Source organism: Benincasa hispida, chromosome 1 (assembly GCF_027475165.1).
Source record: "Benincasa hispida cultivar pf3 chromosome 1, pf3_genome.v1.1, whole genome shotgun sequence".
Taxonomy (NCBI): Eukaryota; Viridiplantae; Streptophyta; class Magnoliopsida; order Cucurbitales; family Cucurbitaceae; genus Benincasa; species Benincasa hispida.
The window spans coordinates 25640205-25712293 of NC_143478.1; the positions used below are offsets into that span (position 1 = coordinate 25640205).

The window sequence follows — 72089 nt, forward strand, 5'->3', positions numbered from 1 at the left end:
TTGGATGCCATGAATCTTGGAGAAACGATTAAAGAAGAAAATAAGACTTCTAGTCAAGAAAAAGCAAAAGTCATGATTTTCCTTCGACATCATTTTCATGAAGGACTAAAGATTGGATGCACCTAAGGTTGCAAGATTTTAAATCAGTAAGTGATTACAATTTCACATTATTTAAAATTAATTCATAATTGTTGTTATGCGGAGAAAAAATTATTGATGAAGATACGTTAGAGAAGACATTTTCAATATTTCATACCTCGAATATGCTTATGCATCAGCAATATTGAGAAAGAGGTTTTAAAAGGTATTCTAAAGTTATATCATGCTTTCTCGTGGCTGAACAAAAAAATGAGCTATTAACGAAAAACCATGAATCTCGACCAATTGGAGCAACACCATTCCCTGAAGCGAATGCCGTAATTTCAAATAATCATGGTTGAGGTTGAGGTCATGGTCGTGGTCGTGACCGCGGTAGAAGAAGAAATAATTATTCTTTTTATTGTAATAATTATTCATATTTCAAGAAAACCACAAATACTGATGATCATAAAGGGAAAGCACTACAAAATAAAAGCTCTACGTGTAATGAACCGACTCCCTTGGATTCAAGCTAGGTTGTTATTATAAGCATGCATGCATGAAATTCAAAATGACAGCTTAATAAAAATCTGATAAAAGATGTAAATTAAATAATTTCATTAAAACAGAATATTTGAAATCCAAGTCACTAGATACCCATCACAAAATCATAACACCAATCTAGAAAACTTCCTTAAAAGTAAAAAATGCAAATAACAAAACTATGAATTTTAAATGTCAAGACAAGAAACTAAAATATAGAAAAATCCTGAAAACATGAGCGGAAGCATATAACTAGTCCTAGTAGCTCGATCATAGATTTCGCTTGTCATTCGGCAGTGCGTCTTTACCCTTACATAAAAATAAACATGAGAAAGGATGAGTATAAAATACTCAGTAAGTAACCCCACTACTAAGGTCAGGCTAGACATCATGTTCTTTAGATGCCATACACTAGTGGGATATACATAATAAAGGAAATCGAAAACGAAGATTTCCACGAGCAGCGTAAGGATCATTCCAATTACAATTGTATATGAATTTTACAATTACAAACACAAATAGAAACATACGGTTATGCAAAATACATAAATTACAACATGCTATACAAATGATCAAGGACAAGAGTAACACACTTTTGAAGACTCATCTTCAAGCTCCTTGATCACGAATGCTCGATCACAGCAACACAGAGACACACGAGCGCTCGTCCAACACGACCGCTACACTGCACGAATTTCGCATACTCGAACTAAGTGATCGCCAAGGTCACGAACAGTCCGAACACCACAAACAGCCTCCACAGAACCTTGACAGCGTCGAGTTGAGTATGACACCACCAAGAAGACTACCTTGGTATTCTTGATGTGAGAGTCCAGATAGTGGGCTCTGTGTGGACTTGGTTTGAGATCGAAAACGGGAAGAAACCACAATCGTGTAAATGGTTGAGCAAGGGGGAGATGGAAGAACCTAGGTCGATGCCTAATCGTTTAGGAAAAGCTAAGCTATCGTCTAGCAAAAGCTATGCTATCGTTTAGCTAATTGCTTAGCTGAGTATCTATCGACAACTAACACTCCACGATCGTTTAGCTCATCCAAGCTGCCGCTTAGTAAATCTAATTTAATTGACAACTCACCGTGAGAATTTTTCCAAAACACTCAGGAATGAGGTCGTGTCACCTATGGTTGTTTAGATGAGTTGTAAGTCTCCAGTATCAACGGCGTTATATACAGAGTCTAGTCATCTCATGGTCTGATCTTATACAAACTCTTTGTATAGGACACCCTCACTTGCATGTCTCCACATGAATGGTTAGGATCTACCACTTGTAGTATTTTACAACACTTGCAAACCTCTACAAAGCTGGTCGTATCTGTAGTGTCACCAGGATCAGGTATCTCACCTTAATCCTTATACTACAGACTTATTTAGGTTATCATTTAAGGCATGATCCACTTGTATATCACATATACATGCTTAAGTTTACATAAGATAACCATGAAACTTTGTTTATTGGATATGAGTAAATGTCTGAATGAAATGATTGTTATTTTATTCATAAAACAATGTGTATAATTACAAACAACGAAACTCTAAAAGAATTAAGACACCAGTCCAAACAATCTCCCACTTGTCCTAATGCCTCGGGAAACTAATGTACAATACAATATAAAACATGCACAATATACAATAAACTAGGGCATACCTCAGTATCATCTCCCACTTGCCCTAGACAAGATGTCGTATGTCCCGTAGACTCAGACTCTCCAGGTGACCTTCGAACACTTTAGTTGAGGGCCTTTGTAAAGGGATCAACAACATTGTGCTCCGACGTGATCTTCGTGACTATCACATCACCGCGATGTACAATCTCCCTGATCAAGTGGTATTTTCGCTCTATATGCTTACCCCGATGATGACTCTGAGGCTTCTTTGAATTTGCTACAGCCCCACTGTTATCACAATACAGAGTGATAGGCAAATCCATATTTGGAACAACTTTTAAATCTGAAAGGAATTTCCTCAGCCAAACAGCATCCTTAGCTGTTTCACAAGTGGCTACGAATTTGGCTTCCATAGTGGAGTCCGCGATGCATCATTGCTTGATGCTTCGCCATACTACAGTTCCTTCATTCAGAGTGAAAACTGACCGTGATGTCGATTTGTGAGAATCTCTATCGGTCTGAAAGTCAGAGTTTGTGTATCCTGTAAGGATCAGATCCTTATCTCCATACAGAGCATGTAGTCCCTCGTTCTCCGAAGATACTTGAGGATCGTCTTGACCGTCGTCTAATGATCAAATCCTGGATTGGACTGATATCGACGAACAATCCCTACTGCATAGCAAATGTCGGGTCTGGTACACAACATTGCATACATTAAGCTTCCTATAGCTGAAGCAAAGGGAATCCGTCTCATCTTCTTAAACTCTTGAGGTGTCTTAGAACATTGATCCTTAGACAAAACGATTCCATGCCTGAAGGGTAATAAACCCCTCTTGGAATCCTGTACCTAATCAATATTTGATCGATGTACATGTCTGAGACAAGGTTAACTGTTTGTTCTTACGATCCTGAATCATCTGAATCCCTAGAACATATTGTGCCTCACCCAAATCTTTCATTTGGAACTCAGCTAGCCATTTCTTAATGTCAGTCAGATACCCTACATCATTTCCAATGAGTAGGATATCATCCACATACAGTACCAGGAAAGCTACTGAGCTGTTGATAATCTTCTTGTAGACACTAGGCTCATCAACGTTCTGATCAAAGCCAAACGACTTAACCACAGTGTTAAATATGATGTTCCATGATATAAATGCTTGTTTCAGCCTATAAATGGACCTATTAAGTTTGTAAACTTTTTGCTCTTGATCTGGAACAATGAACTCCTCTGGTTAAGTCATATAGATGGTCTCTTCAAGATTATCATTAAGAAAGGCAGTTGATGCGTTAGAAAAGGAGAGGAAAATAAATATGCAACTTATGTTATGCGCTGATCTCCATGAGTCGATGGTCATGCATTGGACTAGAAAATATACAATATGCCTCATGTATGCGATGACCATACATTCTTGCCACAGGTTTTCTCGCTTTCTCGCCAAGTATAACGAGAACGCAAGTTTCTCGGGATGATTCGAGGTCGAACACAGGGACTTGTAACTCAATGTTTGTGAAGTAATACATTTGAGGCAATGAATAAAAGTAAAAAGATAAAATTAAAGGATTATACGCTACTCCTACTCCTAACTAAACAGATTGAGCAATGGAAGTTTAACTATGAGAATGATAAAGATGCAGCAGTCGTTAACACATAATCATGTTCATTATGTTAGGTCGCCCGAGTAATCCCAGCTCGTCACACTAACGCATCGTCCACCTCTCGGTGGCTAGTCACATGTTTATATCTCTATAATGCATGGTTGCGTCAAGCATAAGATCGTGCCTATCTCTAGGAACAATGCATAATTTGCTTTAGTGTGTTCCACTACTCATCCTCTCAAGCTGTTAGTTGCGGCTAATCAGCTCATAGACAAACATTGCAACAACCCATAGACAAGCGTTGCTACAGCTTCACACCAAGTGAAGAGGATTAACTCACTATACTCACATAACGCACACCTTTCGGTGAGTTGCTACATGCGTTCTATCTCTAGGCTACATGATTGAGTATGCGATCACCTTTGATAACTAAACGATGAAGGTAAACGATGACAAAAATGAAGAAGATGAAGAAGATGGCATCGAAGGAATTAAGATATGCATTGATTACAAAATGTATTAATGTCTTAAGCCAAGATGTAATACAATACAGAGACAAGAGGAGAAATGGAAGGCTAAATGAAAACGATATCTTGCTTTTCATCCGAAATGCATCAAGGCTGCTGATGGCGCCATGGATGGATGATGAAGAAGTCTCTCTCTCAAGCTCTATCTCCGACGAAAACTCCGGTCGTCACTCGAAATGAGTTGTGGAGGTGAAGAATCCTCAAAGAAAATCTCATTCATGCTCTCATCTGTGATCTCAAGCATCTGCCTTAAGGTAGAAGCTCAGATGCTTTGAAGTGAAGGTCCAAGGTGTTATTTATAGAGCTTAAACGCCGACAACGTTCATGATTGCGTTCTACCTCACTACTACTTTTGTCGCGGTATGGGCAATGTCAACATCATCTTATCTTGTTGATACTCCCAAGGTATGTGTTCATGCTTGTTTCTTCTTGAAGTATCAACACATTCCACCCACCTTGTGATCGTTCTCTTATCATGGCTATCGTTATGTAATTGCAGCATTTCATGCAACGAACTGGTCTTCATGAAGATCAATGCATGTGATCAACTTTGCGATGGTCTAGGATCAACGCATGCGATGTTCTAGGATCAACGTTAGCGCAAGGGAAAATCATACAAACTCTAATACATGCGATCAACTTTGCGATGGTCTAGAAAATGCGTTCATTGTAAAAAAAATATATATATATATAAAATAAAATAAAATAAAACATAAAAATTTTTCATACAAACTCCAATATCAGCGCAAGAGAAAATCAAAATCCCAACCTGATAAGAGTTAAGTCATGAAAGGAATGTTCGCATGACACCTGTGGGAGCAAGCCAAAATGAAGGTCGGTTTCCAAGAACGACGCAATATGAAAAGAGAAAAAAAATGAGAGAAAAATAAAAGAATGTAAGAGACAACTCCTCTGACCAGAGAAAGTTAAACTTAGCTGAAAATCAAGAGTTGAAGTTGAGATTGGCACACAACCGTAGTTGGATGTTCGCATGACACCCGTGGGAACAAGCCAAAACGAAGGGTGTAACCATGATCAACAGTCTCTAATAAAATACCGCAAACTAGACCACCGTATACAGACGCACCAAGTTGTTTTTGCATGAAGAGGTAAACATTCTTTTCAAAACAAGAAGAGAATTTTTTTAATAGAGATTTGTTGTATAAAAGAATAAAGTAGGGCATGTTTATGAATTATTAAAGGATAGAAGGAAATTGCATTGTTAAGTAATGTTGCCTAGGTGGAGCATTTAGAGCAACCAATCGACGCAAAATTGAGGATAAGAATTGAGCGATATTGCCTTAGTTGAAGATATGCTTGAGGACAAGCATATATCTAAATTTGGGGGTGTGATAACTTGTAGAAATACAAGTTATTTATACTGTTTTATTTAGATGTTGCGGCTAAAAGAAAGGAAAGTTGCGTCGATAGTATAGAAATTGGCTAAGAAATGCGAAAATTATAAAATGTCGTCAAGACACCTACTAACACCATTGCGATGGTAGAATAGAATGTTTCAGTTTCTGTTTGCAGGAAATCAGTCACCGCATGTGTTCATGGTTTAAAGATACAGTGAACAACGCATCTACGTAGCATTGCGCCCATCAATCAAGAACGAGGAAATGATCAACGCAATGATGGCGCATGCGACAATCGATCAAGAGCTCTAGCGATCAATGCAATTTTAACCGCATGCGGTAATAAAAAAACAACACCACATGTGGCGATAGATGGAAGATGTGAAGAGCAACGCATTTGCGGAAGATTCTAACAAATGTACAACTTTCAGTTGTGCATTTCTGACGGGTTGATTGCGTAACAGAAGGAATTTTCCATTCCGCCATTTCAGGAACTACCATAACTATACAGTGGGGACCACAAATTCAAAGAGCCGAGGCCTCGCCTATAAATAGCTTCTTCAAATTCGTTGAAAAAATATACAGATACAGATATTGGTACATACATGAATACATACTGGTACATACATGAATACATGTATGCGATGACCATACGTTCCTGCCACAAGTTTTCTCGCTTTCTCGCCAAGTATAATGAGAACGCAAGTTTCTCGGGATGATTCAAGGTCGAACACAAGGACTTGTAACTCAATGTTTGTAAAGTAATGTTTTTAAGGCAATGAATAAAAGTAAAAAGATAAAAGTAAAGGATTATGCGCTACTCCTACTCCTAACTAAACAGATTGAGCAATGAAAGTTTAACTATGAGAATTGATAGAGATGTAGCAGTCGTTAACGCATAATAATGTTCATTATGTTAGGTCGCCCGAGTAATCCCAGCTCACCACACTAACGCATCGCGCACCTCTCGGTGGCTAGCCGCATGCTTATATCTCTATAATGCATGGTTGCATAGAGCATAAGATCGTGCCTATCTCTAGGAACAATGCATACTTTGCTTTAATGTGTTCCACTACTCACCCTCTCAGGATGTTAGTGTTGGCTAATCAGCTCAAAGACAAACATTACAACAACCCATAGACAAGTGTTGCTACAGCCTTAGACCAAGTGAAGAGGATTAACTCACTATACTCGCACAACGCACACCTCTCGGTGGGTTGCTACATGCGTCCTATCTCTAGGCTACACGATCGAGTATGCGACCGTCTTTGATAACTAAACGATGATAAAGATGAAGAAGATGAGAAGATGGCGTTGAAGGAATTAAGATATGCATTGATTACAAAATGTATTAATGTCTTAAGCCAAGATATAATACAATACAGAGACAAGAGGAGAAATGGAAGGCTAGATGAAAACAATCTCTTGCTTTTCATCCGAAATGCATCAAGGCTGCTGATGGCACCATCGATGGATGATGGAGAAGTCGCTCTCGAGCTCTATCTCCGACGAAAACTTCGGTCGTCACTCGGAATGGGTTGTGGAGGTAAAGAATCCTCAAAGAAAATTTTCCTCATGTTCTCATATGTGATCGCAAGCATCTGCCTTAAGGCAAAAGCTCGGATGCTTTGAAATGAAGGTCCAAGGTGCTATTTATAGAGCTTAAACGCCGACAACGTTCATGATTGTGTTCTGCCTCACTGCTACCTTTTTTTGGTATGGGTAATGTCAACATCATCTTATCTTGTTGATACTCCCAAGGTATATGTTCATGCTTGTTTCTTCTTGAAGTATCAACGCATTCCAACCACCTTGCGATTGTCCTCTTATCATGTCTATCGTTCTGTAGTTGCAGCATTTCATGCGATGAATTGGTCTTCATAAAGATCAACACATGCAATCAACTTTGCGATGGTCTTGGATCAACGCAAGCGATCAACTTTGCGATGTTCTAGGATCAACGCGTGCGATCAACTTTGCGATGTTCTAGGATCAACGCGTGCGATCAACTTTGCGATGGTCTAGGATCAACGTGGGCGATCGATTCCTACAATGGCTGCAAAAATACACTTTAATGCATAATAACACATGATATAAGGTTTGTGAGGATTTTCAGTGTTGATTGACGCAAGCTCACTTTTCCACATGAATCCTTGGTATTATTAATGCATATTCTACTTATTAACCCTTATAATTCTAAGTAAAAGGCTACAATAGCTTGTATTTCTACGAGCTATCAGCAGTCTTGACGTCCATTTGCCATATTTCATAATCATAAAATGTGGCTATGGACAGGAGAATCCTAACAGACTCGAGCATGACAACAGGTGAGAAAGTTTCCTCATAGTCAACTCCCTCAACTTGGGTATAACCCTTTGCCACGAGTCGAGCCTTAAAGGTTTGCACCTTTCCATCTACACCTCTATTTCGCTTATAGATCCACTTACACTCAATAGGTCTTACCCCATCAGGTGGATCAACAAGCTCCTATACGTTATTGAAGTACATAGACTCCATTTCCTGGTTCATGGCTTTAACCCATTCATCTTTGTCAACATCTTCCATTGCTTTCTTAAAAAACAATGGATCCTCGACCTCATCATTCGAAATGACGTTTTGGGCTTCAGTCAAACCCATGTAGCGATCTGGTGGGTTCATAACCCTCCCACTACGTTGAGGCAGTCTCAACTCCTAAACTGGTTGACTAGATGTTTTGACCTCAACAACTCTTGTTAATCTGTCGGCCTGTTCAATAACTCTTGTTGAACTCTCAATAGTTTCAGTCTCACTTGAAATCTCACACAAAATGAACTTATTCTATGGCTTATGATCCCTCGTGTGGTCTTCTTCCAAGAAGATAGCATTTGTAGAAACAAACACTTTGTTCTCACTTGGATCATAGAAGTATCCACCTCTCGTTTCCTTGAGGTAGCCTACAAAGAGGCAAACCTTCGAACGCAGTTCTAACTTCTTTGGGTTAGTCACTAGCACATGTGCTAGACAGTTCCAAATTCTGAAGTGGCGTAAACTACCTTCACGGTCTCTCCACAACTTAAAAGGTGTTTTAGAAACATTTTTCAAGGGAACATTGTTCAGGATATAGTATGCAGTCTCCACTGCAAAACCCCTCATCATAGACTGAACCATGTCCAATAAGGTTCTATTTCTCCTTTCTGATACACCATTCTGCTGAGGTGTACCAGGGGCCGAGAGTTGGGATGCAATCCCATGTTCTATCATATAGTTTTGGAATTGGAGGTCCATATACTCTCCACCACAACAAGGTTTTGTTTCTCCTTTCTGATACACCATTCTATTGAGGTTTTGTTTCTCCTTTCTGATACACCATTCTATTGAGGTGTACTAGGGGCCAAGAGTTAGGATGCAATCCCATGTTTTATCATATAGTTTTTGAATTGAAGGTCCATATACTCTCCACCACGATCAGATCGTAGTGTTTTTATCTTCTTACCTAACAAGTTTTCAACTTTAGCCTTATACTCCTTGAGCTTGTCAAGGGCTTCAGACTTATGTTGTATTAGGTAGAGATACCCATACCTTGAATCTCTATGAAGCTGCTTCCGGAGAAAGTATTAATTTCATAAAACCAATTATGATATTTTCACCAGATATTGGCAAAGATTGAGGTGACTTTTTAAGTAACATACTGGAAATTAAAAGAAGAGATGATCTTGGTTTCTACCTAGGGCTTCCTTCATCATTATCAAGGAATAAGTCAAAGGACTTTCAATATATCCTAGATAAAATATGGAATGTGGTTCAAGGTTGGAATAAATCATTTTTGTCAATAGCTATTAGAACTAGTTAATTTAAATTTGTTGTAAATTTGCAAGGTGCTAATTAGTCTGTATTTGGTTTAGATTTGCAAGTTGCCAATTAGTTTGTATTTGGTTTAGATTCCTTTTATTTCTCAATTTTAGGTTGTATATATGTGGCCTCACCTGGTGAATAGAAAATGTGAGGATATTTTACTTTCTCCTCTTTTGCACTATGTTATCTTTGAAAGTAGCTAGTAGAAGTTCTTATCAAGAGAGTGGGGCAAGCTTTACCTACATATGCAATGAGTCTATTTCAAATTCCAAAGAAGCTTTGTGATGACAAAAAGTTTTGCAAGATTTTGGTGGGGCTCTACAGAGGAAAATAAGAGAATGCATTGGAAGAGTTGGAAAGCATCGTCTCTTCCTAAAGCATTGAGAGGATTAAATTTCACAGATCTAGTTGGTTTCAATCAAGCATTAGTTGCCAAACAGGTGTGGAGGCTTCTAATCAACCTCAATTCTTTAGTGGTAAATGTGATGAAGAGTATATATTACCAAAACTGCAGTATAATGGATCCAAAATTGGATCACAACTTCATTTTTATAGAAAGTATTCTTTAGGCAGAGAAATTATACTATTAGGCCTTAGATATCGAGTGGGTAATGGCAATTCAACTAAAATTTTCAAAGATCCCTGGATTCCTAGATGTTTCACTTTTAAACCTATTACAATAAATTCAGTTTTTAATGAAATTTTAGTTTCTGACTTCTTGAATAATGAGAGACAATGGCCTAGGGACAAACTCAGGGTAAACTTTCAAGAAGATGATGTAGATATAATTCAAAGTATCCCTATAAATAAGAATATCCAAGATAGATGGACATGACATTTTGAGGGGAAAAAAAAGAGAAAATTATACAGTTCGTAATGGTTATAAGCCTTATGTGAATTGCAAAATGATTAATGCATCACCTAGTAGCAATATTATGAACACATTTGGACAAAACTTTGGAATCTCTCAAGCCCAATGAAAATCATTTTTTTTTTGTTCGAGAGCAATTCATGATATAATCCCTGCAAATTTAAATCTACAGAGAAGAGGAATAGATATTTCACCTATTTTCCTGGATTGCAATATTAAAGTTCAATCGACAAACCATGCTTTGTTTAAATGCCAAATACCAAAGCTAATTTGAAACACGATTTCAACTTCTTTGATTCATGAAGACTTTAGTGACAGCTTCAGAGATAGATGGATAACTCTTAACTCATCTTGTAAAATAGAAGAAATGAATATTATAGCTATTGCTTGTTGAGCAATGTGGAACAAGAAGAAGAACTATCTATGTTACAGGAAATCGATTCCTCCTTACAATGTGAGAGAGATATGGATATTGGAATATTATGATGAATTCCTAAATTCTTCAACAAAAAATAAAAGATTGAATATAATAAAACCATCAAAGCAATCTCATAATTGGATTTTACCTCGTTCAGGTTTCTATAAATTGAATGTAGATGCTATCTAAATTTCAGGATCTCCATCAACCGATCTTGGTGTAATTATTAGAAATTTGAAATGAACCATCGTTGGTGTTGCTACCTGTTCCTCAGAGTTAAATTTTGATCTCTCTTTAGCTGAAATTCTTGCAATTCGTGAAGGAATTTGCTTCACCTCTAGCCAATATTACCCTAATTTGATTGTTGAGGCTGATTGTTTACAGGCCATTAACATGATTGATGATGAAGGGATTTGGTTGACCTTTGCTGATTGTTGGATTAAAGATATCAGAATGTTGGTAGACGATTTTGGGGAAATTTGTACGGATGATCAATTTTTTGGGTCCAAAATTTTAAATGACCCATTTTTAAAAGATAATGTCAATTGACCCTCTGCTGATATCATCGTCATACCAAATTACATAAATTATCCTGACCTCTTCATCTTCTTACCTTTTTCCTGAAAACCAACCAAAACTAAAAACTCTTCATTCAAATTTTCCAAGGCTAACAACTTCGTATCGCTCATAAACTAAAAACTCTTTAGAATCCATCATTTTGTCTTGTAAACGATTCCACTGTCGTTGAAAAATCGAATCTGATCGGTAAATCTTTCAATCTGTGCCTGAAAATGTCTTAAACTGATCGGTAATGGGGCTTTGTGGGTGGTTATGGGTTTAGAAATACTGTGAACCTATGGTTTTTTGTTTTTTTTTTTTTTGGTTTTCGATGTGTTCTATGATTGAAGATGAGTAAAAATAGTTTGTGAGCGAGATAAGTGAGAGTGAAATCAGTAGAGTGATACTAGAGAGAGCGACACCAGAAAGGGTAGGTCGTTCTGGGTTTAGCAATACTGTGAACCTATGGTTCTTTTGTTTGTTTTTCTGGTTTTCGATGTGTTATGTGGTTGAAGACAAGTAAAAAGAGAGAATGTGAGTGAGATAAGTGAGAGTTACTAGAGAGAGCGACACCAGAAAGAGTGATACCAGAGAAAGCGACACTAGAGAGAGCGATACCGAAAAGAGCGATACGATACCAGCGAGAGCGATGCTATATTTTTTTCTGAAGGAGTTTACTGATTGAATATTTATTTCATGCAGGAGTGATTTAAGATGGCAACACGTTTCAAAATACCCGTAGCCAACCGATTTCCCGGTCAAGTAACGAGCTTGGCCTACATTGCTAATGCAAACAATATTGTGAAGGAGAAGCTTACCCCAAGGCAATTAGACATGTTCAAGAGAACACTTTTTGGGCGATTTGTAGACGTTGACATAGTGTTTAACAGCCCAATTATCCATGATATGTTGCTGAGAGAAGTGAAGAGGACGAGATCTGACTCAATGTCATTCTCTATTTGTGGAAAGGTTGTCACTTTTTCGCAGGATGATTTTTTGTTGATAATTGGTTTGTGGCGATCCCCAACATGAGTTGATTAGAATGAGCAATCCTCGTATGAACTTGCAATCAAATATTTTGGTAATCGAGTAACGTAGAACACCTTACATGTCTGTCTACTTGAAGAAAACTACAAGGAGTTGGAGTTTGAAAATGATAAGGATGCTGTGAAGATCACAGTAGTCTACTATACTAAGGTTTGCAATGATGGGAAAGAGCAAACAGAAAAATGCAGTGGACCTTAAACGTTTTAAAGACGTTCAAAACATAGAGTACTACAACAATCTTGATTGGGGTACCATTATTTGGGAGAGGACACTTGATGCCCTAAAGACTGTGTTGAATGATAAGAGTAGTATATACAAGACGAAGGTGAAAGGAAATAAAAATTACGTTGTGAAGTACTCTTACTACAATAATCATGTTGTTTGATTTCTTTATTTTTAATACAATACTCATGTTGTTTGATTTAACATTACTATTGTCCTTAATATATGTTAAATTTTGTTTAGGTGTGGACGTACAAGATCCTAATTGCGTCGATAGTTGGGAACATTGGGGAGCGAAGGAGCAAGGTAGCTTTGCCTTGCATATTACGATGGTCATGCTTCCACTCAATGTCCTTCAAAGTACTCGAGAGAGAGATATTTGAGTCTAACAATGTACGTTTACTCTATGCATAATATGTTTATTTGGTTGTTAATTTGACACTAACCAATTTACTGGGTTGTTAATGCAGATAAAGGTTAAAGAGAGCATTGTCATGACAGACGTTGAGAGGGAGTTTTGGGATACCCCAGTGGACAGACGTCCTAATTTGATCTAGGTGCCGATAATGATAGTGCTGGAAGTGGCAATAGGTTGAGTAGTAGGGGTAGTTCTGAAAGTGAAAGTGACGGTGATGATCATCGTGGAGATGATAATGATTAATGTGGAAGAATAGAGGGAGGGGATGAACACGAGCATTCTGAGCACGAGGATGCTGAATGTAGAAGGGTGGAAGGAGGGACATACACACCTAATGATGATATGTTCCATGATGTGGTGGAGGACGTACACGATGAGGACGAGTTGAACCCACCTGATGTCCATCTTGCGGACTCTCATAGAGAGCGATCTATGGATGAGGAATGTCTCGAGTGTGCTGCCCGTAGGGAAGGAGCCAATCCCGACGATTCTATTTAAGTGTACCTACGGAATATTGACAGCTCACTATCGAGGTTGGATGGTCGCATATCGAGTTTAGATGGTCGTGTATCCAATATGGAGGAAAACATGACAGACATGAAAGGATAATTGTTGGTTATCCTGTCACTGTTGCAGTCTATGTGCAAGGTTTGCATTTACTATCATTTTATGTCTTCACGTGTTTAGCTTTTATGTGTTCGTGAACTCATCATTTTAATTTATTAATTGAAGGGTTCCATAGTGAATGAGGAGACGACAAGGTCTCCTATCCCATCTCGGGATCCCAATACCACTAATGTGACTGCCTCTAATACTCCCATCCCCTTTATAGAGCCTCAAAATACCACCATTTCACCTACTCTCAATCTTCCTCTAGAGCTTGATACCACCACAACATCACCAACTGACGTCGAACCTATAGAGGCCGACATCCCACAGACAGAGGCTGGCATGTCTGCCTTACTCACCATGCCACATACAGAGGCCGACATGTTTGACATCCTAGAGGCCGACACTTCTAGTATTGTTATGACCATAGAAGGAGTTACACTGGTGAGTAATTTATTGATCAGTAATCTTTGTTTATATTTTTATATTTCTTGATGAGTAACTTTTTGTTATCTGTTTATGTAGGAATCTCGAAGAACTACTCGTAAGAAGAAAGTTGTTGATAAATATACATCTCGAAGAACTCTTGAAGAACCACTGAAGTTGTTGTAGAACGACGCACATCTCCATGATCACGACCCATTTCATTCAATCCCGTTGGTTGCTCATTAACATCCACTAAAGAACCACAACTTTGCTCTGGATGACCACAATCCATATAATCGAATCTAGGTGGTCTCTCATGACCAACAATTGAAGTACCGCCCATTTCTGAATTCAATCTTGCTGGATTAGTGCGGTCGTTGTCTAGTGATAATGTTGATGGTACAGTGTTGGTAGACAATGGAATATCATCCTCTTTCTGACGAAATTGAGATGATTCCTCGTATTGTCTGTCCACAGTCATATCATCATAACTCACATTTCCAAACCCCATTCTAATATTTTCGTCCTGATTCGATTTTCGCGTTACAGATAACTGAAGTCTACTAAGGTCTTCTCGGAAAAGAAGGAAGCGAACATCATCATCATTCCTTATGTATTGTGGAGGGGCTTCATATTCAAGCTTATATTTAATTCTTAGTATAAGATCAAACTCTGAAGAACTGACATTTGTAACCCTGTAAATTTGAGATTTAAGTTCTTCATACTTCAATGAAACAAGCACAATGATTCTTGTCAATTGTCCCCCAATATACGAACTTTTATTCTCATCCCAATCACCTCCATATCGAATAAGTAGACACTTTTCTGTCATCCTACAAAGAAAGAGAACATTTGTCATTAAGTTGTACAAGCAATTGAAGTGTACTCTCGCTATCTCTTAATCTCGTTCTCTCTTAATCTCACTCTCTCTCGTAGTCTCGCTCTCTCTCTTAATCTCGCTTTCTCTCTTAATCCCGCTCTCTCTTCATCTCACACTCTCTCTTACTCTTGCTCTTTCTCACTCCCGTTCTATCTCTCGCTCTCTCTCTCCCAATACAAAATTTTGTAATACTACCTTTCCAAAAATAACACAGCAAAAATAATTAAACAGACTCAAAATAATTAAACACCTTTATGAAAAACCTGTTCCGTTCTGAAAAAGCCTCGTCTTGGAAATCCTCGTTCGAAAAATCTCCGTTCAACAAAACACCATCGAAAACCAGGGAAAATCATCGTTGAAATGGAGTTTAAAGTTTAAAGTAATCACCATTGTATTGTGTTTAGGTATTATTGATTTGAGGCTTTCGTCGTGAAAATTGTCAAATCATTCGTACACTGACGAGCAATCACATTAAACCAGGGAATTTCAAGTGAGAGCGAGTGTGTTTAATCAGATGAGAGCGAGACTTACCTTGTGAGGCACTTGTGAGGGCAATTTATGTAATTTGGTATGGCGATGATGTCAGTAGAGGGTCAATTGACATTATTTTTTAAAAATGGGTCATTTGACATTTTGAACCCAAAAAATGGATCATCCTACAAATTTTCCAAGGTTTTGATTTCATTTCATTTAATTTATGCCATCGCAAATGTAATGAAGCTCTTGATCTAATCACAAAGATTGCAAGATCTATAAATCTTAAAGTCGATTGGAAATTCAAATTTTAAAGTCCAAAAGGACATCTGTACAAATTTTGCCTTTGGGGCTTTTTGAATAATAATAAACATTTTATTTTAAAAAAAGCAAACACAATTATTAACTATTTTGTATATCCAAACACAAATTTAAATCTTAAACTTTTAATATATATCCATCAAATAATATATATGTGATCTAGAGAGACAACAACCACATAATAGGCAAATGGTAACATACTCACAAATGAAATTAAAAGATTTCTAGAGATGAAGAATTTACAGACTCAAAACAAGTCTTTTAAGGATAAATACTTAAAATACCTAGTTCAAAGCACAACACATTCCATAAAAAATTAAAAGAAAAAAGAAACTCACTCGTTCCAAGAATAATTGAAAGTGCAATACAAAATCAAGCCCAACTTCAACCGATCTTTATCACTTAAAACATTAAAATTAATTAGAACTATTAAACTAGTTTCAATTATACTTTTACTACTCTTAAGTTTTTGTTTTTATTTTTATTTATTTATTTATTTTAACTCTTAGACTTAAAAGAATCATTTAATTCATCTCAAAACATAAACAAAATTCTAATTTGACTGTAAAAGGACAAAAATACTCGAAAGTTTGATCAATCTATTTTCACATGTACTACTTCCATTTAGAATGGAAGTTCAAAATTGGAAATTCCATACCCTCAATTATTGTATTAAAAACAAAACTCCTCATAAATTCCAATACAACCTAGCCGTATAGATAAAAAGTAAAAGTGCTTTAGCCAAATTAAATATCAAATTTGGTTAAATGTCGATAAGGTTTGAAATATGACAAATATTGATTTTTTTATGATTAAATAGACACAAATATCAAATTAAAAAAAATATATTATTTAATCTTAAAACTAAACTTGGATAAGAAGGAAATGGGAAGTTCAAACCATTAATTTACCTAGATATATAACCCCTATTTCTTCTTTTGAACCAAATAAATTAAACAATGATCCTAACTCAACTCACATAAGGTATTTGAATCGTCCCATCTATTCTATTAAATAGAAGTTTGGTTTAAAAAACATGTTTAAATGGGAGAAACACGACATACTAATGTGCCTTGGATGATCCATATCTTACTGTCGGATGCTGATGAGCACATTGAACAATCCCTCTAACTGAACCACTGAGAACCCTCACAGTCTACATATGACACAATTATTAGGGACACACTCTACCACTAAGCTAATAGTCGATCGCAGGAGACTCTTTATGTCTAAGCAAGAGAAATCCAATCAATCTCTTTCCTTTTTTTTTTTCCCTATGTCCCTAAATGGGAGATGACATAGGAAGATCAATAAAGGTTTAAATTTTCCCATGAGAAGGTAGAATTAAGATAATAATAATAAAAAAAATAGTCTTAATCTATTATTTCTTAAAGTTGGTTTATTTATTTTGTAACGTCCTGAACCCATGATTCAGATTTCGATTTCGATACCTATTGGCCTCGGTTAATCTCGGGTTGTGCGACATGGAAACACCATCCTTGCTGTCTTGAATTACTTCCAAAAAATCATTTCATCGTGATATGTCTTCATTCACATATATTTTTAAGAGATAAATTCTTATAATTGAGCCATCGAAGGTGAATCTTAGTATATATACTGACTTTTAATTTTTTTAAGCATTTCTTAATTATACCTTTATATTCATTTATGTCCTTTTTTTAAACTCGAGGTATTAAGTATTTATTTATTTTGCCAAGGAAATACCGTACCACTACCATCTTAAGAACCCTTGAGGGCTTGAACCCTCTCACTCGAACTAGAACTAGCAGAAGAAAGCTCTGTTCCGCCGTGGAGCGGAGGAGCTCTCAGGCGAGCAACCGGCGATGGCGGCAAACTCTTCGGTAAGCTAAAAGAAACTTTAATTCATCTCAAATGATCTCACTTCTCTAGCTTTGATGATTGCAATCGTTTTCTTTTGGAATTTTCTCACCATTTTACGGAACTCTAGAGTCCAGCTTTCGAAAACTTTCGGTTGTTTGGATCAGCGGAAGATGAGAAGCATAATCTAGGTCTCTCCCTGGGCTTTCTCGACTCTCAACAGCCTCCTCTTCCACCTCCACCTCCTACCCTCGAAGTTCTTTCTTCTGAGGTATCATTTCGCGTAACTTTGTTCTTCCTTGGGTTTCCTTTTCAATTTTCGTATTCAACTATTTCATTCGATTACTTTTTATCTCGATGGAATATTTGGTTTTGAACATGATTACGGTTTGTGTACGGGTGTAATTTTGTAAAAATTTCAGTGTCCGAGTGATTTACTGTTGTAGGTTTCATCTTCTGTCAAATACAATGTGGAGCCAGTTAGCGTCGGTGGACTTACCATGCTTAAGGTAAAGATTCTTGTTTATGTTTTTTGGGTAGAGTCAGAGAGGAGGAAGTAATTTGTGAGGATAACTGGAAACCTGGTTAGGTAATGGTGTTCTGTTCATAATAATAATTATTTGTTTTGTTACTCACTTGTTATACCAATACTAATTCTAAGCAGAGTTTTGAATACAATAAAAAGTAGTTTTCGTTTTTTAAATTTTGGTAAGAATTCAATTGCGTTTCTAAACAACTTGAGAAACATACTAAAGAAATTGGCAGGATAACTTTTAAAAATAAAAAAATTAATATGGAATCATCATCCAACCGGGCCTAAACTTTGAGTTCGGATATGAAAGGGAGAACTTAAGTTACATTTAACAATGTGGCTTTTTCACTTGGAAAGAAAGTTGCAAGAGTTGTCTTTTCTGACTTTTCTAGCTTTGTTATCTACAAATTTTCTGTCCAAACTTCAAAGTATAGAAATGTACTTAGTGCTGTTAATCCTTTTAACTTCTTTAGGGACGGGTCAGCACTCAGGAGGTTTTCTCCTTGTCCAACTCTGATTTAGTTCCTGGTAAATATGAAGGTAATCGAGTATTTAATTAGTAATTCCCTGGTTCCTCTGCTCTCTCTCAGATCTTTGGTTCTCCTGTTGGAAAATTATGTATCTGAATTATGGTAACATACATGATTATGAATGCATGTCTTTTGTGGGTTGTAGGGGGACTTAAGTTATGGGAAGGTGCATTGGATCTTATCAAAGCTCTTTGTGGGGAGGTTGAAGATGGGCATTTGTCATTTTCTGGGAAGCGAGTTTTAGAGGTGGGCATCCTGATATTCAGGTGATTCTATACCGTCCGAAGATTGTAGACAAACTTATCTGCATGCTAAACAATGTTCTTAAGTGTGTTTTGTTCGTTCATGTGGATAGGCTGGTTATAGCATTCTTCTATGTCTATTATTTAAGCCTCAGAACCAATCATCAGAGATGACAATTACTTATCGTACTTTTGCTCCTGCTACTTCTGACTGATTGGATTAGATTGTTAGATTTATTTAAGATTTCTTATCAGAGATTTATGTCTGTTTTGAAGCAGGACATTTCTATCCATTTTTTTGTGAATGGCACAATTAACAAAGAGGTTTATTTTGCAGGCAAAAGATTTTAATATCTTCATGCTAATATCATTATCATATTTACTGTGTTGATGACTTGCTACTAATTGAACTTTCGTTGATGATTATGAAAATTTCATATTCAAGCCGAATTATCAGCCTTATCATTTTCTACAATGAAGTTTATGTTCGTGTTTGACTCCCAGTTTTTATGCAATCAGTAAAATCTGCATAAAAAATTGCTGATGAAATATTTATGTATTAGAACAGTGTTCTAGGTCTTAATATGATCTTCTTATATGCATTATTTGTTCTTTTATTGCAATGAGATTTTAATCAAATTCTAACATGCAAGGAACTGGACTATTTTGTGTGTTTAATTTCCCTAGTTTTTGAGTACGGGATTGTTTCTTTTTCCTGATGTTTGTTAGTAAGGATCTTTTGATGCCCATATTGTGTTGCATTCTTTCCAATATACTGTAAAATGAAGTTTCTTCTTGACAAACATAAAAATCTATTTCTCATCCTCATTAACTTTGCCTCAATGCTTTCAGCTTGGATGTGGTCATGGTCTTCCTGGTATTTATGCATGCCTGAAGGTATATTTATTCTTCTGTTTTGTTTCATTTTAAATTCGCAGATCAAATGCTTGATAATATCTATGGTTTTTAACATTCCTTAACACTACCTTTGCCCTCTCGTTAGGATGCAGCTGCTGTACATTTCCAGGATTTCAATGCCGAAGTCTTGAGATGTCTTACCATCCCGAATGTCGCTGCAAACCTTTCAAAAAAGGATGAAACTTTGTCAATTAATCCAACAGAATCTGATGCTGGATCAGCATTTCGTTACTTTGCTGGTGATTGGAGTGAAATGCATAAAATTCTTCCTTTTGCGTCTGACAACGAGGAAGAGCTAAGTGGAAGTTTTGATGGCTATGACATTGTTTTAATGGCGGAGACAGTTTATTCTCTTTCTACACTTAAAACTCTCTATAAGCTTATCACACAGGTAGAACTTATACAGATGTCCATCTAATTTTGTATTATTATTATTTTTTTTTTATGAAATGTTGTATTTCTATTATTGCATCATTATGTAATGTAGTTTTGAACACTCTATAATAGTGCTTGAGCCGTCCTCATGGAGTTGTATACCTGGCTGGAAAGAAACATTACTTTGGAGTGGGAGGAGGAACCCGGCGCTTTCTCTCTGTGTTAGAAAAAGAAGGTAAGCTGGTCTTTCACAGTTCCTGTTAAAATTATGCTTAAACATTATACGTAGTGTTTTAAAAAGCTCTCTCGGGTGTGCGCCTAGGCGCAGGCGACGTGCACAAAATAAGGTGAGCGCCTTTTGTAAAGTCCCAAGTCCAGAGCCTTGGGTCTTGGGGCTTTTTCATTATTTTTAAAAATTAATAATAGTTAGAGTTTATCCTTCTTTATTAACTAGAAAAAAATAACTTACTCAGCCTAATACAAAATTTGTGTTTAAGGTTTTTTTTTTTTTTAAATTTCTTTATTTTTAGTAATAATAATAATAATTATTATTATTATTTCTTGCACTTAAGCCTCAAAAGAAAATTGTGTTTTATTGTGCTTTGAGCTTTTAAAAACACCGATATAGTTCCCGATTGGATGAAGAACTAACTAAGTTGAAACAAATTTGATATGGTTGTGGGAACATCCATCGGAGACTCTTTCATAAGTAGTTCCACACATTGCTAACCTAAAGTATCATGAGTTATGAATGTGGTGTGGGTCATTGGCTGATTTAAGACGAATGCCATTTTGAAGGGAATTATGTCTTTAATTAACTGTTTGTCTTCTGCCCTTACAGGTGAAATGGTTTCCAAACTGATTGCAGAAGTTGCTGATGGTTCGTCTAACGTGAGAGAAGTGTGGAAGCTCTCATTGAAATAGGTTAGAAATCCTAATCTTTTGCTGAATAAGTTTTCTTTTAGTCGATATTCATTTCCTTGTACAAGGAAATGATTTGAGAAATTCTATTCAGATAAATGCAAATGTATCAACTTATTTCCATTTATAGTTACTGATACAAGCATGAAAGAGTTCTTGTTCATCTTTTTCCCTGGCGTTCAAGTTTTCAACTCCTTTCCAAACGATCTTTTCTTCTACAAAAGAACTTCTCAAATGATCATATATCTTCAATTTTTCCTCTTCTTTTTTTAGGCAAAAAGAAAGCAAATCAATATAACCCAGTGGTGATCCTTGCAGAATGAACCACTAGGGATAATTTGTGCAAATGATCATTGGAATGAAAACGTTTCATATTTCTCTCCCTCCTCAAGTTTGTATCTTGATATTATATGGATGAAATCCTCTTTGGGAAGAGATTTCAAACTCTCCACAAGAAGATTCTCCAAAGTCAAAGATTGAAGTTGAACAGATGATCAATGTGCCTTGTGTGTCGTTCGCCTTGCTGGGAGTATCAATATAATTTTTTTAATAGTAGAGTAGGGAGCGGCACGGACCCTTCATGATTTTCTTTTTTTGCTTCCTGTCCTTGAATGGATTTTAGAGTTGGTTATAGTAACACAAGTGTTGAGCTCAATACATATGTGTTTGTATATAATGTCTTTAGCTTTCTTGGGTTGATTTTTGAGTGTGTCCGACTTGTTTGTACGTGTCCTGTTAATGTACTTGAGAAATTTGAAAAATTTTAAATATGACATTAGGATGCTTTTTTCTCTAATTAGGAGTATACATAGGTCAGGTTGGATCGAGTTAGAGGTATTTTTGAAACCGACTTAAAATTTTGGATTGGTTAGTTCTCCGATTCGGGGATCCAACTCAATGCTCATTTATCGAGTTGAGTCGGATTGGGTCCATTGGGTTAGGTGTTGTGATGAATGAGAGAGATCGATGGTAGACAACTATTGTTGGCTGGAGAGAACGAGAGAGGGAAGTATGAGGGTTGAGAAAGGGATAAAGCGTAGGGCCTATGATGAATCGAGTTCCTTGGAGATAACTGGGAGAACGTGATGGCAAGTAACAACTATGGCGATGGTGATCGCAACTAGGATGACAATGGAGCAAGGTGATGAGCGATGGCGAGGTGAAAGGCTAGGACAATGAAGTGAGTTTGACGAGAGATGGCGTGGTGAAGGTGAAGTGAGCAAGAGAGAGATTGAAGGATTTTGTGGTTGTGGTTGGAAACGTAAAAATGGAGACGAGATAATAATAGGTCTTCTGGTTCTATGTTATATTTATCCACACAGGTTCGATTCAAGTTAAACTGAATTTTTTTTCCGTTCAACTTGAGAATTGAGGACTTGTTTGGTATGAAATCTAAAAAAAAAGAAATTTGAAAACAAGAGATTCAATGAAAATAGAGTTATATTTTGTGTGTTCAGATACATGTTTAGTAGCAAATTCTGAAATTGAATTCTAACTTAAATAATTGTTTAAAGTGTAATTGATATTATATTTATAAATTATAAAACTTGTTGTAATTATCCATTAAATATTAGGTGATAATAAATTATTATTAATTTATTTATGAACATGTTTTATATTAATTTTTTTTGTATAACTACTATTGTACTTTAGAATTCAAAATTCTTAATCTAGATACAATGAAAACATAAAATATTGTTTGAATATAATCCGAAAACAATTTTCAGAAATAGAATTTGGATTGTCTGTTTAACATATATATATATGTTGAATTTAGTGAATCTGAAAACATGAAACAAAATCTAGATTTTCTACTAACAAATTATAAGAAATTCAATCTACCCAAATTGGTAGATTGAATTTTTGACATAATAAGTGGTTGATAGTTTGCTTTATTTGTTCTACCCTAGTTTTTATTTAGTCCTTAGATTTTGGGTTTAGTTTTCATTTAGTCTTTAGGTTTCAAAATGTTATACATTTAGTCTTTTAAGTTTTGGATTTGATTTTAATTTAGTTCTTAGGTTTCAAAACACTACAATTTTTTTTTCTTGACATTTGAATTTTGCTTTAATTTTGTCTCTATGTGTTGAGGTTTACACTTTTAACCTCAAATTTTCACTAAATATTCACTGTCCAACTTTTGAAATTAATTTATGTTAATTAATTAAAAATCGCTAAAAGAATTGTAATTAATTAAATTTCATTATGTTTATCACTTTTAAAATTAAATTTAAAATTTCACTTTTAATTATTTCTAATTAATTAATAGAAATTGATGTCAATGGTTAAAAATAAATATTTAATGGAAATTTGATGTTAAAAATGTAATATATTGAAATCCACGGACCAAATTGAAACAAAATTCAAATCTCAAAATTGTAACATTTCGAAACTTATGGATTCAATTGAAACAAAACTCAAAACTTAATAACTAAATGTGTAACATTTTAAAATCTAAAAACCAAATAGAAATTAGAGTCAACTGACATATTCACACAATATTTTTGCCAATAAGAGCGTAGCTCAACTGGTATAGTGTTCTCAACTGGTATAGTGTTCATACTTTCGGATTAAAACGATGTAATTTCTTTTATTTTAAGAGAGAGAAAAGTACATTAAGATTTAAATAAGAAACAAATTTACCTTGCATGACTTACATTGAGTTCTTTCTATGCACAACTTCTATATTGATTATTACCTATAGTTTTATTGAAATGACAAATTTTCTCAACATAGACTGAACGTAAGTCGAAAGATCGAGGCATTTAAAATAAGGGGAAATAAAAAACAATAAAACATCGTTGTATGAATCAAGTAACTTGATCATATAGATGAATATGGATAGATTACGTACGTTCTTTAATAAAAAAATACTTCTTTAAAATGAAAAGTACATTAAGAATGAACAAATCCCGACAAGTTCCTATGCAAGACAAAAGATAAGATTAGGTATGAGGTTGGTTTTCACACTTTACATCCTGGCCAACATGATGTCCAACCAAACATTTCTAACACTTCTCATCTCTCTTATTTGCCAAAAACAAAAATGAGATCACAATGAAAAAGAAAAATCCCATTTCAAGCTTCATTAATTCATAATTAAATCCCTTCATCAACCAACAAGAACACAACAAGAACAAGAAAAAAAAGAGATTCTACAAAGCATACTATGGTTTGTTCAAGCCATCAATCATCAGACCTACAACGATATATCTTTGAGCAGCCTCGAGTGTAAGGATTAGTCGGTGGTGGCACGCAGCTTCCGCTTTTGGTGTAAGGCTGACCGCCACCACTGCCATCACAAGCTGGATGATCCTTCTTCAAAGCTCCAATGGAGATGTATTTCTTATGTTGTTCGAGAAACCTTCGACTTATCTCCGATTCCATCAGCATCTCCTCCTCGCTACCACACTCGGCTATGGAGCCATTGCAAGAATGCTTCGACAAAGCTCGAACGAGACAAAGATCTTGAAGTAGGAGGAGAAAGAGAAAGAGGAGAAGAAAGCAAGATTGTAAACAAATTGGCTTGCTTGAGATTCTTCTTCTCATGTTGTTGTTCTGACTTTTGATAGACAATTTTTGCCTCATTTCTTTTAGTTCTTTCTTTACTAATGGGGAGAAACTTTATAGATATTATTGCATAAAATCTAATTTCTTTTTTCATTTTTTTTCCTTCAATTTTTGTGATGGAGGGAAAAAGAATAGAGAAACATGCATTAGTGGGAGAAGCATTAGTGAGATTAAAGGGACCAAATTTCTTTTAAAAAAACAAAAACCTAACCAATTGCTTTTGAGTATTTGCTTTTCATGGTGAAGTTTGTCCAAACCTTTTTGAAAACTTTGGGAAACATCTGTGATGCAAAAAATAATTAAAGGGGTAGGTGAGTCAAAACATTACCAATTTATTATTTAATTTTTGTTTATGAAAAACGTTATTATTGTTTTTCAATTTCATATGTATGTATAGTGTTTTCCCATTTTATTCACTCAATAAAACATTTGAAATAAAATTTCTACTCATTGTTAAAATAAAATATTATCAATACAAAAAAAAAAAAAAAAAAACTACTCTTTAATTTTTCAATATCTATCCCACTTTATTTAATTGAAATTTTCAAACTTGTGAAAAATTCATCTCTCCTTTTTTTAGATTTTCAACAATTCCACGAGAATGTTTTTGTGCAACTTTCGTCTCTTCTATAGGTAGTCTTATTTCTTAGTACAACAATTTGAGTGAGAGGGTTCAAACTTTTAATCTCTATGTTCGTGTCAGTTGAGCTACGTTCATATTGACCATTAGTGGTATTGCATTACTTAATTTTTATTGTCCAACTAGCTTCTTTTTTCGTTTTTATAACATGTTATCTCATTTTGATATTCTAATATTTACAATCCTTTTATCAAGGGATGCCGATATCAAGATTTCAATACAATAGGTATAACGATGAATATATCAGGTAAATATCGATGCTCATAGATATTCTTGTAAATGATCAATCATTTATAAAAATCATTCACATTAATAATTTAGTTATTTTTCCTCTCTAAAAAGTTACCTTTACATTTTATTATTGGTATTTATATTTAAATGAGTGACTAATTGATGATATATATTTACTTAGATTATGATATTAAACCTTTTTATCGATTTCGAACACCTTAAATTTTACGGAGATATTAATGTATTGGCGAATATTTTAATAATTTTTTTTTTATAATAAACGTGAAACAACACTCTTTCCTTTTATGTTAGTTATTGGATAGAATATATTTTTAATTCAAGGGCCAAGTTGATCAATAGTTTTTAAATTAGAGGTTGGGTGGAACCAAATATTTAACACTAAAATATCTTACAAATTATATATATTTTTGAAGCTACACCAAAAATACTTTTTAAATGTGAAATCATTGTTCCATTAGAAAATTCTACCAAGTTTTATTGAGTGGATTGTTGTTGAAGCATTCAAATTTGAGATAATATTGAAACATTTAAAAAGATTATTCAACATGAAATTGAATAAAAGTGTATATGTTAATTTCTTGGGAAAAAACCCCAAATGATTTGTATAAGGCTAATTACAAAGGCAAATATGAAACAATCCTTGTATAGAAATACAATTTCAAGGACATATATCATCAAATTAAAATCGGAAATATTCCAATTCAAATACTAAAAAATCCCCTCTTCTTCGTATAGAAAAAGTCTCTTTAACTCCGATCGTAGAATCTGATTCGATGGACATTATTCGTGTTCTTGAGTCTCCTGCTAATCTCTTTAGAACAAAGAAAATGATAGATAATGAATTATATATGATCACTCATCATGTAGGTGTTGAACAACTTACAATTTTTTTTGGTGTTGAGTCTTTTTCTGTTGCGTGAGAAGATCATGTTGTTTTTTGGGATTCGTTCTTACATGATTTGATTCGATATCCCGTAGTCATTTACTATTGTTATTTAAAAAAAATTACAAAAAATATATCTTGATGTCATATCATTATTTTATGAATAAATTTTAACATAAATAAAAAATTAATTAAGAAAGATATATAAATGAGAGGTTTGAAAGCATAAGATAAACATTATTTTAACCTATCTTAGTGACCAATAGAAACAATGAAGGCAAAGACTTCATTTATCTTTTAGACATGTGAAGATATGGGTGTGGGTCATAACTCCACTTTGGATTAACCATTATTGGGTGAGAGCAATGCATTCAAAAGGACCAATTATACTCCATGACTCCATGTGAACTTGTGGGATCTCTCAAGCATTTTTGTGTGTGAGTGAAGAGAATCATTCTTATGGTTGGAACTTTAGTGCCTTACAAGTTTCTTCATGTTTTTATTACTTTTTATATATATATAAGATTTGAACTTTTAGAATCGAAAATATATGTCTAAATCAATTGAATTATACCAGGTTAATGACCTAAACTTGGATTCTTTTCGTTTCTTGAAAAAGTTTGATGGGTTACATTTAAATTAATTTATTTAGCTCCATAAATATTATAAAAAAATATATATCAAGTTACAAGTTTAATTAGGTTTTGAAATTCTCTATGTTTATATATGTATAATTAGGGGTGTTCAAATAACCCGACAACCCGAACAACCCAGACTATCCAACCCAAAATGTAAGAGTTGGATTGGGTTAGTTTTCTTCTTGGATTAAGTTGGGTTGAATTTTTCTATTTTTATTGGGTTGGGTTGGGTTGTGGGCTGACTAAAAAAAATTTGGGTTGACCCAACCCAACCCTATATATATATATATATATACACCTCTTTGTTTAAAGTTTGATTTCGTTATATTGATTAATTTTTGAATTTTTAATATTTTTCTTTTAAAATTGTTATGATATTTGTCTTTGTTTAAAGTTTGCAATAAATATCATCGATATTTGGTATTTAGCATCTTAATTTTATGAGATATTAATTATTAGTCATGTGTTCTATATAAATTTACATATTTTTCATTAAAAAAAAAATAACCCGACAACCCAACCCAACCCGAAATTTATTTGGGTTGGGTTGGGTTGAAAACTTTATTTGGGTCATTTGGATAGCCAATCAAACCAACCCGAAATTTCGAATTGGTCCAAAAAATACCCTCAACCCAACCCAACCCAATCCATATACACCTCTATGTATAATAGGTATTTGAAATTTCCATTTTGTTTCTATGGGTATATTGACAACGTTGGATTTTTTTTTATAAAACAATTTAACGAATTTAGTAAACATAAAATTGATTTGTTTGGTCTACATAAACAATAAAATTTAAATAGTTAATGACCTATTAGGCAAGAAATTGAAAGCTTGGATACAAAATCTAGAGTTTAATACTTATTAGAAATAAAATTGAAAGTGCAGGAACGTATATATTTGACACTCTTTTAAATTCAGGGACTTGTTCGACATGATATTTAATGTTCAAGGACTAAAATTGCAGTTTAACCAAAAATATATTATAAGTAAACATATGGTTAGTTTGCCAAGGTTGGGAAGGAATACACAAACTTTCTCTTTCAGATGGGCAAATATCAATTTATACTCGTAAACTTGAAAAATTGTATCAATTTCATTGCTACTTTTTCTATTATGTTAGCCGGGCTAATAACAACAATTGCAACTAGTTCCAGCAGATATATTACACTAGTAAAGAAAAGAAAGTATTTATTTAAAGCTACAAACATCAAATTAATAACTGTATCATTAATTTGAACTATAAGTTTTTTCAGGTGAATCAATTCAGACCATTTTTGAATAGGTGGTGTAGTTATTTTTACTTGATTTCATTTGAAATTATTTCAAAATCATCAAAGTTGCAAAATTCTCTGTTTTACATTAATTCTCTCACTATATCAAATGAAATGTTAAGATTTATGGAAGATATATAAATTGAAATTCGGGAGTAAAAACATATAAATTAAAATTGAACAATTTTTAAAGTATATGGACCAAAAACAATATTTGAATGAAAGACAGTTATCTATACCATTTATGACCAACAACTAAAGTACGAAAGAGTTGGCATTTATTATGCTAAAAAAAGTTGAGTGGATTTCTTACCTTATAGAATAACTAGTTCATACTACTTGAATGTTGCAGCAAATTAAATCTATATATTAACATCCATCCATTTTCAGACCTTCACAGCCGTCTCTCTCACTCTCTTTCTAAACCCCCTTCATCTGTAAGTTTCTTGCTCTCTCTTCTTCTCTCTAAACCTCTTCTTCCAGATTCAACCACCACCTTCCACCGTCATCACCTTCAGTTTGTTCGTCGTCAGCAGTAAAATCAATTGATCGACTAACGATTTATATCTTTTGAATGCTATATTGTGAATATTTATTCCCTTTGTTATATTTTCCTTATACGGTCGGAGCAGCTGATGGATAGGATGCTTGTTGGGATTGGTGTCCTAAATTTCTTTTGTATTCTCGTAGTTTGTAAACTTTGTATAGACAAATTATTATTATTAAAATAACAGTTATTTTATGAGCATACACTCAATCCAATAAACAAATATCTTAGGTTATTTTATGTAATTTAAACGTATATGTAGGGACATACAGGTAGATCATGTTTAAATGATAACCTAAATGGTCTGTAGTAGTGGATAAGATTGGATACCTTATCCTGGTGACACTACGATTATGACCTGCTTTGTAGATGTTACAAGTATTGTAAAGTGCTACAAATGATATGGTCCTGATCATTCATGTGGAGATATGTGAACGGTGTATTTTATACAAAGAATTTGTATAAGACAGGACCACGAAATGACTAGTCTTATTATATAACGCCGTTAATAGTAGAGCCTTACATTTCACCGGAATAACCATAGGTGATATGACCTAAATCCTGAGTGAGTTGTGAACTCCTACTTATGAAGGCGGTCCTTTGAATTGCATGGGTGAGAGTGGCCAGATCTCCCACTCAATATGCCTACTATTGAGGATTCGTTTGATTGGGGAGCTGGGAACACAGCTACACAAGACAAAATTCACTCATTCTCTGATGTCGGGGTAAGTAGATAATCTACTCCCTTAAGGACTGATTTCGGGGCTTGAACAATGTGGCTACACCTTCTCGATAGTTGGACTATGATTTATTGTTCATTAAGAAGTTAGATATAACTACAAGGCAAAACGGTAATTTTGGTCCAAATGTACTTATGAGCAATTTATGAAGGGTCATTGCACTATTGACTAGTTATATTCAATGGACACAGAAATATATCTGTAGTGCATAGTGCAATTGTCGGTCTTCAGTGGAGTGACCGATAGTTAATGGATATTGGGTAATGTAATTAAAGGAGTTTAGTTAATTATCCAAGTACCATTGGAGCTTCAATCTACAGGTCCATAAGATCCCATCTATAGCTCAACAAGGATTATTGAGAATTAATTTTGGATTAATTTGAATTATTCAAAATAATTGAGAGAATTAATTATACATGATATAATCAATTTAAATTAATTCTATGTGATATAATTAATGTAATATATTTGATACATTATAATATAAAGTTTATTTTGAGAGGAATTAAATATTTGAATATGATTTAAATACTAATTATATGGACGAGATTCATATAATTAAATTTAGTATGAATTGGATTTATATTAAATACCATATTTTACTGAGAGAAATAAAACTATAGATTATATTGTATTTGATATAATATAATAACTATAAGTTATATATTATATTTGGTATAACATATAGTCATATATATATAATAAGTTAGTTATTTATATATATTTTATTAAATTAAATTTATTTTTTAAAATTAAAGGGAGGGAGTTACAACTTCCCTCCCTTTAATTTATTCTCAGAAAAACGTGGAGTGTAGGGTGGTTTTTTTATGTCTTCTTTGTCTTCTTCACAAGGAGTTTGTGAGTGAATCTCTCCCAACAAAAGTTATTTTTCTGTAAAAAAAAAAAAAAAAATATTCCTCTCCTTTCAAAATCCTCTCTCTCTTCCCAAAAAGATAACAAAGCCCACACCTCTTACTTATTTTCAAAGCCTAAGGAGAATATAGGAGGTTCACTTGTGGTGGTGGCCATCGGATCCTCCCTCATGTGCGCATCCTATAGGCCATCGCATGCTCTTCAATGCATGCAACACAACCAATGCAAACCTCTTCGCCTAGGCCAACCTTGTCACATGTGTCCATGAGGCCTTTCCTAACCTCACAATGACTTAGCCATCGCATGGCTTCAATGCAAAGGAATTGCCTTGCCTACTCATGTAATCAACTAACCTCTATTTGCATTAACCAACGCCTTGTCCTAACCTCCCAAGTCTTTGTGTGCCACATGCTTTTACTCTCGGCCAACACCTTGCGTTTGACTTGTCCTTCATGTTCCCGCCTAGAAAACTCTTGAATGTCATTGCTTGGCCACCCACACCATGCATCCATCATGGACTTACCAAGCACAACACTATTGCTTTGTGTCTTGGCTGCATGCTTCACACCAACACATGATGTCCTTAAGCATTCCACACTTAATAAGTTTGCCTAACCTCTAATGACAATGTCACACCTACACTTCAAATGGTAAGGCTATTGTTTTGCACTCTCTCATCCTAATACATGGCATCAACGCATGCCTTCCATACTTAGTCAAAATTTTATCTCCTAAAACCTCACTTAACTACAACTTACGTTTTAGCCTTTAAGGTCTAGTTTTAAACACTTAAGCCATTTTCCTTTCTCTTTTATCCTTCTTCAAGCTTCCTTACTAACCAAGTTCCAACCTAATTCACTTAGGTGAAATTCAGGGTTTTACACTCGGGCATCTTCTTCTTTGGTCAACCTCTAGTTTGGCTGAAGTTTTCCCTTTGCTCGAGTAGTTTGCTTAAATTGAGCTTCCTTTTCTTCTCCCTATTTATATAACCAGCTACATGCTCTAACTTGCTTAAGAATTTGACAGCTTCTACTTTCACCTGGCACTTCACCAACACTTAATCACTCTCAACGTTAGCCACCTCACCCTATAACTAAAATTTGACTAAAAAAAATAATTACCAACCTTATCCAATTTCCCTCTGTCAGTCACACCTCTCATCTCCACGCATACATCACACCTCCCTACATGACTCCCAATGTTTGGCTTACCAACGCATCCTTCTTCACCTTACCTTACATTCCACCACCGCATGACTTTCCAAGCAAGGCTCCCCGACACATGCTTCATACTCCTTCTCTCCCAACGCACGCTTCCTTTAAGCTTAACCAAATTCTCCTTCCTTGTTCCCTTATCCAACACATACATGGCCTCCACATCCCCTAGAAAACTTTATCTAACCTGCACTTAGACATACTTCTCTCCTTATCACCCACTCTAATTCAACACAAAGCTTACCTCTTTCAACACTTGTGCCTACCCTACAATTTAGGTACATTTTTTTCCCAATGCCTAACACTCCTCTCCCTTCTTCTCTTTCAAGCCCAACACTTAAACCTCTCTTCCCACAACCAAAACTTATTTCTTATTAAGTATCTTAAGTCAACCCACACATTGAGCAATACTCATAATTAAACTTGGAAAAATTTAAGGGAAAACTTGGAAAGGGGGGGTTTCCAACTTATTTAGGGGAAAATGATAGTTTTTTTGTCCCCATCCGAATGCATCTCCTTAAGAGACGTATTCAAGAATATTTTATTATTTTTCTCCCATACTGAATGCATCTCTTGAAGAGATGCATTCGATAATATCTTTAAGAGACGCATTCATTAAAAAAAAAATTAAAAAAAGGATGCATTTCTTGAAGAGATGCATCCCTAAAAAAAAATAATAAAAAAAAAATATTTTTGCTATTATTTTTTTTTATTCTTTTAACAACCGAAACCAACTCTTTCATTACTTATGTTTTTTTATAGTTAATAATATTTCATTCGTTTAACTTTAAATCATTCTTACCTAAAATTAACTATCTCACTAATCTTGTTTTTTATTTTGATAGTAATGTTACTAGTTTTTTAACCGTATAAACAATAATGTTATTTTGAGATTAAGAAATTGCTATGATTGATTTGATATACTCAATATTAATTTTTAATTTCAAATTATTTTTTTTTGTTTAAAGTTGTTAGAAACTTATGCAAAAATATAGATATTAACTTTCAACTATTGTAAATAATAGTCAAGGTTCTTTAGGATGTGTTGTAGATTGCAAGTGCATTTAATTAATAAATTTCATCATATGTACAATGTGCTTTATTCGCGACTGGAAGAAGATCCTCTATTACGCCTAGATCGATCATGTTGAGTGACATAGTATCCATGATCGCCACGCCCTCTTACACTTGGTGGTTGACTTTCCTCTGCAAGTGTATACCCTCACTACGTTGTCGATATGTAACATACTGGTCATGGGTATTTGGATGGACATGTGAAGTTTGTCCTTCTTTCATGCTTATTGTACTGAGGGTTATTGGAAAAAATCAAATGTTGAGGGAGAGGACATCATGGAAATGTACTGAACAAGTGGTGTTGTTGGATATTCATTCCGAACATTAGGTCGAATAGGAACATCCTTATGTCTTACGGGATCACCTTGTTCTTCCATTGGAACGTCACCATCGAAATATCGCACTCGATATATCGAGGTGAGTCTATGCAAGGCTCTTTGAGCAGATATTGGCAAATTTGGAAGCTCGACCTGAAAAAGAATCGAATAACAAGTTAATGACTATAAAATTTATTTTGGTGTGCAATGAAGAAATAAAATCAAACAATCATAGTAAACAATAAACTCATACCAACAAGTGATAGGATGCTCCTGCTTTAGTTATGTACCATTTTCTCACAGTGGAATACCATTCAATATATCTAGGCTCGGTACCTACACCGTTGTTAATAGAAGGTCCATTAACAACCAAACTCTGTTGATTTTCCCAGATTGTAATTTGAGGAGCCAAATATGCAATCTAGTCTCGTTCATGCCTACCCCTTAGATCGTGTAAATAAAGTCGGGCATCCTCTTGCAAGGTTGAGGAATTTTTTGCAACATCCCAAATTGACGCGTCACACGATCTAGGTGATGCCACTCCACAACGAAGAAACATATGAGTGGACATCTGGATGTCCATATCTCGTTGTCATCGAGACAATATGGCGACAATAGTTGGATAAGATGATTATATGGTTCTCAAATAATCTACATGCATATTTGTCAAAAAATGAATTAACCAAAAGATAGAAACATTATGAATATATGATATATGAATGAATAAAATATTACCTGGTTAGGCATATGTGTATCAAGTATGTGCTTATACTGTATTAGAACATGTGTAGGTGCTTTAATTATAGAATAGTTGTCATTCCATCTACAACGATCAGAAGTTGAATTTTAGTTATTAGTATTTCATAATGAACACAACAATAATAAGGTAAATATGCTTACCTTGCAAATGGTCTGTCACCTAAGTTATTCTTGTATCTGTGGAGTCGTCGAGGCGTTAGAAGAGAAAATCGATCCCATGCCCAAATTTGTAGCAATAAAAGTGGGCAATGACTGCACCTTTGCATAGTTCCCTATACAACCGTGCAAGACATCCAGTGCCCCCAACTGTATGTCTCGACAAAATCAAAATCCACCAAGAGAGGAAGATATATCAGGTGCACTCTGCTGTTGGATTTGTCAGGAAATACCAATCCTCCAATCAACATGAGGATATATGCTCGAGCATATCGTTGCAGGTCCTCTTAATCTACATGGTTTGGTAGATGGACGAAGTTGTTAAATTGATCAGCTAACCATGACAAACTTAGACGACCTCCCTTAAGAACGACGTCATTCGTGGTTACGCCTAAAAGAAGGGCACAAAGTTGTTCCCAGTCATAATTTAGAGATCCAATCAATGGTCTTCCATTAATCGAGAGTCCAAATTGGTTGGCTCATCTTGAAGTGTAATTGTACACTCTCCAGCAACATGTGGAAAGTATGTGTCTCCTGGCGCCATCGTTCCACTAATACCTTTATCAGATGCCAGTCTAGTTGTATAAATTTTATACAAGAGACTCCGTAGAATCCTACAACTCGTAGATAGTTCAATATACGAGAGTCTGGGTTCTCGTGCCTGCGAATAACACCCTCTCTTCGCCGACAATGCATTGCATCGATATGCTTGTCTTCCCAAATAACCTCGGATCGATGGTTGCACTGTAAGTACAAAATCGAGTCGCTGTATGGCCCTGTGGTAGCATCCCCATCCATCTGATCCCATAAAAACAATATTAAATTTAACTTAAATATTTAGTAAAAATCAATGTGATTACAATAAACAAATATAATGTCAGTTAATAAAGAATACACCCTTCATTGTATAAATACAATCAATAAATACAATGACAATTAATAAAGAATACACCATTCATTGTATAAATATAATCAATAAATACAATAAAAAAATACAATCAATTAAATACAATGACAATTAATAAAGAATAAATAAGTAAAAGAAGTTACAATCAATTAAATACAATGAGAATTAAAAATAAATAACTAAGTCGCATCACGAGCTCGATTGGGACAATTTCGTCTATTATGCCCTTCTTGTTTGCAAATTATGCACCGTGTCTTGTACCGTTCCCTCTAATCCATCTCGTTTTGCATGCGAGAAGTACACAGTCTGTCAACCTTTCTGTGATTCGTCTGGATAAATAGTTTGGAAATTAGGATCAGACCAACATTTTTTATCGGGGATGGGCTCAAATTGGGGTGAATAACATGTCAGATAAGTAGAAATTTTGTAATAGTCTTCAATGTAGTAAAAGTAGTTTACCCTAATGGTCTTACACGCAACCATAGCGTGAGAATAGGGGACTCCAAAACTTTGCCACTTATTGCATGATCATGTTCTTTCACTTAATTTTACTCGGTGTGTGTTTCCACCCTTTAGTGTTATTGGGTTGATTGAGGTGGTGACTTCACATAACCATGTTCGATGGTCAAATATGTTGACAGAATGTTTGATTGCACGTTGTTCCCAAAGACTTATTTTCTTTACTGCATACCTATGACAAATACGACAATTACATAGAATACCTCGATAGTCAATATAAAAACGTGGGTAACTAAGATATGAATAATTTACCTCGCTCTCCCAATTCAAGAGCAGTTTCCATTTCTACACGACGAGCAGCGAAATAAGCAATAGTTCGATAGAATGTTGCTTGGACTAGTGCAGTGATAGGTAGCTTTTTGGCTCCTTTCAGAACAACATTTGTACTTTCGGCCACATTCGTGGTTAGCCATCCATAACAATGACCACCATCATGTGACTGTGTCCACTGCTTAGGATCTATGAAAGCAAAATATCATAAGCAATGGCTTTGCTGTTTGAAGTTCGGCCATACAGTCATTAAACTTCCGAACTTGAAATTTTGATCCTACACTATACACCAAACTCTTCAATAAACTATTTTTGAACTTGTCGTTAAAATTACTCGCCACATGTCGCAAGAAGAATCTGTGGTGTACTTCAACCCAATTGTTGTTAGGGTTTCTGACTGCAAATATAATGCCTTTGTGTCTATCTAAAATTAGACACATTCCCTCCCTTTTACGCACCACATGATCCCATAAATTCCCCAAAAACCAGCCCCAAGAGTCAGCACTTTCCTCTGATACAATGGCGTATGCAACCGGATAGACGTGACCATTTGCATCAACTGAGGTAGTTATTAACAATGTTCCTTCATACTTCCCATACAAATGGGTTTCGTCAATTTGAAGTAGCGGCCTGCAATGCTTGAAACCCTCGATAACAGGTTCAAACGACCAAAACACGCTACTGAACATTACAAACCTTTCATCACAATCCACTCATTTAGCCTCCAATGGACAACTATACCGAGGTTTGTGATTTGTAAGATATTTATCCATTTGGGCAACAAATTGTACGATTCGATCCAATCTCCAAATATCTTCGAAATTGCCTTTCTTCTTCCACCCCACACTTTCCAGTAACTGACGAAATAACCATACTTTTTCAAGATAATATATTGTAATGTTTTGATGTCAACTGACGGATTTTTTTTCACTATGCTGCTTACCACAGATGTAATTAGATTTGAGTCAAACTGATTGTGATTCTGACTCAGTCTTGCATATACACAAGAATGCGGGCCATTGTACTGGGTAATTTCAAATTTACTGTGTTTTTTACGGTAAACAGCGCGAAGTCTCCACGTGCACCAATTGCTATATCTTTTACACCTGACATCCCATGTTGTTTTCTTCGACTCAATGACTTCAAAATTTTGATGTTGAATGATTGAATAGTTTTTCACTGCATTTTTTAAATCCAATTTGGAATTGAATATCATCCCCTTAAGCAGTGAATCAGACCCCATATTACTGTCTTCTCCCGTTGTCGAATTGGATTTAATGGTCATCTCGTTTAGGTCTATCTCAGTAAATGTTTTGGGGACTTCATGTACACCATAAAATTGACCAGGTAGTTTATCTAGATTGATATCATCATCGTCTATTTCAACTTCTTCGTCGTTTGTGGCAATAGTTGGATCAAATTGCCCATCCTCCACATCATGGCTTTCCAACTTAACAGTAGTTTCAACTTCTTCTCTCGTTGATGCTAGACTTGGGACACTAGGTTGGGATATATTCAGCTCAACTCTATTTGGAGGGTATGGAGCATTACTCATCATGAACCATACATCAGTCTCGCTTCGTAATGAGATGGGGATATAGAAAGTAGATCCCGCTACATAACTACCATATCTAAATATTACCTCTACCCCATCATCTCTATTTATAGATAATGCATCACATAATCCATCGATTAATGTGTTGAAGTCAATTTGACGATGCATGTTTATACGAAGAGATGGTTACCTATCATATTCTATCATGTTTGGACCATTAACAATGTTTCTGTGTATATAACATAAAAATTCCACAAGTAGTTTGGCAAATGCAATATGATATTTATCATAATATTTTTAAGGCCAACTATATTTATCATAATATTAGACCAACTATATTAATGTGTTATTACTATTTTTTTTAATATGTAAAAATAGAGAAATGTTTTTTTAAAAAAATAATATCTACCATTAAACAAAATAATAATAAAAAAAGGTACAAAATCACCATAAATATTGTTACTAAAGACATGCATCATCATTTGACCATAAATCAATGATAAATATTCTTTTATATTAACATGAATCTTTGTTCTTTAATCATCATAAAATTTATAATATTAAGGTGAATAATTCAAAATAAATTGACCAAATAAACAGTAAACATAACAACAACAACAACACAATATTACTAACAATAACATTAACATTAACATTAACATTCAAACATTTAATATTCAATAATGAATACATCATTCCAAATAATTGTAAATAACTATATACATTCCTTTTGAATGACTTGATTGTAGAGTTTTCTCAGATAATAGTCACCGTAAACAAACAAAAAAAGTCAATATAAAATTATGGATATTTTACATTTTTATAATTTTACATTAATAATTTACATTAAAAATTTTCTTTCAACGTGAATCAAAGATAATTTTTTATTTTTAAAATTTTGAGTTATATTATTTTTACTAAAAGTATTTTTTTACTATGTATGAAAAAAAAACATTATTTTTACTATGTAATATTTTTTTTTTTTACTAAAATAATAGACATTAGGAATATATTAATAGCCATAGTAAAATTTTGAGTTATATTATTTTTACTAAAATAATTTTACATTAATAGCCATTAGGAACATATTAATAATTTTACATTAAAAATTTTCTTTCAATGTGAATCAAAGATAATTTTTTATTTTTAAAATTTTGAGTTACATTATTTTTACTAAAAGTATTTTTTTACTATGTATGAAAAAGACATTATTTTTACTATGTAATATTTTTTTACTAAAATAATAGACATTAGGAACATATTAATAACCATTAGTAAAATTTTAAGTTACAATATTTTTACTAAAAATAGTTTTTTACTATGTATGAAAAAAAACATTATTTTTACTATGTAATATTTTTTTATTAATGACTTTTTTATATGTTTATAAACTCTTAACTATTAACTTTAAATTCTTTCTTTAATTTGTTTTAGTTTTTTTTTCTTTGCTCCACAACATAAAGTAATATCACTATTTTTTTCCCATTAGGAACATATTCTTAATTTTACATTAAAATCTACTAATAAATTTTAAAATTTGGTAAAATGAAAGAAGATTTAAATAAACTTTTACATTTAAAAAGATTTATTTTTTCTATTAAGAACATATTTAAATACCTATTTTTAGATTCCATTAAGAAAATATTTAAATATCTATTTTTAGACTATGAAGCACAGATACTTCATGTGAGGCAAAGAATGAGTATCAGACACATATCAGATACCAATACTTCCGATACTTCCAGATACTTTCCAGATTTATATATGACACGCGATTTGACATATCTATTTCTATGTGTACTTTTTGTAAGAAAAAAGACAAGTAACTCATCTAATCTTTCTCAATCTAAAATTAGGCAACCTATTTAAAAAGCTTACTACTCGAGTCCAAAACTAAAAAAAAATAATAATAAAATAAAGGACCAAATTCTAGACTAGAATCATATAATCTCCATCTTCACATTTGAGTCCCCACAAAGTCCACCAAAATATAAACCATTTGGAAATCTTCAACAATTCAACGAAGAAGTTCTTCGTTTATCTTCATACTTCTCCCTCTACTCTTCTTTTTCTTCTTCTTTGTAATATGAGTCACATTTCTATTGTGTTTTATTAACTATTGTACTTCAACATCTTAGATTTTTTTTTTTTTTTTTTTTTTTTTGTATTGTATTTCAGTATTTGTATTCTATTTTGTGCTATTGTTATTAACTTGTATGCTAAATTTATCTATATCCTATATTTTCTTTAAAAAAAATGTATCTTCAATGTATCATTATCCTCATTTCTTATAAATATATATATTAAAAAAATATATAAAAAAATGACGTATCTTGAGACTTATCCGTATCTTAATTTTTTAAAACTTGACGAATCGCCGTATCCGATCGTACCTGTATCTGTATCTATGCTTCATAGTTTTTAGATTTGTTTTTTTTTTTTTCATTAAGAACTTTAATTTTTTTTTATTAATGATTTTTTATATGTTTAAACATAAATAATTTGAGACTATGATATAATATTTTAAAAATCATAGTTGAACATTCTAAACTACATTTTAAAAATAATTATCATAATTTGATATGCATAATAAGAAGACATATATTATATTTAACCAAATAAGACGTACTCATTTTGATAGCTAAATATCAACCAAATACCAACTAGAAAAGTAACAGAGTATCAACCAAAAACCAAATAGCAACTAGTAAAGTGGACTACATATATAACACAATGTTAATCACATGTAATTCTCCCTTATAATAACCAACTATAAAAAATATATCAACTTATTAAAAGAAAAATATTGCACATTACCAAAAAAACTTTGCACCTTACCAAATATTCCAGCTTAATAAAAAAAACTTTGAATAATATCCACGGTAAACAAAATAAACATGAAAAAAATCAGTAAAAATTATCAAAAACTTAATTCAAAGTTAAATAACAAAAACATATCAACTATGAGTGTTAAAAAAATCCGATGACCCGAAAAAACCGATCAACCCAACCCATCCCGTGTGGTTTGGATTGGGTTATCAACTCATTTGAATTGGGTTGGGTTCAAATAAATGAAAATTTTATGGGTTGGGTTGGTTCATGGGTTCACCTAATATAACCCAAACTAACTCGAACCAACTTGAATTTATTATTAACTTTAAAATATATTCTTTTTATTACTTATAACACAATTATTTATACGTATATCGATTTTAATTTTATTTAATTTCAATATTTTTTGAATAATTTATTTTTCAACAACTCTTAAAAATAGTTTATTTACACTTTAGAATGAAAATTTTCACTATATAAATTGAAATTGAGTTGTTAATCTTAATTCAATATATGAAAATAATTAAATTAGATTTTTACATATTTGCATTTGCTTCTTTTTAGAACAAAATTCTAAATAAATGACCTGATTAACCTGAACCAACCCAAACCAAATATTTCATGGTTGAGTTGGGTTGGGTTCATTTTTTAATAAGGGTTATTTGGGTTGAAAAAATTTACAACATAAACAATTGGATTGGGTTTAAAAAGTCTTTCAACCCAACCCAACCTAACCCATGAACACTCCTAATATCAACTTACCAAATAAAATACTACACTAAAATAAATGAAGGTAAAAAATGATCAGTATTTGAAAATAAATGAAGAATATGGAAGAAATGAAGGAAATTTTGTTTTGGGTGAAGATGAAATGAGAGCTTCAATGATGAAGGGGAAGATGAAAGGAGGGTTTCGGTGAATGAGAAGATGAAATTGGTGAAGGAGGATGAAATTTGTGAAGGGGAGAATGAAAATGGTGGAATGAAGGAAAAAAGTTTGATTTTTTATGCTAAAACGAGGGGAAAATGCCAACAGACATATTTTGACCGGTTTAATCTTTTTTTTTTTTTTAATGCGGCGTATGGAAAAAAATAATAAAATATTTCTGAATGCGTCTCTTCCAGAGACGCATTCGGATGGAGACAAAAAAAACTAGGGGTGGAAACGGTTCGGTTTGGTTCAGTTTGGTGGTCAAATCGAACCAAACTGATTTATTGGTTCGAACTGCGGTTCGGTTCGGTTTTGGCATTTTTAAAAAATCCATGTTATATTCTTTTTTTTAATTAAAAGCGGTTCAGTTCGGTTCGATTTTAAATTCGGTTTTGTTCTTTAAATTAAAAGCGATTCGATTTTAAATTCGGTTTTACTCTTGTTTTAAATATATATATAAATAAATATATATATATTAGTTAAAAACGGTTCGGTTCGGTTTCAAATTCGATTTTCGAAAGTGAAACCGAACCGAACCGATTTTTTTGGTTTCACTGAGTTTTCGGTTCGGTTTTTAGAAACGGTTCGGTTTTTGCAGTTTGAATGACCACCCCTAAAAAAAACTATCATTTTCCTCTAAATAAGTTGGAAACCCCCCATTTTCCAATTAACTTTCAAAATAACCCCAATCTAAATAACACTATATAGGGCAAATCTTTTGAATTTAACATGGTAGCTGATAAAAATTTTTAATAAAAATTATTGTGAAGATTAAAAAATAAATCTAAAAATGATTAAAAATTAAAAATTAATATTTTGAAATGATAAATAGATAGTATTACAAATGATTTAATCTCTATAATCAAAATAAAAACACTCCATGTATTCATATAACCATTAAAAAGGGGACAAATCTCTTGAACAAGTTAATGTGAACATCGATATTTTCTTTTAAATCATGTGGAGATTAAACAATAAATCCAAAAATGATTTAAAAAACTAAAAAACAAGATTTTAAAATGAATGATAAATCGAAGGCGGATACAAATAACGTAATCTTTATAATTACAATAAAATTACTTCATATATCGATAAAACTATCAAATACATACTTATTTGAATAAAAATGTATGTACATTATTAAATATTAAATTAAAATATATGATATTTCTTTTAGACCTAGAGTAGATACCTTAAACAATTAAACTCTCTTCCTAAAGAAGGAAAATAAACATCGGAAGTGATGTTATTATTAACGGAATTATAAAAAAAATCCTAAATGTTAGGAGAGTTTCTAACCTTACTTAGATGAGTAAATAGCATATAATGGTTTGACCAGTTTAGTCTACATCAGCACACAACTGTCGTCTCTGAAAATCGAGAACAATTCGCTGCAAAACAGCCCAAATCAAGTGTGTTACCGTCTCTGACCGGCGGACCACGTGCAGACCCGTGCGTCTCTCTCGCTGACAACCTGCAGAATGAACCGCCGCTTCAGACCGGACCTTCCTAGACCGGACCGCACCTGTCGATCTCGCCGGACCGAAAACCCACGTCGCCTGCTGATCTGCAAACACCACGCAGCGCTCAGATCGGCGAACTCTGACCCGAGTTTGTCTTCCACGGAAAGCCGGCCGCACATCTCCCTTGCTACACAGACGGACGGCTACTGCCCGAAAGTCTCAACCCCAGACGGCTGCTGCTCCCTCAGACCGGCGGCTACAACTTCGGTTTTTCTTCTTCAGACGACTTCGACGGACCCTCTCTCAGGCGGCTGTTCCTCACGTTTTTGGTTAAGGCGGCTGCTCCTTTTTTCTTCAGCAAAACAAGACAAAACGAAATTGGCCCCGGAGAAAATGGAATAATTACAAAATTGCCATTCCCTATAATTACCAGAATGCCATTGGGCTTTTAAATTCAGCAAAAAAACCCACTTAAATACTTGTTATTTTCTACAAATCTCCCTCATAACAAGAATATTTAAGTGCATTCTCTAATCTTTCTATCATCCAGATTTAATATTTAGTCTATCTAATAGGTACTTAAACTTATGGACTAGAAGAACATTGGTTAACATATCTGACAAATTCTCAAATGTATGAACCTTAACCAGTTCAACATCTTTTACCTTAACCAGTTCAACATCTTTTTGGGCCAGATAAAATGAAATTTGACATCGATATGCTTAGACCGTTCGTGATGAGATGGATTCTTCGCAAGATGAATAGCACTCTGGCTATCACAACGGACGATAGGAATGAACTCATGCGACAACAACTCACAAACTATCATTTTCAACCACACTGCCTTTTTCACAGCTTCACCTACTGAAATATACTCTTGACTCAGTAGTAGACAAAGCAAAAAATGACTGTAGAGTAACCTTTCAACTGACCACATTACCAAACAAACGAAAAATGTGACCTGATAGAGACATTATCAAGGTTTGCAGCGTAATCTACATCTGTGAAGCCTTCCAACAATGCTGATTTATCATAATCCCTGCTAAAATATACTGGCACTACCTTCCAAATATCGAAGCACCCATTTAACTGCATTCAAATGCTCCTTCCCAAGATTTGACATAAACCTACCTATCATACTCATAGCATATCCCAAGTCAGGCCTAGTACAAATCATCAAATACATAATACTTCCAACAGTATTACAATAGGGAATATTAGCCATCTCTAACGAAGAAAGCCTAAAATGATATGTTAAGGGTGTCGAAACTGCCTTATAACCAGACATATTATACTTCTCAAGCAGTTTATGTACATAACTCTCCTGCGAAATGGTTAACAAACCTTTCTCCCTATCTCTTTTCACATCTATGCCTAGGATCTTTTCAGTTCACCTAAATCTTTCATCTCAAATTCACTTCTCAACCGTTTCTTGAGATCACACATTTCAGAATAATCCTTAGACACCAGAATCATATCATCTACATACAGAATAGATAAGTATATGTACCTTTTTTAGATAGTTTCCAGTACACGCAGGCATCATATGAGCTCCTGTGAAACTTCTGCTTCAGAATAAAGGTGTCAAACTTGATATACCATTATCTCGGTGATTGCTTCAGTCCATAGATGGACCTGTGAAGACGACAAACCATGTCTTCCTTTCCTTTCACCTCATAGCCCTTAGGTTGAGCCATGTAGATCACTTCTTCCAATTCACCATGAAGGAAAGCTGTGATGACATCCATCTGTTCAACAAACATATCAAAGTGAACAGTAATAGATAAAATTAATCGAATGGACGAATTCCTCATCAACGGAGAGAAAATATCATGAAAGTCAACTCCCTCCTGTAGCCCTTGGCTACCAGTCTAGCCTTATACCTAGGCTTGTTGTCACCTCATGTACTTGGCTTGATTTTATAAATCCACTTTGACTGAATGAGTTTTTGATTAGGAGACTTTGGAACCAATGACCATGTCTGATTCTTCTGCAACGAGAACAATTCTGCTTCCATAGTATCCTTCCATTGTTCCTTTGAATCAGATATAATAGCCTCCTCAAAAGTAAGATGCTCTGCTTCAATACTGTCAACTACACAAGTAAAAGCATAAGCAACTAAATTAGCATAACCATACCTCGTAGGAGCCTGCCTGTCACGTGTAAGCTGATAGTTCTGTAGGTCACTGCTACTTGAGCTTTCTTCACCAAAAGCTCCCTCATCAATCAAAGTCTTTTGGAGTTGAGGCTGTCTACCATCAGAACTAGATGACTGATCACTGGAATCACCTGAACTAACTGATGGTTGTGTTTTAGAATCAATTCTAACCTCTGCCTCAACCTGATCAACTGTCTGCTGTTTTTGCTGCTCTTTGATACGAAATGACATCTCTATTTCATTAAAGGTCACATCTCTGCTGATAATGCATTTACTTCTACCCTCTTTCAAGCATCAAAGTTTATATCCTTTAACACCCTGAGGATAGCCAATAAACATACATTTCAGTGCTAGCTCCCATTCCTTAACATGAGCATAAGCTGAACATCCAAACACTCTGAGATGATCCAAACTTGGAGCTTTTCTTGATCATATCTCCTGAGGAGTCTTTAGACCCAAAGCGGAAGAGATAACAGGCTATTTGGGCAACTTCCCCCAAAACTTCAAAGATAATGAAGCATTTGTCAAGAGACATCTTGAACGCTCCATAATTGTTCTATTGAACCTCTCAGCTAAATCATTCTACAGTGGAGTCTACGTAATAGAGAAATGCCTCGTAATTCCCTTAGATTTGCAAAATTTATCAAATTTGTGATTCACAAATTCTAAATCATTGTCTGTCCTCAAATACTGTCTGTCTGGTTCTTAACCAGCTTTTTCCATTCAAGAAATTTCCCAAAAGCTTTATCCTTCCGTTTCAGTGGATACATCCATACCTTTCTTGAAAAATCATCAATGATTGACATAAAGTATCTCGAACCTCCCATAGAAGGTACCTTTGTAGAACCCCACAAATCTGAATGAACATAATCCAAAATTCCTTTGGTAGAGTGCTTCCCTTTCCCAAACTTCACCCTGGTAGACTTTTCCATTATGCAATGTTCACAAAAAGGGAGTTCAATGTCTTTAACTCCTCCAAGAAAACCTTGTTGTGAAAGAGCTTGAAGACCTCTTTCACTCACATGAGTTAGTCTGTTATGCCATAATATAGACTTATCTGTTTCTCTCTCCAACACATAAAGACCATTCCTCAAGGTCTCCTTCAGCTTAACTAAAGAACCCTGGATAACCTTCAGAACTCCATTTTCAGATTTATAGGAATAACCTGTTCTATCTAATTCGCCCAAAGAAATTAGATTTCGTTTGAGTTCTGGAACATACCTTACATTTGTAAGAATTATGATCATACCATCATGTGTTGCAATTCGAACTGACCCAATTCTTTTTACATCACAAGCAACATTATCACCAAGCAAAACTGATCCCCCATCATTTTCTTGAAAGTCAATCAAGAAATCCTGATTAGGAGTCATGTGAAAGTGCACTCTGAATCCATGATCCAAGCATTCTGAATGTCCTTACTGGACACCATCAAAACCTCTGCTGAATCATACTAACATTTGCTGCACTAGAATCCCCTGCATGCTTGCTACTTGATGCTTCTTTGCTCTTATTCAAAGGGCAATTTTTTCTAAAGTGTCATTCTTTATGACACAGGAAACACTTTTTGGTTTTCCTCTTTGATTTTAACATGGATCTCGACTCTTTTCCTTTTCTGTTCTTTTTCTCACTTCTGCCTCTGGCCATGAGTAACTCTCCATCATTGCATTCCTTTTTAATCTCGAGATTTCTCGTTCTCAAGGCATCCAACACTATATCCATGGGGAATGAATCTCGTCCATATTTAATAGCTGCCTTAACTTCTCGATATGATTCAGGCAAAGAATTTAGAAGAATAATTGCTTGATTTTCATCCGACATCTTCTCATCGACGTTATTGAGATCAATCATAATCCTTTGGAATTCATTTGGGTACTCTTCTAAGCCTTTACTTGAGTCCATCTTATATCCAAAGAATTTCTCCTTTAGATATGATTTATTTGGCAAGGACTTAGTCAAATAAAGACTTTCTAATTTCTTCCACAACTCCGCGCTGTAGTAGTGACCTCATCTACTAGCCTAAGCACCCCATCTGATAGATACAAAATTATCGTGAAATAGGCCATTTCATCCATATCTTTTTTCAGCTTCTGTAATTGTTGGTGGAAGGTCATTTTCATCTAATATTTTGGTTACCTTTTGTTGTACCAAAATAGCCCTAATCTTTTTCCTCCATAATCCGAAGTCACCTTTCCCATCAAATTTAACAACTTCGAACTGTGTAGACATCGAAGCCATATGTCAAATTAATTCCAACAAAATATCCTGAACAAAGAATATACCAGCACATACTACCACACACCCTCCTTGGATCAACTGGAGCTCTGATACCACTTATGAGAGTTTCTGAACCTAACTTAGATGATCAAATAGAACGCAAACAATTAGCAGAAATAAATCGAAAGTAGTAAAGAACACCAAGATATATAGTGGTTCGACCAGTTTGGTCTAAATCCACTTTGAGAACCAGCTTGAATTAGTTTTATTAATGAGCAATAAAGAAATTTACAAATTACAGATAATCAACGAAATCACCAATATGTAATTTCAATATCCACTGATACCGAGAGATCCGCACACAATGTCGCCTCTGAAAACCGAGAACAACCCACTGCAAAATAGCCCAAATCAAGTGTGCTATTGCCTTTGACCGGCGAACCACGCGCAGACCCGCGCGTCTCTCTTGCTGACAGCCTGCCGAATGAACCGCCTCCTCAGACCGGACTGCACTTGTCGATCTCGCCGGACTGAAAACCCACGCCGCCTGCTGATCTGCAACACCACGCAACTGCTCAGATCGGCAAACTCTGATCCGAGTTCGTCTTCCATGGAAAGCCGGTCGCACGTCTCCCTTGCTACATAGATAGATGGCTACTGCTGGAAAGTCTCAACCCTAGACAGCTGCTGCTTCCTCAGACCGGCGGCTACAGCTTCGGTTTTTCTTCTTCAGACGGCTTCAACGGACCTTTTCTCAGGCGACTGTTCCTCACGTTTTTGGTTCACCGATCAGAGGCGATAGCACACTTGATTTGAGCTGTTTTGCAGCATATTGTTCTCGGTTTTCAGAGGCGACGTTTTGTGCGGATCTCTCGGTATAGTGGATATTGAAATTACAAATTGGTGATTTCGTTGATTATCTGTAATTTGTAAATTTCTTTTTTGCTCATTAATAAAATTAATTCAAGCTGGTTCTCAAAATGGATGTAGACCAAACCGATCGACCGCTATATATCTTGGTGTTCTTTACTATTTTCGATTTATTTCTGCTGATTGTTTGCGTTCTGTTTGGCCATCTATTTTAAGTTCAGAAACTCTCGCAAAAATAGCTAAAGAAATGGAAGCAAAAAAAATTGGGAAGAGTTAGTTAACAAAGCTTTTAATAATAATAAAAAAAAGAAGATACCTGATGAAAAATGGAAGATTTAATTTAGAAAAGTTTAGATTTCAAATCATAATTTAATTTTATTTTCAATCAAATTATATTAACTTAATGACAACATATGTATAGGTAGATTTTTTTTTTTTTTGGAAAACATGTGTATTGATAGATTATTAGATATAAAATGTGTGTGTTTTTTAATTTATTTTTTTTTCTTATTTTTCCTTCTTTTAATGTGAATTTGAGATTTTGATATAAAATATGTTTTTTAATTTTATTTCTCGTTTAATGTGAATTTGAGATCTTAGAGATAAAATGTGATTTTTTTTTAAAACAACCTTCTTTTAACGTGAATGTAAAAAAATAGGATTTTTTTTATTTAATTAATTTAATGTGAAATTACAACATATAAACTTATGATAATCAACTATAAAGACCAAAAGAGGAAATCAAAAGTTTCTCTCCTATAGCCCCTTTTGAGAAATGTGAAGTTACAACATATAACCTTATGATAATCAACAAAAACTAAAAGACACAAAAGGAAAAATCAAAAGTTCCTCCCTCATAATCCATTTTAGATAGTTTAGATAGATTAGTAGGTTGTTAAGATGAACATAGTTTAGCCGATATGAAATTTGTATATTCGACCAAAAGGTCAACAATTTTAATCTCACACCCAATATTTTATTTAACTGAAAAAAGTAAGAATAATATAATCAGTAGATTTATTTAAGGTTAAAATACACCATTTTGGTCTCTGTACTTTAAAGTTTTTTTAATTCTAGTAATTGTACTTTCAAATGTCCAATTTAGTCAATATACTTCAGAAGAACCTTAAATTTAGTCCATATTACTTGTTTATTGTTTTTTTTTAAATTTTTTTTGTTATCTATTAACATTTTCACTCCAAATTTGGAAAAAACATTCCTATATTATATTTTCTTGCATGAAAATTATTATTCTTATTTAGTCAATTCAGATAAAATTTAAATTTGAGAGACTAAATTTACAATTTATTAAAAATACAATGACTAGAATTTGACATTTCAAAATATATGGACTAAAATTGAACAAACATTAAAATACAAGGACTAAAAATGATATTTTAAACTCTATTTAAAAGAAAATATAAATAAGCATGCATAATTGTGTAAAAAAAAAGCCATTTTTTTGAGTCGACAAAAAAATTCATTTTGAAAATTATGATGGCTAGTACATAATTCATCCAACAAGGAAATAATTTTGAAATTATGATGGTTAAGTACATAATTCATCCAAAAATGTTAATAATTTATATTATGTTACAAGACCATTATATTTTTCAAAACTAGATTCTATATATGCATTAAAGAATTTGATTTAAATAATTCAAAGATTTTTTTGTTATAAATTAAAGTAGCAAAATTGATAATGGGGTAATTATTCTCACCTTATAGAGTGATTGGTAGGAGTTTATGTAAAACAAAATAAATAAATAATAACAGGCATAATTTTGTTTAACAAGTCTACTTTGAAATTAAAATTATAGAATTCAAATTATTCGCTTCAAAACGGAAAAAGTGAGCAATAATTCAACGGTTATTAGATGTATTATCCCTTTAAAATTGATGGTTCAAATTCGATCACATAAAAAAAAAAAAAATAGCTCCAAAATTTCAAACACAACAAAAATCTTATTTTGTTTATACTTTATGAGTTTATAAATATATTTGAAGTAAAAAATTCTTAAAAAAAATTTCAAGCAAAAATACCAAATACAAGTTTTGTTATGTTCGTAATATATACTCACATATATATTAATTAAACCTTTTTTCAAAAGTTAAAATGAGCATAGTTTAACGGTTATCAAGTATGTACAATAATTTCGAGGTTAAAGATTCGGTCCTCAACCTTTCAAATGGTAAATAAATAAAAAAAGTCCCTTTTTCATAGACATTTTTTTTTCTTTTAAATTCATGTGTTTCTTCCTAGTTTTTATCTAAGCTTTTCCCTTTTTAAAAAATATATTTGAACTTTATATCAGATTTTTAAATAATAATAGTAAATTAAAAATTTAAATAAGATTTTGTTTTTTAGTCTTCAAAATATTTGCTTGATTTTAGTGAAAATAATGTTATTGGCTAAAAACTTATGTTTATACCATTTTTCAAAATTAGATTCTATATATGAATTTAAGAAAATGAATTTTTCTTTAAATAATTGAAGGAAATTTTGTTATAAACTAGCAAAATCCTTCAACTTAATATTCTAAAAACCTCAAAGAGAAAATTTTGGTGGATGTGGGAAATAGAATAATGTTTGAATAGCATTCTTGCATATATATTGTGTGGAAACTATACATTATTAAAGACATGTTTGATAATGATTTCATTTTTAATACCTATTTTAAGTTATGGTTGGTAATGATTTTTTCCTTTTTTTAAAATATATATTTATTATCTCAATTATATTATTACAGTTGTCAATTTTTTTTTTTCAAAAAAGAAGTGTTTGTATTCCTAATCAAATTTCAAAAACAAAAATAAGTTTTTTAAAAAATTATGTTTTTTGTATTTTATTTTTTAAATATCGGTAAAAAAATTGATAGCAAAATAAGACATTTATAGATAAAAATAGTGTTTTAAGTTTATTATTATTTTTTAGAAAAATAAATTATTACCAAATCGGTCTTACTTATAATATTTTTTGTTTCGAGAAGGGAACTTTCACTTCAATATTCAAAACTCAGCGAGAACAAAATATTTAAGTGGATTTTATTGATTTTTTTGGAAAAATTAAAAGTTTAATGGCATTATCGTAATTATTGAACATGACAAACTTGTAAATTCCCTTTTCTTCTCCATTTAGGGCAGCAAATTCGGGGGTCTCTTTTTGCTGAAGAAAAACAATAGCCGTGAGTGAGCAAGCCGCCTGTGAGGAAAAAAAACAGTAGCCGCCGGTCAGGGGAGCAAAGTCGGCGGTTTCGGTCTTGGAAGCTTACGGAGCAGCAGTGCTGGGTATCGTCCGTCCGCGGCGTCGAGCGTGAGTGTCCGCGCTGGTTCGATCCGGTCTGAGCAGAATTTTTGGTTCCCGGTGGGTTCGGTTTGGGTTTGCTGCAGATTTGATTTTGGTAGTTCGCCGGTCAGGGGTGGTAGCATACTGTGTTTTCAGCTGTTTTGCAGTGGGTTGTTCTCAGTTTTTAGGGGTGACGTGTGTGGATCTCTCTAATGGATAATTTAAATTGATGATTTCGTTGATTATCTGTGATTTGTAAAATTCATTTATTGTACATTAATAAACCAAACTGGTTGAACCACTATATATCTTGCGATTTACTTATTTCTGGTAATAATTTCATTTTGCATTTTTGGAACTCATGTTTGCTTCCTTCTAATTTTTCAATTATGATCTTTACATTTTTAAAGAAATACTTGAATTCCTAATCAAATTCTACAAAGAAAATAATATTTTTTCAAAACTAGACCTACTTTTGAAAACCTTAGTGAATAACATAAACATAAAAATTTATGGATGGAAATAGTGTATGTTTATAAGTTTATTTTTTTAAAACCAAAAATCAAAAAACAAAAATTAAAAACCAAATTATTATAAAATATACCTTAATTTATGACTTTGTCCACCGATGTTCAAAATCAAAAAGCTAATTTTATACATTTATGAAATTTTTTTGAAACGATAATATACTTAGTATGAAACATGCAATCAACTCAGAAATTAAAGGTTCAAATCTCGAAGAAAAAATCAAATTCAAATCTCAAGTCATCTCTCCAAATAAATAATAAAAGAGAATTCTGTATTAAGAAAGAAAATATAAATTTTGAATAATATAAAATCTCTTTTTAATACAAAATAATATATAATCTACTGTATTATAACCTTATATCTTTAATTAAGTCTTAAAGTAGTTATTTTAGTTATTGCATCGTATCATTTGTACCTAGGTAATCAAATTAGTATTCTAACACAATAATACAAGCATTTGGGAAAAATAAATTAAGAATAAGATTAAATTATACAAAATACCCTAGAATTTTTTTGATATGTTTTGATATTTCAACTCTGAAAAGTTTCATTTTCTTATTAGTTTTAATTATTTTAATTTTTTTGTAAATAAATTGAATTACAAGAAAGAAAAGGACCACAACTTGAGATCAAATAACAAACAAACTACAATCACAAAAATCATGAGAATAAGACAAAAGAAACAACGAACCAAACTTACAAGACCCTAAACTAAAACAAGTACTCAAGGAAATAGGTTTCCAAAAGAAGAGCCTACATCGAATCCCTTCAATGGAAGTCTTAGGCCACTTAGAACAACAAAAAAACCCGTAAGACTGAATGACTTGACAAATCACATAGTGGAGTTGCAAACTAGTATCATGAACTCAAAGATTACACTTACACCAAAGATGATAGATAACAATACACACCAAACAACTCACTAGATCTTTCGATGCAGGTGATGTCTTGCACTAAATTCAATCAAGTTTTATGCCTCACTGAGATATCTTATGGGAGTAGCTACCTCACGAGAGCACATACACAAACAATCAAGTCATGTTCATTTAGTTCTTGAATTTCACAATTGTCCAAAATAAACAACCTTACAATAATGAACAAAAATTGCATATGACAACTAATATATAAAAATTGAAATACATACATAATATCATTTACAATATCATTCATATAAATTGACATAAGTGTCACTTGACATGTAAAAATTGGTTTTGTGAATCATGTTATATATGATGTCAATGATATCATTTGAGTTAAAGTGAATGGTAACAATGTCGATCTTAATCTCCTATATATATAGTTGAAATTGAGTTGTAAACAATGCCATGTATGATTTTTAACTTTTACCATCAACTACCATGCTAATTTATTTCCTTCATTTTTCTAATATAAAGTTACTTTTTGAAATAATTCTAAAGTTAAAACGTTAAAAATAAGTCTTTTCAAAGTTTAGGATTATAATATTGAATCTTACTTTGAAGCTCAGGAAGGGATATTTAAAATAATTTAATCTATTATCACTAATATGAGTATGATTCAACTAACATAAAATATGTAATTAATTTCAACTAAGAGATAAAAAAAAAATCTAATAATTATATAACTCTAATTAATTAGAACAGGATAATATTATTATTCTATGTTCTCAAACAGAAGGGTAAAAACTTTAAAAAGGGAGGATAAAAGTGTAAAATCTAATACCCAATAATGGGATCCACTATTACATAATGTGTGTGAGGGCAAACCCTGTCTTTAAATTAAAGTGCAAAGTTAGATGCTTGGTAGTGCATTGTCTCTCTTTAATCTTTCTTTAGTTTACAATTTGAGCAACTTGGGAAGTTTTTGCAAATAGTTCAAACTCCATGGGTCTCTATAGAAAGTTGGAGACTGATGTAGATATTGAAGCTCCAGCTTGGAAGTTTCATGAAATAATTCATAAAAACCCTCACCATATGTCCAATATTGCTTCAGATAAAATACAGAGTTGTGAATTACATGAAGGCGAATGGGGCAAAGTTGGCTCTATTCTTTATTGGAATTACGTTCATGGTTTGTTTATTTACATTATTATTTCATCTCTTGTCTTGTCCTTCAAAAGTTTGGTTATTGAACTTTGAAGTTTGTGTGTATATTTAATTTGGTCGATTTATAGACTTTAAAAAATGTCTAATAAATTTTTTAACTTTTCTTTTTTATGTACATTAGATCTCTTAATATTTAAAATGTTTGATATGTTTCTAAACTTTCAAATTTATATACAAGTCTCGATATATTTGATTTAAAGAAAAAATATTTTGATCTATCTTAAATACAAAAAGGAATTTTATTTATACTTTTAAGGTGACTCCGTTTGATAACCAAATTGTTTTTATTTTTAGTTTTTGAAATTAATGCTTGTTTTTTTTTTTAATTATTTTTTTACCACGGTTAATTTTCATCATTCCTAACAAAACTCTTGATTTCTTAGCTAAATTTAAAAAAAAAAGAAAACTTTTAATTTTTTAATTTATTATTATTATTATTATTATTTATTTTCAAAACTTGATTTGTTTTTTTAAAATACTTCTAAAAAGTAGATAACAAAACAAAGAAATCCAGAGCTTAAAGTGTTTATAAACTTGTATAGATGGGAAGGCTTGTGTGGCAAAAGACGTAATAGAAGCGGTTGATGAAGAGAACAATTCAATCACATGGAAAATGATAGAAGGGGACCTTTTAGAGCTTTACAAGAGTTTTAGAATTACAATCCAATGTACTCCAAAGGACAAAGGAAGTGTAATTCACTATACTTTGGAATATGAAAAGCCTCATGAAGATATTCAAGATTCACATGGTTTGCTTGAGCTTTGTGCTAGTATGTCCAAAGACATTGATGCTCACCTAATGGGAAAGACCAATGAAGGCTCATCTATAGAGGTTGGAGCTCCTAAGGCATGAAACATAAAGTCTCTCTCTTTCTCTCCACCCATTGGCTAGGGTTGGTGAGATAATTAATTACTATATTATGGAATAATACTACTTATATTGTTGCAAATTATTATTAATTTAAATAATTATGTTGTGTTCTATGCCATCATTAGTGGAGGAATTGTCTTGTGAAATATTTTAATCTAAATCTCCATGTATGTGTGTATATATGGTTCTAAATAAAATGGGAATAAAGTTTGTAAGAAATGTGTCTTGGTACAATAATTAATTAATTAATGTTAAGTAGCCTTTAGACCATGTTTATGGATGATGACTAACTCTTCTTTACAATCTTATTTTGAGTATTTGAGAATATTTTGAATTTATACTATTTTGATCGTTCAACGTTTAGAATGTTCATTTTTCTATGATCTCAAGATTTTTAAAGTTGTTTTATTATTATTTTTTTTTATGTTCAAACATTTAAATTTTCTATTTAGTTGTTTTTAACTTTTAAAAATAACAATTTTAGTTGTCCTTATTTTTATTTTTATGAATAATAATAATATAACTTCAAATTCTTGTGTTTACTAATATGTTAATATATGAACACGATTTTAAGGCAAGTAAATTGGAGACAAAGATTGAACAAAAAGGATTTATAGAATATTAACCTAGTAAAGGCCATAAAATCATTTTTGAAAGTCTAAAAAGACCCCTAAACAGAACAAATTTGTAAGTTTAAGAATGGAACATTTTGATAATTTAATAACAAAATGTAGAACAAATCTAAAAGTGAAATTTAAACTTAAAATAAATTAATAATGTTTGGGGAAAATTTTAGAGAGTGGCAAATTTAATTTCTTTTTATCATGTAAGATCAATTTTTTTAAAAATTTCAATAATAAAAGATGATTAGAGGAATTCTGAAAATAGATTTAAGAAACACCTAAATTCTTTTGTTTTTAATGAGGTTTAGACGACATTTCATCTAATAGTTCTTGTTTTGTTAGAAAGGGCTATACACATTTTTTTTTCTTGACAATACGTGGATGGAGATTAAATCTCTAACATTGAAGTTGATAGTATATACTTAATGTTAATTGAGCTATGTTCATTTTGAAAAAAAAAACATACATAAAAATATGTTTATAAGGTTTTAAATTTAAATCCATTATGATCTTGTAAATTTTAGGGTTTTTTTTTTTTTTTTTTCATATTTTCTTGCTGTCAATTTTTTCTTTAAAACATCTATTTTAATCTAAAAAAAGAACTCTTTTTTCTTAAAAAATAACTTCACTAAAATCAACTAATCACAAGAAAAATCCTAAAGAAGGATAGAGGACACCCATTAAGGTAACCAACTTCCAAATAGGCATTCTGCTCTACCTTTGCAGAAGGAAAAATTTGGGGAATAAAAATACCAAACAGTTTGCACCAGAGAACTAACAATAGAATTACAAGAGCGATTACAAAAACTAAAAGAGGTGACACAAAGATACTTGGCAAGTATTAAAGTGAAGTCCATCATATTCTTTGTCTCAGCCAGATCAACATTTCAGATCGTTAAGGGCCCAAATGATATCTGTCGAGTTAGACTCCACAATCAGAAGTTGATACGATTCCACTCTCATCTAGAGAAAGAGTAAGATTAACCAATCCAAACAGCCTCCCAACTTCCAAAGATTGATGGGTCACCCCTATCAAACCTCTTTAACCCCGCCAGATTGATCCCTAAAAGTCACCAACAACCCAATCTAACTTCATCCAAATTATTGCCCGCTGCACTAAGGGCACCTGCATTTTGAACTTTCAACAACCACTCGGAGGGCGAGACCATCTCTCTTGACTCACACTGTTCTCGAACTTTGTTGGGACCATGAATATGTTGGCCTCAACATAGTCAATAGGAAGATCGATGTTCGTCGTGTGTGTAAGATGGTAAAAAATTAACTTTTTGATCATTAGACTCTCAAAATATTTATTTTGATGTACATTCATGTAACATCTATTTTGGTTCTTGTTTTTCATTATTTTATCAATGCTAATCTGATACTTGTCCCAAACTTGCAGACATTTTTAAAAATCAAAGTAAAACGAAGGATCAGAATACTTTTTTTTTTCTTTTTAATTTTTATTTTATCAAAATATAAAATAAACTTGATAATTTAAAAAGAAACCTGAAATTAAGTTAAAAGGAAGAAGTTTAAAAAGTCACCCACATAACAGATGATATGCTTATTATTATTATTATTATTATTATGATTATTAAAAAAATGATAACATGACATTTGATTTTCTTATTTCACACTCGAAATCTTTAAATTAAACCTTCAAGTACCTTAAATAAAACCTTCATAAGTTGTAATATATATATAGTTGGAATTTCCAACGTGATACATTTTTGAAGAGTCCGATATTCTTATCAACGATTATTATAATATCGGGTAACCCCGTCATATTATTTAATCCCGCCCAGATATGTTTGTAAGTGAGAAAAATGTCTCTTCAACATAGCGGCATCTAAAAACCGTATAATTTCATTCAATTATCAAAAAGTTATCTTTAATTATAACAAGTTATTATTATAATGAATAATATAATAATAATTGTAATTATAGTTAGAAACTCAAAATTAGAAATTATATAGCGACACATTTTTTTATTATTTTGATTCTAGAATTTCTAATTCTAGAATTAGAATATATAAATTCTATTATTTTATTCTAGATTCTATTTTAATCCTTAGAATAGATTCAAATAATCTATCATGATTCTAATGAATCATGATAAGTTGTTTCCTTGAATTCAAAAATATTCCTATTTTCCATTATTCCTATATATATATTACTTTTCTTTTTAGAAAAACAAAATTGTTACAGGATTTATACATTGTTTAATTTAATAAAACGTAATCCAAGAAAAGTAATTATGCTATCTCATCTGCAAAGCTATGCTCGAATTGTCTAGGTAAAAAAAATAAAGGTAAAGTACTTTTTATTTTGGATTAGTGGCAAATATAGCAATTAAACTAAAAGTATTAATAGATATAATATAATGTAAAATGAAATTACAAATATGACAAAATTTAGATAATCTATTAGTGATAGACCATATTGTTAGTAAGAGTTTATCAGTGATAGACCATATGCTCTATCAGCGATAGAAATCCATCATTGATAGACTTTACTATATTTGTAATTTCTTTAAAATGCTGTCGTACACTTGGTTATTATCCCAAAAAATGTTATCAATTATAATTATCTTTTATTTTTCTTGGGTTTTTAAAGCTTCAAACTCTTCGTAATATTTGATTCTTGTACTATAAATCTAATACACGTTTAAGAGTGATTTTTAAATGGGTTAAAAATTGCTTTTGTCACGTTTAAAATCACTACGAGACATATTTTTAATCATTTAAAATGGACGAAAGTGATTTTAACAATTTGAGAATCACTCCCAAACATATATATATATATATATATATAAAATTTAAGTCTACCTCTCATCTTCTTCTTTAATAATTCAAGCAAAGACTTCACTTTCTTTTGTAGTAATAGCATAATTTGAAATATGGTTAGGTGATCTTATTGTGTTTGATAATGGTGGATTATACTGAGCATAATAGATAGACTATACTGAGAGTTTTTATTTAAAGCAGCATAACAGGATAAAAGGATGAAAGGACATAATTAACCATAATGGGAAATGATGATGATAATAATTTACACCTAATACCAAAATTATTATATCATATTAGGGCCATGGCACATTATGGTGTAATATGAATGCAGAAGAATTTGAAAAAAAAAATTGTATTTTATGTTTTTAATATTTTTAATATATGGAGAATAAAATATAACAATTCTGACGCTAAATATTTGCAGATATATAATATTAATGGAAAATAATTTACAAATATAACAATCTAGTTCTTATTATCTATCAATGATCTACCATATCGTTAATAGGAGTCATCAGTGATATCTATCACTAATAAGAGTTTATAAATGTATATGATAGATTTTACTATTTGTAATTATTTTAAAATGTTATCATGCACTTACCCATTTTACCCGTGGTAAAATATGAGTTAAATAGCATTGCAATTATCCGTTATAAAATATGTGTTAAATAGCATTATCTGAAATTGGGATGTAAACTTAATTTTTTTTTTATCCTAATTGGGTTTGATAATATATTTATTATATTTATATAGAATAAAAAATTGCAGTGACTAAAAAATATATAAATGAATCTCAACCATTATTAATTTTAGATATAGTATAACTATTATTTATCCTATAATAACATAATCTAAAACATAATTTGTTATACGTTAATGAGTTTAAACATTTATCAATTTTTTTTTTAAATTATTTTTATTATTTTTAATGATAATTCATTATTTTAAATAGAAGGTTATTACATATATCAATAAGATACACCTTTCTTTTTAGTAACTTAATCATAAGAGCTCCAAAGTAAAGCACCATTAGCTTAGAATATTTATATATCGAGTGACTTCCTAAACATCCTAAAAGGACCAAATGTTTGGTTTATAAAATATTGAATGTGGATTTAATTTCTAATTTGATTCCTAGATTTGAGACGCGAAACAAATAGTTATTAAATGGGTCTAATTTAAAAAATATATTGTTTAAATTTTATTTGATCCATAATTTAAATATCATGTATGCTTAATGGAAACAATTGTCTTTAATTTCCTTTCATTATATATAGGTGTGTGTGTGTTTGTGATTGAAAAGGGATGGTGTGATTATTCACTCATTATAGAGTGATCAGTAGGAGTTTAATTATTTAAAACAAAACAAATAAAAAATGTCATGCCTAATTTTGTCTAAAACATATTTAATTTTATTTGATTTGTGAATTAGAAAAAAAGAAAATATTATATGGGCAAATAGTTGTGTAATTTATGGTTCATTATGTTTTGGGGAAATGATTAAACTTTATTTCCTATAATTTTATGAAAAATGAAGATATTTCAAATCCACGTCGAACAATTATTATATGAAATGGCTATATTGGATTGATTTAATAATTTTTTTTGTATAGACACTTTAATCAGAGTTGAAAAGTCGTAAATGGACAAAAAGTGTTGTCTATAAATAAGCCCAAAAAGAGATGTTGTTGGCAGTTGCTTCATCTTTCTTATAGACTTAAAATCTCCTCCAAATATCACTTTGTACTCCAAAAACAAAAATAGTGAATATGGGTGTGTATGGAAAGGTGGAAATGGCTGTACCAATCAGAGCTTCAGCTTCGAAGTTTCATGAAATATTCAAGAATAGACCTCACCATATCTCAAATGTCTCTACTGATAAAATACAGGGCGTCGACCTACATGAAGGCGAGTGGGGCAAAGTGGGCTCGATCATCACCTGGAGATATTTTCACAGTTTGTTATCCTTCTTATGTTTTTTTTTTTAAGGGCCTTGTTTGAAAGAAATGATTACATTTTTACACATGTTTGACCGAATTTGCAGATGGGAAGGCTCGAGCTACAAAAGAGATCGTCGAAGCAGTTGACGAAGAGAACAATTCAATCACTTTCAAAGTAATTGGGGGAGACCTTACGGAAAAATATAAGAATTTCAAGTTCAACCTCCATTGTATTCCGCAGGATAAAGGAAGTGTGATTCACTGGTGCTTACAATATGAAAAACTGCATGATGCAATTCCAGATTCACATGATATGCTGGACTTTTGTGTTGATATCTCTAAAGAACTTGATGCTCACCTTTTGGAAAACAATGGTGAATCTTGAATATGCTGCGATCGGCATAGCACAAAAGATATCAATACTCATTTCTGGAGTGTCACATATAAATAAATTGGCTTCTATACTCTAAATTGGCCAATAATTCTCTATGTATGTTTTAATCTAAATAAAGCATGTGTATGTGTGTGATGTACTTGGGGTCTCTATATTAAATGTTATCATAAGTGGGAGAAATATATTCTAAATGTATGGATATCCTACCCTTTGGAATGTCAATATAAATATTCATTTTCTATTAATAAAAGTAAATATTAATATTAACTTAAATTTCCCTCCTAATTTTTTTGAGGTATTTGACAAGTAAGGAGAATTGGGTTGATTTGTATTTTTTACTAACTCAATGTTTGACAACCAACTTTAAGTGTTGGTGGGGTTCAGTTAGATATTTTACCAACTCATCCCAATTCTCCTCAATTCTCTCTCCCTCCAATGTTTTTAATGGTTCCACCCATCGGTTTCCGTTGGCGATTACCGCTACCACACTTTGGAGACGTACTCCGATGATCATCTTCGGATGACCAACTCCAACGACCAATTCCGAGCTCCGACAACCATCTCCACCGACACTTCGACAACCAATTCCGACAACCACCTTGGTAAAAAAAACTCTAACTTCCACATTCGCACAACTAACTTCAACTAAGAACTCCGGGCTCCACCAACCACCTCCGACAACAACTCTAGCGACTAACTCCAATGACTACTTTTGCACAAGCAATTTCGGTGGTGCCTAACTTCGACAAGCACTCATAAAAATAAAACAGTAGGTTTAATTATCCACCATTTTATCACTTTCACTCTCACTCTCACCCGTTTTCCCACGCGTTTTCATTACTCTCTCAACTTCCTCAATTACTTTGTCGTTTCTCTCTCTCATGCTCTCTTCACATTTATTCCTCTTCTCTCATCTTCTCTCTTCTTTCGCCGTTCGGTTCGTCTTTCTCATTTTCTCTCTTCTTTCTCTATTTGGCTCGTATGGATTTTGTTTTCTCTTTTCTTTCTCAACTCCTCCTTTCTCGTTTTTTATTTTTTCTATGGTTATTCTTTTAGATCTAATTTTTCTTCTTCTATTTTATTTTTTTTTAGATATAAAAATTATTACATACGACGTCCTATTGGGTTTTTGAATGGAATAATCACTTCGATTTGAGTGTTTAAAAAATTGAATTCAAAATTTTGTATTTTATATATGAATACTTTGTAGAGAATTTGTTATGTTTTGAGAATGGAAAAGAATTGGAAGTTTTTTTTGTTTGTTTTTTATCTTAGAAAAGTTAGAAAAATATGTGTATAGTTGAAAATTAAAATCAACATTAGCCAAAAAAATAAAATAGAAAGACAAAATCAATTTCATTTACGAAAACATCACAAGATACCACTACTCAACTCAACTTTACATCTAAACACAGACAATAATTAACAACTCAACTCAACTGTGCATACTAAACACAGACAATGTAACTCTCCAGATAATTTAACTTTTCAGATAATAATTACCAACTTAACTCTTTACTTTTATCGCACGTCAAATACCACATTAATAAAAAAAAAAAAAATCCTTAGGCTACAATTTCCAGTGTCTTTGGAAGTTACCAAAAAATTAATTTCCTAGAAATTTTACCATTCTGGCTTTTTTCCCATAAAGAATGTACCTGGACTATATTGGAAAAAAGACTGAATGCTAGGTTCTTTTTTTTTTTAAAAAAAAAAAACTTAAAATGAGTTTAAGTTAACCAATCCCAATTCTCATAACCTTTAGTTTAGGTCCCTTTGATTCGATCCGAAAATTATTTTAAAAAACAAAGAATTTAGTAGAAAACGAAAATAAATTTTTTATTTTTCATTGTATTTGAAAACATGTTTGATTCCAATTTAAAATTTTTAAATTTGAATTCAAAATTCAAAATTTATATTTGATTGTGAATTTAAAAATGCAATAATGCATCCTATGTTCATAGTTTCTGAAAATAAAATTTAAAAACAAAGAAAATGGTAATTTATTGTTTTTGAAAATGAACTATTTCAAAGATTGTTTTTTAAAATCGTTTTTTTTAAAAAAGTATATCAAACACGTTTTAATATTTTCCTCGTATTGTTTTGTTTTAAAAAACATAAAAACGAGAATGAATCACGACCTAATCGAACTTAATTTCTTTTAATCAATTCCAATTATAATTTTTTTCCGGTAAGTTTTAGTTAGTTTTTTTAACACATAAAGTAATGAAAATTCGCGTAAGAAGGTAGTTTATATATATATTTTTTAATTTTTAATTTATCCTTCTTAGTTTTGAGTTAAAAAAATATTCCTTAATTTAAAATTTTTTTCCAATATTTCATTTCTCACTAGAAATTTCATGTAAGAATTTTTTTATATGAAAATTTTTCAATCCTTACTGAAAATCCCAAGGAAACTTTTTTTCATTTTTATTTTTTAAAAACACCAAATGTACCACAAAGGTGATAGTTAAATCTTGCCAGAAACAATGGAGACAAACAAAATGGAAAACTGAAGTTATGAAAAGTTGTATTGGGTAAAGGTAAAATTGAGGGCACTTGAATGCGGGACAAAATGATATTTTCATTATGTGTGATCCTCCACTTAAAATCCGAAAGGGTAAGAAAGATGTTAAAAAATGTAGTTTTAAAAAAATGTTAGTCTTGTAAGATAATAATTTTTTAGATTAAAATTAACAATTTTCCTAATGATGACAATAAAAAAAACCACGACAACAATAGCGATGAGCAACATCTAGGATTTTATTAATTCGAAAGATAAAAAAAAAGGTATTAATATCATATATATCTTTAATTTGTTGTTTACATTTGCGGTATTAGTGTAGAGGGAAAATAATGTGTTTGAATCATACAAGCATGCCCACTTTTATTCCTTCCTCTAAAATAGAAGAATCAAAACTAATAAACATAAAAAATATTGTTCATAAGTTAGTTAATAATAATTTATAGATTTTTTCCATTACTTTTAAATTTTATGTCAAATATTTATAATTCATACTAAAATAATATATGAACTCAAAGTTTATATATTATCATCAAAATTTATATTCCATGTATTCCAAAGATCCTTAGCCATGTGCATCGTGCAACTCATTTTATACTTGTGAATTAACTGAAGTGTTAGATTATATTAGCAATATTTGTTTAAGGTCTCATAGATGTTATCTAAGTTGTCTCTACATTGGTGATTTTTCGAAAAATGATTGCTTTTCAAAAATGTTGATTCTGCAAAAATAATTTCCTTTTAGAAATTCTCTATCAACAATATTTTTGCAGATCTTTTTCCTTTTTCTGTGTGAGCCTATTTTGAAAATTAGGGTTGCTCATCTGTCTGTCTGTTGTGCATATTTAAAGGACTCTTAGTCCTTCTCCTAGGATTGACCATTTTGGGTGAAAAAGTATTATTATGTTCTACCAGTGGTGTGTGTATCCGTTCGTGATTATAGTGTTCAGCTTTGGAAAGAAGAAAGTTAGTTGCAGTGTTCGGAGATATACTCCAAGCTACTTATTGCATTAGAAGTGTGATACAATAGAGAATGGATTCTCAAGCTTGGGGGAGCCTAGACTAACCGAGTGAAATGAGACTTTGCTCTAAGAAGGATAGATACAATTTATTTGAGAAGGGGTCTTACGACTCAAAGGGAGCTCAAGTCTAGTTAAGAGGGAGTCCCTGTCTTAGAGGGAGTATAAGACATTCTCCACTAATACTACAACTTAAAGGGAGCTTAGCTGCGGGGAGAGGGAGTCTCACGTCTAAGGGGAGTCTAAGACAAAAGTCAAGTGATTGAGCTATTCAGAAGTCACTGTAATTATCTTTTTATTATAGATAAGTACTACATTGTAATTGCTTATCATTTATATCTGTGAATTTATCTTTCCTAGGCACTCTACTCCCCAAATGTAGGTGGTATTCATCGAACTGGGTTACTGATCTCTGGTGTTCTTTTATATGTTGTTTATCTCCTAATGATTGTTCTGTAGAATGTTGTAACATTGTTTGTAACATCATTAACGTGCACTAGATACCTCCATTCAATTTTCAATTAGTATCAAAGTGGGTTACCATTATCTCTGATATTGTGATCCTATTACTTTGTGATGGAAGGAACAAAAGGAGGGTCTACCACATGTCCACCAATGTTAGACGAAACGAATTATGCTTATTGGAAAGTAAGGATGACTACATTTCTAAAGTTCTTAGACAACAAATCTTGGAAATCTATCATTGTGAGTTGGTCCATCCACAAGTTGTGAATGAAAAAGGTGAAAAAGTACTCAGACTTGAGGTCGATTGGACTAAGGAGGAGAATGAAGCCTTGCTTGGAAATTCACGTGCTCTAAATGCAATATTCCATGGTGTTGAGAAAAACAGTTTTCGTTTAATAAACACTTGTGTTTCTGCCAAAGAAGTATTGAATATTCTTGTTGTTGCTCATGAAGGAATGTCCAAAGTTAGGATACCTAGATTGTAGCTATTAGCCACAAAAGTCGAAACTCTAAAGATGTAAGAAGATGAGACTATTGCTGAATTCAATGTCAGACTACTTCACATTGTAAATGAATCTTTTCCTCTAGGGAAGAATATTTTTGAAGAAAAATTCTCAAATATGTCCAAGAGGTTTGATATCAAGATCACAGCGATAGAAGAAGCTTAAGATATCTCCTCCATGAATTTTTTTGACAATTTTGGGTCTCTACTTACGTTTGAAATGTCGTTAAATGACAAGCCTGAAAAGAAGAACAAGAGAATTGCTTTGCAATCATAAATTGAAAATCACTAATGTAAACTAGTGGAAGATTTTGAAGAGGATCTTGTTTATGAAATTTCTTTGATATCAAAAAAATTTTCTTATGTTTTGAAGAATTTGAAAAAAAATCAAGGTCCTACTCTCCAAGAATCATTAAGAAAGGCAACAATTCTGGATCTAATATTCAAAGATCTTGGAGAGTGAAAAAGGTCTTAGATAAATCTGTGGCATCAATATAAATAAAGATAAATATTTTCGATGTAAAGAATGTGAATGATTTGGGCACTATCAATCTGAATGTCCAACATTTTTAAAACATCAAAACAAGAATTATGTTACAACTCTTTCTAATGAGGATTTAGATGATAGTAGTGATCTTGAAGAAGATGTCAAGGCTTTTGTCAGTTTCATTTCATCTGATAATTCAGAAAATAAGATGCCTATAGATGAGTTTGTTGCATTGAGTGGAGATGATGAATCTCATGACTCATCTATTGCAACAACCTATTGTGATCTATACAAGCAGAAGTGTGAAGATGCTAGAACTTTTGATGTTCAGAAGGTAAGAATAGAGATACTTATTGCAGATAATGATCGACTCATGATTGTACTAAATTAAAGCGAGAACTTAACAGAGTCAAAAGAGAAAAAGAGTCCATGTGCAAATCTCTAAGAATGTTAAATTCTGGGACTGACTGTTTGGAAAAAAAATTCTTTCTTAAGGTAAGTCCTCCAGAGACGTTTGTGGTATTGAATTCTCTAGTTCTAACACTAATTGTAGTGGTTAAGATTCAGATAAATGAAAATAAAAATTTGTATTTGTTCAAAAGCAAGAATCGTGAAACAATGTGCAGTCGAACTATCTTACCACAAGCCACTTTCAAATTAAGATCTATAAGAGTAGAAATGGGTATCATTTTTGTGGAAAAAGGGTCATATTAGACCATACTACTAAAAGTTGTATGGCTACCATAAACCTGTATATGGCTCAAGACTTTCATCTTATACCAGGAACAAAAGAACTGATGTTTCCAAAATAAATCAAGTATGAAGAGTAAAAAAAAATTCAAATTGTTGTGATGTCGTCCTTACATCACTTAGTTCCTAAACCAAAGGTGATTTATTTTCTAATAGTGGATGTTCTTAACACATGACAAGAGAAGAGAGCTACAATTCTAATCTCAAGGATGTTGAGTCTGGGCAGGTTACCTTTGGGGATGAAACCATCAGGAGAATTGTTGGGAAGGGTAAACTCAAATATCCAAGTTCCTCTGTCCTTGATGACATGATGTTAGTGGAAGAATTGACTGCAAATCTTATAAGTATTAGCCAATTATGTGATCAGGGGCTGAATATAAACTTCACAAAAGATGGGTGTCTTGTCACTAGTAATGCTAAATCACTTATCATGATAGGTAAGCAATCCTCCACATCTATTATTTGTGCACTCATACCAATCCCAATCATCAATGTTTTGTATATAAGTAAGATGAAACCTTTCTATGACATAAACATCTAGGCCATGCGAGTGTTAAAGCTATACAGAAGGCCATAAGCAAGAATGTTGTGATGGGATTCCAAATGTTTGTGATCATGGAAGAATAATATGTGGAGAATGTCAAACTGGTAAACAGATAAGAGTTTCTCATAAGAAGGTGCTTGTAACTGTTACATATCGTATTCTTGAATTGGTTCATGTTGACCTCATGAGGCCTATGTAAGTTGAAAACATTGGCAGAAAAAAATATGTCATGGTCTGTTTTAGTGACTTTTTAAGATAGACTTGGGTTTGAATCATAAAAGAGAAATCATATACTATCCAAATGATTAAGGCTCTCTGTCTTCAACTTCAAAGAGAAAAAGGGTTACACATTGTTTGCATTTGTAGTGATCACGGAAGATAGTTCCAAAATAGTAAATTTGTTGAACTTTGAGTTCTATACCCCCATTACTCCACAGCAGAAAGGAACTGTTGAACAGAAAAACCGTACCCTGCAAGAGATGGCTCGCGCTATGCTTTATGCCTATGATCTTCCTTATTAATTATGGGTCGAAGCCTTGAGTACTGCCTGTCATATTCATAACAAAATTTCTCTTCGTCTTAGCACTGACTGTAGAAAGTATGAAATTTGAAGGGGAAGAAAGCCTAAAGTTAAATACTTTCATATTTTTAGAAGTCCCTGTTACATATTGGCTGATTGTGATCTAAAGAAAAAATGGGATTCAAAGAGTGATAAAGGAAATCTTTTGGGTATTCAGCAATTAGTCGAGCTTATAGGGTTTACAAAAAATGCACAAAATATGTCATGGAATCAATCGATGTTGTTATAGATGATGCAAATGGTGGAACATATGCTGCTAACATGGATGAAGAAAATAATGATACGATTGCCTATTTGTGGCTTAGGGAAATATTTGCACAATAAATCCTCCTTACAAAAGAGCTATAAGGAAGACTTTATATAGAGAAAGGTCAACCCCTTTCTCTAAGTCTTTTTTCCAATTTTCTCTTGTGCACAATTAATTAAATAATACTTATTTAATTAATCAGCACATTAATTAAATAACTATTTATACATTAAATCTAATTTAACATATATTATATTTAATTATCATAAACATCGTATGTCTACGTGCAACAAGTTTCTATTTATTAATTAATTCTTTGTGAATCTAATTCACTTGAATTAATTATTTGAATCTCATTTAAATTTTTCTTTCCAACTTAATTTGAATTATAGATCACATCCATAATCAATTACATATTAATCATATTAACATACAATTTCCTCAAATTTATTTGAACAATTCAAATCATTCCTCTTTAATATCCTTTAGTGAGCTAACAATTGGATCTGGTGGACCTGTAGATCAGAAACTCCAACGATATGATATTAATTGGCTGAACTTATTAACCAAGTTAATCAATATTCATTAACTGTGAGTACACTCCACTAAAGACCCATAGTTACACTCTTCTCACTACAGATATATTTTCTTGTCCACGGATATAGACTAATAACAATAAGTTAGTCCTTCACGAGTGTTCATGGCTTCAAAGGGGTCAAATTACCGTTTTACCCTTGGGTTACATCTGACTCCTTAAGTACCAATGCTCCTCTAATGAACAACTTGTTTATGGTCCAACAATAAACAGAAGCTCATCGGGTTAATGAGAGGGTAGGGCCCTTTGTTCAAGTCCTGGAGATGGAAACACTCGTCTACTTACCCTGAAGATGTGAAGGAGTAAATTCCATCTTGTATTATTAAGTTCCTAGCTCCTCACTCGGTTTTGTCCCCAAAATGGTAGGTTTTTTTAGTCGGCGAATTGATCATTCTGACCCATACAAATCAAAGTAAAATCCCTCATGAGCAGTGAAGGGATCGAATCTCGTAGTGAAAGCATTTTGTTAGAGCACCTTGCATCCTATAAATTGATTTTTATGATAAACAAAATCATTATACTAAACAGAATGAATAAACACGTAAACTAGCAGCTATTGAGGAAAGGATTAGAACGGTTCTTACCTTTGTAGATTTTGTAAGTGTCATGAACAATCTTCTCTAAGGTTCCAATGAACGGATCTCCAAACGGTGTTCATCATGAACAATTCCTTGAGCGATCTCGAACACTACCACGAGTGTTACCTCGTTATTCTCTGGGATTCCAATAGAGGGATAGGTGGTATCTAACTATTGGGAAAGGGAGAGGAGAATAAGGTTTCAGAGAGTAGAAATGCTAGAGAAAAGTCTGCACAATAACACTAGGGAGTTGTGTATTGTTAGAGTTTCTCTGCAATGAAAATTGTGTATTTAGTGCATTCCCAAAGAGCCATAAAGCGGTATTTATATAGAGAAAGGCCAAACCACTTTCCCAATATATTTTTCTTTTCAATTAATTAAATAATATTTATTCTATTAATTAGCTTATTTCATTAAACAATGCTTATTTAATCAATTAGCCCAAGTAAATAACATTTATTAAATTTGCACAATTAAATAACACTTATTTAATTTTAATTTGCACAATAATTAAATAACTACTTATACCCAATTTATTGTATAAATTTAATTATCATATACATCCAATGTATATGTGCAAAACCTCTCTATTAATTAATTCTTTGTGAATCTAATTCACTTCAATTAATTAATTTGAATCTTATTCAACTATTATTTTCTAATTTAATTATAGATCATATCCATAATTAATTGTATATTAATCACATTAATATATAATTTCATCAAATTAATTTGAACAATTCAAATTATCCTTTTTCAGTATCCTCTAGTGAGCTAACGAGGGGACTTAGTGGACCTGTAGATTAGAAGTTCTAACGATATGAGATTAATCGGTTAAACTCATTAACCAAGTTAATCAATATTCGTCAACTGTAGGTGTATACTCCACTAAAGACCCACAACTGCACTCTTCTCATTACAAATATATTTGTATGTCCATGGATATACACTAATACCAGCAAGTTAGTCCTTTATGAGTGTTCGTAACTCCAATTATATCAAATTACCATTTTACCCTTTGGTTACCTCGGGCTCTTTAAGTACAAGTGCTCCTCTAATGAACAGCCTATTTATGGTTCAACCAATAAACAGAAACTTCTCTTGGATTAATGAGAGGGCAGTGCCCTTTTTTCAAGTCCCAAAGATACCACTAAAGGGAACACCCATCCACTTACCCTCAAGGAGGGAAAGAGTGAATTCAAGTCCCTACTCGGTCTTGTTCCTAAAATGGTAGGCATATTTAGTCAGCGAACTGGACACCCTCACCCATGCAAATCAAAGGACAATCCCTCGTGAACAGAAGTTCATAATATACTCAGGATTAAGACAAAGTTGCCTAGATCATCCTATTGAAATAGAAAATGGACTAATCAACGGTGTTATATCTAGTGGTTACTATTTCGCGGTCCAGCTTTATGCAAACTGATTGCATAGGATACCCCCACTTGTGTGCCACCTACATGAATGTGTTAGATAATTACGTTTGTATCAAATACAAAGTGGGTCGTATCCATAGTGTTACTAGGATAAAGTACCCATGTTGGGGTTGATGCCCTAAAGTCTCGTGTCTTGTAGTTTGTAAACAGTATGTACGAACACTTGTGTTATTAATATATGATATTTACTTCACATCTTGTTTTTTGCTCAGTTAATTGTTTTATTTGCTTTACCACAAACCAATAAACATAAAATCCCTGGTTATCTGTATCTGACTCAAGCATGTATGTGGTGACATACAAGTGGATCATGTCTTGAGTGATAACCAAAATGGTCTGTAGTAAATGGATAAAGGAGGGAAACCTTATCTTGGTGACGCTACGGACGCGGACCCGCTTTGTGGAATAGTAACAAGTGTTGTGACTTGTCACAGATGGTCTGATCTTGATCATTTTTGTTGGGGACATGCAAGCGGGGGCGTCCTATACAAAAAGTTTGTATAAGATCTGACCACGAAGTGTTAATGTCTTGTTATATAACACCGTTCATGACAGAGACTTCACTTCACTAGGATGACCATAGATAACATGACCTCAATCTTGAGTGAGTTGGGAACTCCTGCCATTGAGAGTGGTCCTTTGATTTGTATGGGTGTAAGTGGCCAGGTCGTCGATTTAAACCTACCACTTTGGGGATTTGTCTGATTTGGGAGCTGGGAACTCAACTACACAAGATGGAATTCACTCATTCCCCGAGGCAGAGGTAAGTAGATAGATGGCTCCCTTAAGAGCTGATTTCGGGGCTTGAACGATGTGGCGCCACACACCTTCTCTTGGCCCAAGAGGTGTTCACACATAGTTGGACTATGTTGTATTGTTCATTAGAGGAATCAGTGGTACATAAGGAGTGAGATGTAACTACAGAGGAAAAACGGTAAATTGGCCCAGCTGTACTTATGAGCATCTGTGAAGGGTCATCGTACTAATGATTGGTTATATCCAATGGACATAGAAATATATCTGTGGTAAGAAGAGTTCAGCTATTGGTCTTTAGTGGAATCACTGACAGTTAATGGGTGGTGGATCTCGTGGCTAAAGAGTTTAGTCAGCTATTCACGTACCGTTGGAGCTTCAAGCCACAAGTCCATTAGGTCCCCTAGGTAGCTTGGATAAAGTCGAGAACCAGTGTTTGGGTTAATTTGAAATGTTCAAATTGACAAGAGGAAGTTCAATTATATATGATATAATTGGCTAAATGTATGAGATACATTATTTTAGAGGAAATTAGATATAAATATGATTTATATCAAGTAGAGGAGAAAATACTATAGTAGATATGTGATATCAAATTATAGGATATAATTATAAAATGATTATATTAATTAATTATATGATAATTAATCCATTTTTCCACGTTTGGACGTGGGTAGTGGGCAGCGTTGGTTATGGTAACCAACGGGTTAAAAATGAAAAGAGTTTTTCATTTTGATCGTGCATTCAATATTTTTTTGACCGCCCAAAAGAATTCGTGAAACGATCGCCCGAGAGCTTATATGATAGTTGCTTCTCCGTCTAAACGATCGTCTACCTCACGATTTATCTAAACGATCGTATACCTTTTTCCTAAATGACCGTTCAGCTTTTCATACACGATCGTGTAGCTCCTCTATGCGATAAACACTTCTGGTATATGATAGCACTATTTTATCTCCCACTTGCTTATCATCTACACGACTCGTTGTCCTCCGTCCTCTACCGAATTCACCAAAGCCCACCCTTTGGGTTTTCACTCCGAGAATACTCACGGCTCATTATTGGTGGTGTCGTCCCCGCTGCAGCGTTCGTGTTCGCGTTGATCATGCTGTTGCAGTCGACGTTTCCGCCGGGTGTTAGTAGATCTATTGGAGGGATCCGCTGCGTTGGGGTTCTAAAGTTCGAAGACAGTCTTCAACTGGTATAGAATCCTTTTCCCTGTTATTTATTTTGTTTTGATCATGCCGATAATTAGATTTATGTGCATAA

General features: G+C 32.9%; 4 protein-coding genes across 5 annotated transcripts; 3 read left to right on the forward strand and 1 right to left on the reverse strand.

The window, feature by feature from the left end:
* The first annotated feature begins 17490 nt into the window (after positions 1-17490).
* LOC120078548 (Putative methyltransferase family protein) lies at positions 17491-21956 on the forward strand. Of its 2 annotated transcripts, none has more exons than XM_039032861.2 (10): positions 17491-17665; positions 17773-17913; positions 18089-18151; positions 18648-18714; positions 18850-18950; positions 19799-19843; positions 19950-20255; positions 20372-20474; positions 21081-21163; positions 21434-21956. In XM_039032861.2, the coding sequence occupies exons 1-9, from the start codon at positions 17648-17650 to the stop codon at positions 21161-21163; spliced, it is 927 nt and encodes a 308-aa protein (XP_038888789.1). In that variant the 5' UTR covers positions 17491-17647; the 3' UTR covers positions 21434-21956. The 2 variants fall into 2 exon arrangements, with proteins under 2 accessions (XP_038888789.1, XP_038888856.1); XM_039032928.2 differs by having other exon boundaries at positions 17513-17665; positions 21479-21956.
* A 2262-nt stretch (positions 21957-24218) lies between these two features.
* RALFL32 (ralf-like 32) lies at positions 24219-24822 on the reverse strand. The gene has a single exon (XM_039045037.2). The coding sequence runs from the start codon at positions 24746-24748 to the stop codon at positions 24347-24349; it is 402 nt and encodes a 133-aa protein (XP_038900965.1). The 5' UTR covers positions 24749-24822; the 3' UTR covers positions 24219-24346.
* A 28585-nt stretch (positions 24823-53407) lies between these two features.
* Positions 53408-54807, forward strand: LOC120091155 (MLP-like protein 43). Its single transcript, XM_039049043.2, has 2 exons — positions 53408-53682; positions 54260-54807. The coding sequence occupies exons 1-2, from the start codon at positions 53496-53498 to the stop codon at positions 54568-54570; spliced, it is 498 nt and encodes a 165-aa protein (XP_038904971.1). The 5' UTR covers positions 53408-53495; the 3' UTR covers positions 54571-54807.
* Positions 54808-59696: 4889 nt separating this feature from the next.
* Positions 59697-60613, forward strand: LOC120090651 (MLP-like protein 43). Its single transcript, XM_039048372.2, has 2 exons — positions 59697-59962; positions 60051-60613. The coding sequence occupies exons 1-2, from the start codon at positions 59776-59778 to the stop codon at positions 60329-60331; spliced, it is 468 nt and encodes a 155-aa protein (XP_038904300.1). The 5' UTR covers positions 59697-59775; the 3' UTR covers positions 60332-60613.
* The last annotated feature ends 11476 nt before the right edge of the window (positions 60614-72089 follow it).

Bases quoted from the DNA above. Each gene is read 5' to 3' on its own strand.
- LOC120078548 (XM_039032861.2), top strand. The intron at 18,951-19,798 runs GTGGGCATCCTG...CAATGCTTTCAG, and splicing joins CTGGGAAGCGAGTTTTAGAG to CTTGGATGTGGTCATGGTCT. The intron at 20,475-21,080 runs GTAAGCTGGTCT...CTGCCCTTACAG, and splicing joins CTCTGTGTTAGAAAAAGAAG to GTGAAATGGTTTCCAAACTG.
- LOC120091155 (XM_039049043.2), top strand. From the start codon at position 53,496: ATGGGTCTCTATAGAAAGTTGGAGACTGATGTAGATATTGAAGCTCCA. The intron at 53,683-54,259 runs GTTTGTTTATTT...AAACTTGTATAG, and splicing joins TTATTGGAATTACGTTCATG to ATGGGAAGGCTTGTGTGGCA.
- RALFL32 (XM_039045037.2), bottom strand. From the start codon at position 24,748: ATGAGGCAAAAATTGTCTATCAAAAGTCAGAACAACAACATGAGAAGA.
- LOC120090651 (XM_039048372.2), top strand. From the start codon at position 59,776: ATGGGTGTGTATGGAAAGGTGGAAATGGCTGTACCAATCAGAGCTTCA. The intron at 59,963-60,050 runs GTTTGTTATCCT...CCGAATTTGCAG, and splicing joins CACCTGGAGATATTTTCACA to ATGGGAAGGCTCGAGCTACA.